The following is a 70,592-nucleotide window of genomic DNA, read 5'->3' as shown; positions in this document are numbered from 1 at the left end:
CCGATGGACTGTGGCGAGCTCGCCGAGGGTCTTGGATATGAGTCGGATTTGTGTCCCTGGCTAGTTGTCCTAGCCGGGACCCAGTGACAGCCGATGGGCTCCATCGGCTAGACATTTAAGTCGTTGACTTTCGTGGGATACCCTTGGCCTTGCTCAATATGTTGACTTGGTCAGCGGTGCAGAATATGCCCCATCAATTTGCCCCCAGCGTAGTCTATGCCGTGGCATGGGCTCCGATGTATGTTGAGTGTATATTCTGCGCAAGTATTATGCAAAAATTTTCTGCGTCGGCTTCTTCTGATGCATCGGCTTGATCATTCGTAGGCCTACTATATATCCCCCCTCCACATGGATGCGTAAAGGGTATCCGATGTGGGAAAGGATGTGATGCCGGCCGAGACCAGGGCTGAGAGTGCCGGTTATTTCTGGTTGCCCCCGGCCGGTGCTCCCTGGCTTGGTCGATCATGTGGCCGGCGGAGAGCAGGTGCCTAGAAATTTGTTGTGGGAGATGAACAGGCGAAGAGATGTGAATGGGCGTGTTGAATACGCTTGGTAACTGTAGCATTGATTGACATTCAACTGTTGCAATGATTGACATTCCATGGTTGCATGTCTGACACGTGTCTGCTTGCTTATTGGTTGACGCTTCATGGGCTGTGCCCTGATTGGTCCTTCTTCATGGGCTTTTTCCTATAAATATGGCAGTTATTCCGTGATTTTGGCCATTACTTTCATTTCCTCAAATTTTTCGAAAATTTTCTCCCAAAATCTTCATCTCTCCAAACTTTCAAGGGCTTTATTTTCTTCCAATCTTCGGTCTTCGATTCGGCGAGTGTATTTCTCCAAGGTAATCAAACAAATTTTCTTTTATTTCGTTAGCTTTGTTGTGAGCATGTCTTCTGTTGATGCTGGACCTAGTAAAACTGCGTCGGGGGGCCCTAGGTCTCCCTCTCCTGAAGTTGATCCTCAAATTCTTGAGGAATGGGAGGACTCTGATTCCTATGGCGATTTTGGTGATGATTTCGGTGATGAAGTGGAAGGGCCTCGTCCTAAAGAAGGGAGGCAGTACGTCCTGGATCACGGCGACGCTTGTAAGGTCCATCTTGACCGTGCTTGGACTCATAAGCTCGCTTGATTGTTCAGGCGACAAATTTTTCGAGGGCCATTTTTTCTTTGGTAGGGGATACAAAATTGTTATCCCCGAGGAGGGTCAGGCCGTCTGTTGCCCTCCAAGGCCATCTTGGCGTGTATATGCAGCATTTGGAGTATGGGCTCCGGTTTCCGCTGAATGGGTACGTTATGGCCATTATTAGAGCCATGAACGTTGCCGTTGCACAACTACACCCGTTGGTCGTGCGAACCATAATTGGTTTTGTGCGGCTTTGTCTCTTCAAGGGAGAGGCTCCAACGGTGAATCTATTCCGCCGGCTTCATTGTCTCAAACCATCGATATCCGGCGCCGGATGGTATAGTGTGCGAGATGGAGCAGGTTATGTCTCTGTTGACAAACCTCCTTCTTGCAAGGATCGGCAAGGCGGTGGGTGTATGTTAAGGTGCCGGATGACTATCCGCTTCCGTGCTCCTTCCAAAGATCAAGTTAACTTGCGGTGTGAGACTCGGGCGGAGCACGATAGATGGGTTTCTGGAAGAGGCCCAAAATATCCGCCAAAGACCGTCTATCTCAAGGAGGATGAGAGGTCGGCACCGAGGCTCTTTGAGGTGGACAAGAGTGGGGTGCCGAAAAGATGGATTCCCCGACGCGAGATCATCCTTCGGGATGAGCCGCTCGCTATGTCGGCCTCATACCGCCCGGCACACAGTGAGTGGGGTCGTGTGTGAGGCCCATCGTCGTTCTTAACGCTTTTGTTCCTCGAACTTCGATTTATTTTCCCTACCTTTACTCTTGCTTTATATCTTTCGCAGATCACTTTGGAAAGGGCTTGTCTGAGGATCTTCTTCGGAGAATGGGGCTGCACAAAGATGGGACCGTTGCTAACTTGCATCCGAAGGCTCTAGCCCACGACCGTAGGAAGTCGCCGAGTGATCTTATGGAACAACGGCTGAAGGGCTTGAGTGTGGAGGAGGCTCAGGCGAGGGTCGTTAGCGGTGTAGTGCGTCGGACGCGGAAAACTACGTCTTCGGCGGCGAAGACGTCAGCGCCGGCTGCACCTCCCATCCCTCCCCCCAAGAAGGAGATTGTTGATATTCTTGATGATGACTCCGATGAGGGGGAGTCTTCCCTCATCCGAAAGAGGAAAGGGACTGCCTCTACCGCTGGCAGGGAAAAGTCTCCTCCGGCCAAGAAGGCCAAACATGGTACCTATCTAGCTTGTGACTTAAATTTAGCCAGGCTTTTTGATATGTCGATACACGTTGATACTGATGCCTTTAATCAATTTTTGCAGGCCAACCGCAGTCGGGTTCTGCCGTCGTTGGGCAGCAGGTGGAGGGGTCTTCTGCGCAGGCTGGTGATCAAGGCGTCACTGTCAACCCTTCATCCCAGAAGGCTTCCTCCTCCCAGCCGCAGGCTGGTGGTCAGATTGTTACCACCGTCCCTTCGTCCCAGAAGCCCTCCGTCTCCCAGCTTATAGAGGAAGGCACGAAGCTAATTAGGGAGTTGGCAAGGTGGCACGTGGCCACTGGTGCTCGCCTTAAGGAGCAGGAGAATACCGTGGCTCGCGTTGTTCATGAGCGCAATGTCACTAAGCAGGTGGCTGTGTCGGCAAAGCTGGATCTCCTCAATGAGCGGACGCTTAGGGGAGATGCTGAGAAGGCGCTCTTGGCCGAGAGAAAACTCAGGGAGGACGCTGAAAAGGAGGTCCTCGCTGAGAGAGCGAAGGCCGAGGCTGCGGCAGCCGAAGCTGTGAAGCTGTCGGAGAAATGTAACCTTGTTCAGGGGCGTGCCGACCTCTATCTCCAGCAGAGGAACGAGTCCGAGGGCCTATTTAAGGCCCAGGCGGAGGTGGTTCGGGGCAAAGAGGCCATCATCAAGCAGAAGGAGGCGGATATTGAGATGCTCCAAGCCGTCATGCTTCCCAATTTGTGCGCTCAATTCCGGGACCTGGCCGAAGGAGCTGCTAGGGAAGTGATCGGGGAGCTTTTCCCTGTTGACGGTTCCTTTCCGTGGGACAGATATGAGGAGCTGCTTGATGATAAGCTTGCGGCTAAGGAGAAAGCCATGGCGGAGAAAGCCCAGGAGGTGGTGAGGGCGAAGGTTGAGAAGGAGGCGGCCGCGGAGAGAGCTGCTCTTGCTGAGAAGGCTAAGGCGGCCAAGGAGGAAGCTGATAGAATGAGGGCGGCTGATGAAGCTGAGGCCAAAGCTGAGGCTGCTAGGGAAGCTGCTGGGTTGCCCACTGAAGAGGATGCGGCTACCGCTGCTAATGATGAGCAGCGACAGGCATAGGGTCACCCGGTGTCTCAGATAGCTTCAGCTCCTCACTAACACCGTGGGCTGCCTGATGAGAACAAGTTTACAGCAGATCTGTTTCAGCTGTTCGGGAGCCAATTGCTAAGCCCTTTCCCTCTGCCATTTTTGTTGCTAAAAAATGATACTTGCAACTTTTGCTTTTCTTTCCTTGTATTTTGTACAACTTTGGTAGGTTGTGTTTTGGTCTATCCCAATGGGGACTACTGTTATCTCCATTCTTTTGCCCGTAAACCGTTATTATTAATAAGAGTTCTTCCTTTGCCTTCGGCATGCCGAGGTCTTTACCTTATATATATATATATATATATATCTTATTTTTTTTTTTTTTTTTTTTTTTTTTTTTTTTTTGGTAGTGTTTCCACTTTGCCTCCGGGTTTGGCCGAGGTCTTTTCTCGTTTTTGTCCAGGTTGCCCTTTTACGTCATTAATTGAGCGTCTCTTTTCGTTTCCGATTTGGCTTGGCCGAGGCGGTTTAGAATGTGTAACTGTTGTTTTTAACGTTTTTAAGGCATTTTGATTTTGTTTATCAACTGCGTTGGCCGCGGCTTGTCGCGGTGTCGCTTTCGATGGAGATCGCCGCTCTTGTCGGCACGACAAGAAGAGTCGGCGTCCGGACAAAGTGTGTTACGCGGCGTCTACCACTTTAAGTGATCGCCAAGCGTCTACTATTTGGGGTGATTTGCCGCAAAGACTAGATTTCTTCATGGGGACCGCCGCTCTTGTCTATGATGAAGTGTGAGTGGCGTCCGGACAGATGTGTTACGTGGCGTCTACCACTTTAAGTGATCGCCAAGCGTCTACTATTTGGGGTGATCGCCACAAAGACTAGATTTCTTCATGGAGATCACCGCTCTTGTCGAATCGACAGTATGAGACGGCGTCGGCCTTCTTTCAACGATCGCCGCTCTTGTTAATCGACAGATGAGACGGCGTCGGCCTTCTTTCAACATTTTTGCCGCTCTTGTCGAATCGACAGATGAGACGGCGTCGGCCTTCTTTCAACGATCGCCGCTCTTGTCGAATCGACAGATGAGACGGCGTCGGCCTTCTTTCAACGATCGCCGCTCTTGTCGAATCGAAGATGAGACGGCGTCGGCCTTCGATGGCGCCTGGCCTGAAAAATGAACATTCTGATGAAAGACTTGGTCGTTTTTACATTTGATATTAACATGCGTCGGGGTGCCCACAGCTGTTTTGGGCACCTCCGGCGCTATACAAGGTCTATTAGTTTCCTAATGCCTCATCTAGAGGCGCTCTTCCCCCGTCAGCCGTCGGTTGCATCCATGAGGTCGCCCTTTGGTTGTGAGGATGAGCTTTTCCCCTTTTCCGACTGCTTCGCCACTTTGAGGGATTGCATGTTGCATCCTCTGGCGGAGATCTGGATGTTGACCACCTCGTCCTTCTCGTCTTTGGAGACGAGCTTATGCGCTTCCCCCCGGTCCGAGACGTACATTAGTGTCAGGGCCCGGATGGACATCACCGCGTCGGCATCGCTCAGAGTAACTCGGCCTATCAGGGCGTTGTAGGCGGATGAGCCGTTGATGACGACGAACTCGGCTAGGACATTCTTGGCCGCATTCCCCTCGCCGAACATCACCGGGAGTCTGATTGAACCCAGGGGTACCAGGCCTGCCCCGGAGAAGCTGTATAGTGGATTTGTGCAGGGGCTCAGGTCCTTGAGTCTAAGGCCGAGGCTGTTAAAGCACTCCCTAAACATGATATTCGTGTAGGCGCCTGTGTCAATCAGGCATCTCTTTACCAGGTGGTTGGATATGTCCAAGTTGACTACCAGCGGGTCGCTGTGAGGGGCGATGATTCCCTCGTAGTCTTTCCCTCCAATAGTCATATCGGGAATGCTAGAGGCGGGGGTTGTCGTGTTAGGCACAAAGTTGATGGCCTGATACAGCTCGTTTAGGTGCCGTTTGTGCCCATGAGCCGACCCGCCGTTCTCGTTTCCCCCGATGACCACATTGATCACTCCTATCCGTTTGAAAACGGATTTCTTGTCAGAGCCGCTGGCGTCTGTCTTCTGGCCTTTGGCCACATACTTGTCGAGGCACCCCTTTCGGATTAGCTCTTCAATGGCGTTCTTCAGGTGCCGGCAGTTGTCAGTGAGGTGGCCGGTGCTACCGTGGTACTCGCAGTACTGGCTCGAGTCGCCGTCTCCTTTCGGCTTGGGAGGCCGTTCCCACAGCCCTCGCCCGCTCGGGCGAAGACCGGGCGACCGATGTGACCAGAGGGGTTTTGTCATGGTAATGCCTTTGGTAGAACATTCCCGAACTTCCCCCGGCGCCCGTCTTGTCCTGCTTCCTGGCAGATCTATCAGACCGTGACCTGTTATTGTCACGGCGTTTCTCATCAGACCGCGACCTGTTAGAGTCGCGGCGTCTTTCATCCGGCCGTCATCCGGCGGCTTTTCTTTTCGAGGTCTCGGCCTCGCCTGGGCCTACCAGGTCTTGTGGTAATCTTCCACCCTGATGGCCTGGTCGGCCATCTTCCGTGCGGCGTCCATGCCCAGGCCCCCGTGCTTGATAAGCTCGTCTTTTAAATTTCCCTCCGGGAGGCCCTTCATTAGTGCGAACGCCGCCAGTTCGGGGTTGATCTCCCGAATCTGTGCACCGTCCTCGAACCTCTTCACGTAGCCCCGCAGGGACTCGCCCCTCCTCCTGTTTGATAGTTAGGAGGTCCGATGTTTCCACGGCCCTCCTTTTGTTACAAGAGTATTGGGCTAAGAAGGCGTCCTTTAGGTCGGCGAAACAGTATATCGAGCCGTCGGGAAGACCCTTGTACCAACTCTGAGCCAACCCATGCAGAGTCGTTGGGAAGACCGCACGACTTCATCGGGCTGCTCCCATACCGACATGTGTGACTCAAAGGCTTCAACGTGGTCGGTTGGGTCACTATCTCCTTTGTAAGTGAGCGCCGCAACTTCACTGGGTGGCACGGCGGTGTCAGGACGTAGTCACCGAGGGGCCGTTTGACCACGTGACGAATGACGCGCGGCGACCGACTCCTCGCATTCCCGGTCCGCTTCTCTCCTCGTAGCGGGAAGGACTCCTTCTCCGGCTTGGGCTTCTTCTCCGACTCTCCTGAGTCGGGCTTCGCTGGTTCCCCCGGGGTGTGCCTCGTCGGTGTTGCGGTGGCGATGTCCTCTCCCGAGTGCGAGAAGGACTTATGTTCACCGCGACCACTTTGGGCTCCTCCGGCGTCTTGACAAGGTCTGCCTCTCCCAGTGCTTCGTCCAAGTTTCTTGGAGTCACGCCCTGGGCCCTGGTCTCCTGGATGGCTTCCGTCGCTCGTGTCGGCGTTCCCGTGTGTGCTGGTGCACTCCCAATTAGGTCCAGGAGTGTCTTCGGTTTTTTGCTACGTCAACCACCGTCCCATGATGGTGACCTGGTTGACGGGCGGCGGTGTGTCCGGTGTTATCGGCATTCCGAATTCCGGTTGGATTACTCCGCCGGTGGAGGGTTGCACTACTCCAGAATGGTGAAATGTATCATCTTGGTGGAATGTGGTTTCGTCATTCTCGACTACTTGTTGTTTTGACATCTTCTCAGCTTTTTGGGTGGGTTTTTGTGTTTTTGTTTTGTTGTTTGGGAATGAATGTGACTAGCTTCTAGTTTGACTTCCCCACAGACGGCGCCAATTGTTCCGGGTGTAATTCCAGAGCAGATATTTGATACCACTCGTAGCTAGTAGGTTGATGTCCTTGCTTGAATCCTCCTTGCGGTCTCCTGAAACGATGAACAAACTGAGGGCTCGGCTTTGGCCGAGCGTACTCACTCCGACGCTCAAGTCAGTAAACTTAGAGAGAAGTTGTCTGTAACTTGGCTAAGCGTGTATTGTAGAGAGATAAGGAAGATATTACCAGATGAATAGTGATTGTTAGGTTGATTTGTGGATCCTTTCCTCAATGAAGGTTGAGGAGTATTTATAGGCATTCACCTTTTGTCACGTAGTGGCCAGGTGGCTAAGTGGCTATCAGGTGAAAAGACCGTTGTACCCTCGGCCGATGGACCTGTGGCAGGCTCGCCGAGGGTCTTGGATATGAGTACGCGGATTTGTGTCCCGGCTGGCTAGTTGTCCTAGCCGGGACCCAGGTGACAGGCCGATGGGCTCCATCGGCTAGACTGTTTAAGTCGTTGACTTTGCTGTGGATACCCTTGGCCTTGCTCAATATGTTGACTTGGTCAGCGGTGCAGAATATGCCCCATCATATACAAATACGAAAGCCACAGTCAGTGGGGAGTAACTCCGAGTTCTCCCAGCCACGAAATGTCATAATTAATATAACATGTAAACATAAGAATATGAATACGAATCACACACTGCCTTAGCATATAGATGCTAAGGCAATCGTGCTTATCATGTGAACAACAATATAACGCCACATAGTCCTAGCATGTGAATACTAGACCGACTCATACTACACTATCATGTGAATCACATAACATCCAGGAATCCAAACTCTATCAACCATAGCCGGCTTGCATCTCACCTTCTATGATTCATAGAATCATCAAACAAGAAAGGGCAATATATCAAAGACAGGCATAAGTTCTTAGTCCCGTCAATAGTCACTTTGTAACTCGAGTCTATACCACGAGGTAGGGAAGGTAATCGAACCGGTATCTTGGCTCAGCGGTTACTATTAAGAAAACATGGCCAAGAGACAACACAACCCTAGCCTAAAATCACGGAGACCTAGACATGCGGATACACACCACCGCACCCAAGACTCACAACTTTTTTTAAAACAAAGTGAAGTGAGTACCCTAAGGACACCACCGAAGGGTCGGCTAGTACTTAAGCTGACCCCATACTATCAAAATTAGTACCTGAGGTCATGCCCCAACTTGGATAAACATCCACTAGTCAGGAACACAAAGGCTATCAAGCAGTGAACATATACTCGTCAGAGACTATAAAGACCTATCTATGATGAAGGCCGAAATACTCACCTAGGACCTAGTCACAGCTAGTCCCAGCTTGAATATTTTAGCCCACACCACCCAAAACTCACCACACAAGTCAAGTAAGGCACCCACTTAACCATAAGAGGGCAAAAAGTCCTACTTACCAACATAAAATCTAATATTCTATCATGTGAAAGGCTATATACAGCATACAATCCAACAGTTCCTCAATAAGTACCCAATACTAAATTCCAATCCTAGCAATTCTAACAATATTTAAGGCTTTAGGGGAAACTAGGGCCATTTCTACAATACAAGTCACTATTAAATTCAATAAGCTATACATGTGAACAAAAGCTTGATAAATGGCCTAAAACAAGAAAAAGGCCGATTATCTAAATCATTCAACCGAATTTTTACCCGCAACCCCAGCCCTGCGACAGTGCGGGTCAAATTGCGGTCGACCAATCACTCAATTAATCGACATCGCATCATCAAAGGGACTAAGGCTCAGTTTTCGGCACAATCAACAAAACATTACAATTATCACTATAAAATTCATTTTGAGCCTATTAATTACAATTTCAATTTATAAACTATCCTAACATGTGATAATTATCAATCACCTAAACACTTATCAAACAACAAACACAACATCAACTACTAATGTGACATTAATTCGTCGAGTAACTCGGAATAGTTACCTTAAGCTAGCAAAGAGACAAGCAATAAACTTGAGAAAGCTTCTAAAACCCAAAATTACTCTTCCTCTTCAACCACATATGAGCCACCTAAAATAATTATGTGAAGGGACGATATTAACGAATTATCGTTATATAAAATATGAGACGGAAATTAATTTAAATCAAAACATGTAAATCATATTCATTAGCTACTGTCTTATGTTCATAAACCATTATGACCCTCCCTTTTGACAGGCATACCAAGAAAATTGTCACAACTTTTACGCCCTAGAAATAGTCCCATAAAGCACCATTTTATCCGTCCCAAAACTGAGCCCAACTCAGCCTGTCACGGCTCCCAAAACCGAGGCCAAAACAGCCCACACGGCCTCCATTTCGATCGTCCCAAAAAACGGAAGGCTCGCACAAAAACGGTACCAAAACGAGTTCAATCAATCCTAAACCAGTCCTAAACCGAGTCAAAACAGTCCCAAAAATGTCCCAAAGTACCTGCAAAGCGGACTCAAAAACAGTCCTAATTTACTGCACAATACCACAACTAAACAAGATCCCAAATAGCATCCCAAAACAATCCCTACATGTCAGTATACACCGTCTCCACTATCAAAGATACCAATTAGCACCCAAACAATCCATACATGTCAGCATACACCGTCTTAAATATACCACTTACTAGCTAGCATCCCAAATGATCCCTAGAGGTCAGTATACACCGTCTCAATCATCTCCACATATCAGTATACACCGTCTCAACTATACAACTGACTAATTAACATCCATAATGATCCCTATATATAATTATACACCGTCTCAACTATAAAACAGACTAACTTGACTTTCAAAATACACAAATTTAACAAGTAATACTGAGTAACCTATCATTATTACCTTTTTCCGATTGAACTAATCATTTATGACTAACAAATATTCTACCAGACCGTCTATTTTAGTACATACAACCGTCTTATAATAAATAAAGCTGAAAATATAAATGGGTTTGTAAAAATACATGACGAAAATGAATTTTACTTACAACGGATTGACAGGAATGATGAGAGCAGCACTATGGAACGAAAATCATTGATAACGGATGACAAACGGAGGGACATAATCAATTTAAAATAAAATAAAAAAAAATGAAAAAAAAATGAAAAAGAATCGTAAAAGAAGAAAAAGAAGGGAGAAGAAGAATGATACGTGAGAAAATGAGGGAGCAGCCTGCCTGCCTGCTATTTATTATACGTACGTTTCTTCATCGTTAAGTAACTTCGATCGTTATTAAAACCGTTTCGAGTTAAAATTAACCGATTTAAGTAAAAGTTTCAGTAATAAAACGGAATCAATAATAAATAAATTTAATGAGTGAAAATAAAATAAACTCAGCTAGTTAACGTAAATAATACAATATCAGCTTGAATCGGAATTATTAGCGATTTTTACGAAACTAACGGATATTAATAAAAATTGCTAATTTAGTGAAATAAGCTCAAAATAGCTAATTGGACGGTTTTGTTCCCAAAATCCATCTCGGGTTTACTTAAAACAACTTTCATAAGGACTCGTAAAGAAACGGAAATTATTAAATAAATAAACTCGAACTAATTTCAATAAACTCGAACTAACTTTAAATAAACTTATTAATGATTATTAAAATTAACGTATCGAATTATGATGAAATTAATTAATTAGCTAAGCATAAATATATAAATCGTTAAATGATGTAATTAAATTCAAAATAGCAATTAAAAGAATTTTATCCAACTTAATAAAATACGGGGTGTTACAATCACCCCATCTTTTAAAAAGTTTCGTCCTCGAAACTTGAAAGTAGAAATGGAAGGTCATGAAAATAAAACTGGAATTTTTTTTTTTTTTTTTTTTTTGAAATTGGTAACCCACAATATTAAAAGGTTGCAAATAGTAAGAATTAAAATTCTTTCAAAGTTTCAAATAAAATTTTCCGACAGAACCAGATTCTCATCAGAGGAACGGAAGTGTTCTCGTTACGTATTCAAGAACATTACATTCCAAATCAAAGATAAGGTCAAAAGGCAAATCATTTGTATAAATCAAAATCAAAATACCTTCAAAAACATTAATGAAGAGTTTTCAAAAATATAAGTCTCATTCATGGAACGGAAATGCTCTTGTCGTGCACACAAGAACGCTAACTTTCCAAGTCAGAGACAAATTTAAAACAAAAACTATTCGCCGACAAGCGTAGAACAAGTTATCAAACGTTTCCAATAACTAGTTGTAACATCCGATCAACGTTAAAATCAAAATAAGAGAAAGGTAATCTACTCAAATTTCATTTTGCAAAAAGCCAAAATAGAAATAAAGGTTTCACTTTTAAACCCAAATGGGGGTCAAATCCCCGAAAATGTAACATTAAACTTTGACAACGAAGTCATAAATAGATCAAAGTTAACAGAAATTGGATAAAATTTAAAGAAATCTCGGGTTTAGCGATTAAAATCATGATAAAGAAGTCTATACTCAAGGAACAAATATGGAATTAAATCAAATTTTCATTTTCAAATCTTTAAAAATAGGTTAGGTTTGCAGAAGTGACATAAACTTTTAAGAATGAATCGAAACTGGTAGCTTGAAAGTTTAGAAGTTGTACAAAAAGGAAAGTAACTTAGATAGCATAAAAACAAAGTATGTTAAGAGAGCTCAAACTTAAGCCACAAGAGAGCTATAATGACTTTCATAGGGTAAAAATTGAAGTCAAAATTACAAGGATGTCAAAGATAGAGTTTCACAAGCTACGAGTGTCAAATTTAAAGGAGGAGCAAGATGAAGCAAGGAAATGAGGTATGAATGGTAACGCTTATGAACGAGGAGAAAGGGAAAATTAAACAACAAAGAAACGCCAGACACTCTTATCTCAAACAACAACATCACTCAAAACGGTTCCGAAAACTTCCTAACAACAAAACTCATAACCACATCACTCCCAAGGTTTTCCTCAATCGCTTATGTTACCTCATCCTAATCTATTCCCTGAAACAAGGTACTCCACTATAAGTGTGATTTCATCGCTCCAAATCCTCAAACATCCAGAAACAACTTTCACAAGCCTAAGGTCAAGGCTTCCAACAAAGATATATTCGTATCCAACTAGTGTCAACTATGGGTTTCTCAAAAAGGTAAACCTTCAATCAAGAATCCCAATACCAAGCTGTAAACTCCAAGAGAAGGTTCCTCAAATATTCCACAAGGCTCTCATTTCAAAACAAGGTAGTATCATATCAATCCCAAAATCTGAAAAATCAATAGGATCTCAAGTTTCTCTACCCTTTTACTTATCAAGGATTCCCAAAAGCGGAACTACACTCAGCTACACTCAGCTACGACATCATCCCATCATCTCAAGTACTCAATGCGACCTCAAGGTCTATACAACTATAGGGTTAACAAATTCTTCTCAATACTAAATCTCTCTCAACTCAAGAACTCTAAAGAGCCAACTAATAATCCCACATTAGCTTTTCTCATATGGTCATACCCATTATCAAACTCTCATGTCCAAAGTGATTATGGAAGCCAATCACAACTCGACTTACTTAGTCAAGGAACTAGGTATAAGAATCACTAAGTATGTCTCATCACCTTACCTAAGTCTTTCTAACATCACGACTTCTCAAAGCCAGGGTTAAGGGTCAGACACAAACAAACTCCTCAAAAGTCGAATTTTCCAACCCAGGTCAACATTCCTCACAAGAAAGAGTACTATCAAATGGCGTTAAGGGAGGATAAGCAAGGAACAAAAGACAAGTTAGGAGTACAAGCGTAGCTTTTAAAGTAAAACTGAAGGGAGTTTAGAAGGAGGATAAGCACCAAGAGATTAAGAATAAGGCGAGATACAAAAAGAACGAGAAACATCTGCAAGGAAGTAAAAGCATTCTTCAAAGGTTGAACAAATCTTCAATCCTCAGCAATCGGCACTAAATCTTGATCTTCGTAAAATATAAGCGTCCTTTCAATGGAACGGAGATACTCTTGGCGATCACTCAAGAACATCAATATTCCAATTCAAAGACATAAAAATACATTTTTACACCAACAAATGATAAAACTAATTATCAGACGTCTCCAATAACAAGCTTTAACACTAATTGACGTTAAAACCAGTGAAAAACATTAAAATATTTTCAAAACCTTTAGTTCAAATTTTTTTTTTATAATAAAGGTAATAATTCCATTAGCTATAGATAAGCTCACAGTCATTGATCCAAGAACGCAACAATTATTAAATGACAATCAACAAACAGGTTAGTACCTAACAAAGAGCAAACACAAAGAGACTACAACATAAGGTCCTAAATCTACCCATCTTACCCATCTCTCAAGTTTATTATTTTAAGGTCAAGTTATTTATATTGGGGTGCACAAACGTGCGTCGGGAGCAAATATGCTCTGATACCAACTGTGACACCCTCATTTATTGCGGAAAAATAAACACGTAATTCTAGAATAAAACTGCATGGATATGTTTGTAATAGGTTCATTTGGGTAAAAACCTGTAATTTTTAAAACCTGAACCTGTTATAAAGATATCCAAATGGGAAGGTGTCAAACATACAAGGTCCAAAATAAATCTCATGAATGCAACATCGCTAAAGTCGCGAAACAAAGTTATACAAACCAAATAAGAGAAAGGGAGACATATGTCCCTAAAATGTATGTGACATAAAAAGGGTTTAAGGGTCACAATGAAATAAAACCAGTCTAGGTCCCAAGGTTACTTTGCTCGCTAGCTCGTCCATGTACCCCATATATGCATCACCAACCTGTCATTCGCATTTTATACAAATACGAAAGCCACGTCAAATGGGGAGTAACTCCGAGTTCTCCCACCACGAAATGTCATAATTAATATAACATGTAAACATAAGAATATGAATACGAATCACACACTGCCTTAGCATATAGATGCTAAGGCAATCGTGCTTATCATGTGAACAACAATATAACGCCACATAGTCCTAGCATGTGAATACTAGACCGACTCATACTACACTATCATGTGAATCACATAACATCCAGGAATCCAAACTCTATCAACCATAGCCGGCTTGCATCTCACCTTCTATGATTCATAGAATCATCAAACAAGAAAGGGCAATATATCAAAGACAGGCATAAGTTCTTAGTCCCGTCAATAGTCACTTTGTAACTCGAGTCTATACCACGAGGTAGGGAAGGTAATCGAACCGGTATCTTGGCTCAGCGGTTACTATTAAGAAAACATGGCCAAGAGACAACACAACCCTAGCCTAAAATCTGCGCAGACCTAGACATGCGGATACACACCACCGCACCCAAGACTCACAACTTTTTTTAAAACAAAGTGAAGTGAGTACCCTAAGGACACCACCGAAGGGTCGGCTAGTACTTAAGTCGACCCCATACTATCAAAATTAGTACCGAGGTCATGCCCCAACTTGGATAAACATCCACTAGTCAGAACACAAAGGCTATCAAGCAAAGTGAACATATACTCGTCAGAGACTATAAAGACCTATCTATGATGAAGGCCGAAATACTCACCTAGGACCTAGTCACAGCTAGTCCCAGCTTGAATATTTTAGCCCACACCACCCAAAACTCACCACACAAGTCAAGTAAGGCACCCACTTAACCATAAGAGGGCAAAAAGTCCTACTTACCAACATAAAATCTAATATTCTATCATGTGAAAGGCTATATACAGCATACAATCCAACAGTTCCTCAATAAGTACCCAATACTAAATTCCAATCCTAGCAATTCTAACAATATTTAAGGCTTTAGGGGAAACTAGGGCCATTTCTACAATACAAGTCACTATTAAATTCAATAAGCTATACATGTGAACAAAAGCTTGATAAATGGCCTAAAACAAGAAAAAGGCCGATTATCTAAATCATTCAACCGAATTTTTACCCGCAACCCCAGCCCTGCGACAGGTACGGGTCAAATTGCGGCTGACCAATCACTCAATTAATTGACATCGCATCAGTCAAAGGGACCAAGGCTCAGTTTTCGGCACAATCAACAAAACATTACAATTATCACTATAAAATTCATTTTGAGCCTATTAATTACAATTTCAATTTATAAACTATCCTAACATGTGATAATTATCAATCACCTAAACACTTATCAAACAACAAACACAACATCAACTACTAATGTGACATTAATTCGTCGAGTAACTCGGAATAGTTACCTTAAGCTAGCAAAGAGACAAGCAATAAACTTGAGAAAGCTTCTAAAACCCAAAATTACTCTTCCTCTTCAACCACATATGAGCCACCTAAAATAATTATGTGAAGGGACGATATTAACGAATTATCGTTATATAAAATATGAGACGGAAATTAATTTAAATCAAAACATGTAAATCATATTCATTAGCTACTGTCTTATGTTCATAAACCATTATGACCCTCCCTTTTGACAGGCATACCCAGAAAATTGTCACAACTTTTACGCCCTAGAAATAGTCCCATAAAGCACCATTTTATCCGTCCCAAAAATCGAGCCCAACTCACTGTCACGGCTCCCAAAACCGAGGCCAAAACAGCCCACACGGCCTCCATTTCGATTGTCCCAAAACATCGGAAGGCGCACAAAAACGGTACCAAAACAGAGTTCAATCAATCCTAAACCAAATCCTAAACCGAGTCAAAACAGTCCCAAAAATGTCCCAAAGTACCGCAGCGGACTCAAAAATGATCCTAATTTATCGCACAATACCACAACTAAACAAGATCCCAAATAGCATCCCAAAACAATCCCTACATGTCAATATACACCGTCTCCACTATCAAAGATACCAATTAGCACCCAAACAATCCATACATGTCAAAGATACACCGTCTTAAATATACCACTTACTAGCTAGCATCCCAAATGATCCCTAGAGGTAAGTATACACCGTCTCAATCATCTCCACATATCAGTATACACCGTCTCAACTATACAACCGACTAATTAACATCCATAATGATCCCTATATATAATTATACACCGTCTCAACTATAAAACAGACTAACCAACTTTCAAAATACACATATTTAACAAGTAATACCGAGTAACCTATCATTATTACCTTTTTCCGATTGAACTAATCATTTATGACTAACAAATATTCTACTGCACCGTCTATTTTAGTACATACAACCGTCTTATAATAAATAAAGTGAAAATATAAATGGGTTTGTAAAAATACATGACGAAAATGAATTTTACTTACAACGGATTGACGGGAATGAATGATGAGAGCAAAGACTATGGAACGAAAATCATTGATAACGGATGACAAACGGAGGGACATAATCAATTTAAAATAAAATAAAAAAATGAAAAAAATGAAAAAGAATCGTAAAAGAAGAAAAAAGAAGGGAGAAGAAGAATGATACGTGAGAAAATGAGGAGCAAACTGCACTCGCTATTTATTATACGTGACGTTTCTTCATCGTTAAGTAACTTCGATCGTTATTAAAACCGTTTCGAGTTAAAATTAACCGATTTAAGTAAAAGTTTCAGTAATAAAACGGAATCAATAATAAATAAATTTAATGAGTGAAAATAAAATAAACTCAGCTAGTTAACGTAAATAATACAATATCAGCTTGAATCGGAATTATTAGCGATTTTTACGAAACTAACGGATATTAATAAAAATTGCTAATTTAGTGAAATAAGCTCAAAATAGCTAATTGGACGGTTTTGTTCCCAAAATCCATCTCGGGTTTACTTAAAACAACTTTCATAAGGACTCGTAAAGAAACGGAAATTATTAAATAAATAAACTCGAACTAATTTCAATAAACTCGAACTAACTTTAAATAAACTTATTAATGATTATTATAATTAACGTATCGAATTATGATGAAATTAATTAATTAGCTAAGCATAAATATATAAATCGTTAAATGATGTAATTAAATTCAAAATAGCAATTAAAAGAATTTTATCCAACTTAATAAAATACGGGGTGTTACAGTTCCGTTCATTGAATCCGGTCCATTCCGCCCGCTAAATAAGTGGTTACAGACCTGTCAAATGGGTCAAACGGACAGGTTAAGGGTTCGGTCGTTTCGGGTTCGGGTAAAATACGGGTCGGGTCTATTTCGGGTTTGAAGAATACTGGCTTATACGGGTCAGGTTTAGGACGGGTTTAGGGTCAGGACGGGTCAGATTAATGCATTTTTAAAAAAAAATCATTTTCTTTAATTTTACTTATAAACACTTAATTATTCTTAAATTTGTATTATTATATAGTTTAATATATGATATTAGTAAGATTAAACATTTTTTGCTTATTATATTCAATATCACACCGTTATACGAACGGGTCGATACGGATTTCATGTCGGGTTCGGGTAAAAAATGGGTTGATCAACATCTTTTTCTGACATTTTTTAAAACTTCTTTTATATTGTAATTCTTACCATTTATAGCTTTTGTCCCCTCTTGCTCGACTTAGTCAACTTAATTATCACAATTCTCGCCATCACCACCTCATCATCATCATCATCATCATCATTACCCTCACTAACTCGTTAAGTACGACAGTGAGACTCAAATAAGATGACAATGTTGACGTGGCATGTGATCTGAGGTGATGAGGTGGTAGTGCTGACATGGAGTGCGGTTTCAGATCTATCTCTTTTGGTTTTCAAATGTTTCTATACGCATAACACAGGCATGGCTAGTGACGGATCTTGAAATAAACATAACCAACGGCAAAAGCTCCACGAGAAATACATGCATGATAGTGGACCCCCCGTCGCCCACTAGTCAATTTTTTGGCAAAATGTAGGCATTTAATATTTCTATGAGTTTTGAATGCCTACATGATGGGGGAGTTGGATTGCCTACTCCTCCCTAGGTCGTTGACAATTTTTAGGAATTCAACTCCTACATCCACAACCAAACGAGTTTTCCGAATTCATATGAATTTGTATATAGGAAAATAATTCACGTGAATTGCATTTTATGTAATTAATCTAATTCCAAGATGAACCAAACGAGGCCTAAGTATTTTTTTTGAGAGAAAAATAAGAAAAAAAAATGTCCATACAAAACTCCATTTTATGAGACAATATTTTAAGATATACTGTATTTAAATTAACTAATTACTATCGAGTATGTTATATTGTTATTATTATAAAATATTTGATTGCTAAAAAACTGAATATGACCGACTTTCTTTCCAGAGAACTTCCTTTTTGCTAATCTTTAATACCGGTCATGCAAAATTAATTAAAAAAGTTACTACCTCCCTCGATAGAAAATTATGTCACGGTTATAGCGGATCCATAAAATTTTATTTTCGGGATTCCAGTAAAGCGACTTTTGTGTAAAAAGTATAAATTTTATTTTATTTAGCCTAAACAGTGAACAAAATACACAAAAAACTCATTTTCCGAGTATCCTTGAACTCGAAAACTCATACATGGATGCCAATAGCAGTAAGTGGATTATACATCCGATGTACTACCACAAGTTTTATACTTTCTGAGCATTATAATAAAGTTTTTGAGCTTTGTTTTAAAAATTATGAGTTTTACTATAAAGTTTTTGAGTTCATTCACTAAAATATTAAGCTAAAAAAAATTACAATAAAACTCAAAAACATTACATACAAACTTACTTAAATTTGAGTTTTGACGGAAAAAAATTAAAATCTAACTTATAAACTTTAATAAACTTAGAAAAAATACACATATGCTCAAAAACAAATAAAGTTTGAGGTAATAAGCTCAGAAAAAATACAAAAATGCTCAAAAACAAGTAAAATCTGAGGTAATACATCCGATGTATGTTCCTTTTTCTCTGCCAATAGCCACGGTTTGAATTTTTTTAGCCAATAAATTTATATAGTCTAGAAATTTAGCCCTAGATAAATCTCATTCCTGGCTCCGCCCCTGAATACCAACCAAAAAATAAAAACCCTAGATCTCAATGGAACCATGAAATTAGAGATGATGGTTGTTCATATTGATATCTATCTCTTTTGGTTTTTCAATGTTTCTATACGCATCACACTAACATATTCATATCTATCTCTTTTGGTTTTCAAATGTTTTTATACGCATAACACGGGCATTGCTAGTGACGGATCTTGAAATAATGGATAGTGACGGATCTTGAAATAAACATAAACGATAATGTTTCAAATGTTTTAGATTGTACGACAAATGTTGAAATAATGGCTAGTGACAAATGTTTCGAATGTTTTAGATTGTACGACATTTGGCTTAGTGCGTTTTCTCAATCAAGTTCACCACTTACATAATTGATCTTTCAGGATAGTTGGCAACCCTTTAAATTGTGGAACAACTTCTGGTACAATTACCAATTGCTCTGTGGTATCTCCCAGGCCACTTTCCTTTCCTACAGATTCTCTTAAAGGTACCTAAATGAAAATTTTACTATGTTTTCTAAAAAGTGTGTCCGAATTTTTCAATGAAGCCAAAGTACACTTATTCGTTGGTTCTTAATTTGGAATGAAGTAAAATGATTCACTAAATTGATTGTTTTTCCTTTTATTGAGAAGTGGCAGTATTATTGATGCAACTTTCATTATGGGTCATTCGGAAACATTTTCTCCGCTGCAGTTAATGCAGGAATACATTTGACCCGCATACCTTGCCATTTACGGAAAGTTTTGAGGCAATGAGGGTGATATTTCTGTCTAGAGAATGCGCTGAGAAATTCAGTACCTTGGCGTCTAGGATTCTTGTTTCGCGTATGCAAGTCGATTGTATTGGAGCTAATCTATTTTTTTACTTAACATGAGTCAAAATTAGGATGAGAAGTCTCCCTTTAAAACATGTATGCATGCTGGTCAGTAATTAGGTACCAGTTGAAATCTTGAGGTGTTAAGACATTGATATCATCTTGGTTTTTATCCCATTGTTTTCTTTTTATTGAAGCAAGCTGGTTTATTTTAGCTAATTTTTCTCGGTAAAATCATCAGTACTGGTACTCATGACCCGTACTCAAACCCCATCAGCACCAAAGTTTTCCTTTTGATTCCTTTACAAAAAAAAAAGGTAAGAATACTTGATGTTGAACTAATAGATATCAACTGATCGTATTTGGTTGGCAGAACAATATGACCCTGAAATATGCCTCGGTCATCTGAAGAGGTATAGCTGTGGATTTTGGACGTGGTTCTAACCAGAGGTGTCTTGCTTGATTGGGTATGCTCCTTTCCAAATTCCCTTCTCTTTCTGTGGCTCAGTTATTAACATTCATTAAAAAATAGCATTGTGCTCTCGTGTACGTTCGGGTGTTGGCCGGCACCGCTTCAAATCCAATTGTAGGAATTGCTGTCTTAAATTTTGAAACACGGTCCTTGTTCTAAAATGAGGATACGAGTACAAGGACAAGTGCTAGAATTTTCATGTATCGCTCTCTAATGCTTATTTGTCGATGTTTTTCAGGTTAAGAAGTTGCATCAAGAAGGGAAGCTTAATCAATTGGTAAATAAAGACTTGAAGACTAACTATGACAATGGAAATGTCTATATGTCATCTAGAGTTCTTGACTAGATGATAAAGTCGATGTATGATACTCATGATTTAGATTCAAAAGTATTCGATTTAAGGCTATTTTCATAGTTTCTGTGTTACAGACTTACAGCAAACAGGATACGAGTGGCTTGTACTGTGCTAAATATGGAAATCGCAGGTCGTGTTTGATTTCCGGTATTCAATTTCTCGCAACACTTCTGCCTCTGGCTTCGGGGAATATGTTTCTCCGATTCTTTGAACACAAGCAGTGACATTGATAAAAAGGCAACTAACAGAAGTAAGTTTTACCTTCTGGAGATGAAAGGAACAACCCCAAATGTGAGTCCACTGGCAGCCTGAACAAACATAGAGAACACAACCGTCACAGCAACTGATGCTTCTTCACCGGGTTGTAACCGTCACATTGGCTCCACGTAAGGTAAAGGAGCACGTATCTTGCCTTGGAGTTGCTCGGACTTGAACTCTTGACCATTCTGAATCATCGGACAGTTGTTGAATAATGATGAAAAACTCGGGGTGAGTGACCTGAGATATTCCAACCTTTGTTTTAGGATAGCGGTTCGAGTGAAGGGATATTGTTCGACTCCCAAATTAATTATGATTTCTCTTCCACACAGCTCACCAGATTTGCAATCAGGTGGTATAATGATCAACTTTTCCATTAAATATTGAGGTTTTTATAATTGCTCGAAAAAATATTCCTTACAGATATATAGATATGATAATTATTTTTTTATTCCAATAGCGGTCCGTGTAATCTAGGAGAACCAACACAACTTCCCAACCCATGGCCTTGATTTTGGGGTAATGCTTCTTCATCAGACTGTAACGGTCACGTTCGGTCCACGAAAGGTAAAGGAGGACGTTCTTGGAAATTGCACAATTTGTATATATGAAAAATAATAATCAGTTTAGAAGACCGAGTAATCTGTATAGAAAAACCGCGACAATCAGTATAGAAGATTGAACTACCAGACTTGGAAGTTGTGCAAAAACAACATAGAATTTCAATACTTACAACAACCCCAACGATTATTCTACCAATGTGGGATAATAAAAGCTTCTTTTGAAACAACGCTTCCAACACATGTCTTGTGTGAAAACAAAAATTCTTTTTTTAAGTCTGTAATATTTGAGAAATAAAGGTTTAGATTGATTAAATATCATACCAAGTGCCTCATCATTTTTTTATGTGGAAGATACAAGATGAGTAGTATAAGGAGAGGGAGGCATGAAGGGTTCATTCGAACTGATCATGCATTGTAAATGAGGCTCAAGACCTCCGTGCGCTCTCTCTTCTGTCAACAAGTACTTGGGGTTTATCAGGTTTATCTAGTAATTCTATTGCTAGGAAGATATGATTTGAGAGATCAGATTGCAAAGACTGGTTAACTCAAGTTTTCACTGCAGCATTTTCTTGTTTTTACTGGTCTCGACTGTCTGTGACTTAAAAAGAAACCGAGTGAACCAGCAACTTACAAATCATCAAGAAAAAAATGTAAGGATCTTATTTTCGACAGCACTTGGACAGTAAAACTAGAGCACTTTTATCACGAAGCAAACAGAGCAGCAGATTGGGCTGTGCTGCAAATCAAGGGGTTAATTCAAGCTTTGATCATGTCACTATAGTCAATGCTCCATCGCTAGAGTTTCGTACCATCTTACATGAAGATATTTTTGGGGTAACATTCCCCCGTTTAATATCACCTTAGCATTCGGGTTAGTACCAAAAAATAAATAAAAGGGAGTTAAAATTGTGAATTATAATAAATACGGACTAGTTTGAATCCTTGAATGTTATTGTCAATAATACAAATCAAGAAACCAAAAGCAGGCACAAATAACATTAATCGTATACGTTGTATAAAGGTAGGGTAGCCAACACAAGAGCTAAGTCGCATTCCAAAACATCATCAAATAGAGATTCGGTAACCCCATCAGTGCGTAGTCGGTGTTCAACTTCTCGAGAAACAATATTGCCATCTTTCCCTACAGCAAACAGGTAAGCAGTTTTCTCGTCGTCAGGGAAAAACAGTTGTTTCTTGATAGACGCTTTAGCTTCAGCAGTGGGAAGCATATAATAAGGCCATGGCATGTGTTTCAAGTTGAAACATGGACAATAGTCACAACCGATAGGATCACCGATAGGAAGATTCACCCAATCTTTATTCCAATAGCGCTTCGTGTAGTCTAGTTGAACCAACACAACTTCCCAACCCATGGCCTTGATTTTGCGGTAATGCTTCTTCAACAGTTTGTAACCGTCACATTGGCTCCACGTAAGGTAAAGGAGCACGTTCTTGCCTTTGAGCTGTTCCGAGTTGAACTCTTTACCTTTCTGAATCATCGGACAGTTGTTGAATACCGTTGAAAAAATCGGGGTGAGTGATCTGAGATATTCCAATCTTTGTTTTAGGATAGCGGTTCTAGTGAAGGGATATTGGTTGACTCCGAAATTAATTATGATTTCTCTTCCAGACAGGTCACCAGATTTGCAATCAGGTGGTATAATGATAAACTTTTCCCCGGGCCAGGGAAATCCCCGGCCAAATATACGCCACAGCTTGCGACAGACCGCGTTAGGGCAGTTGAAAAGAAACCAGGATTTGATATTTAAAGACCTGAGGGCCTCATGGAGTTGTTTAATGTGTGTTTCTGGTTCATCCCAAAAAGGCATGGGTACGAGCATAATCTCAAGCTGTTGGTTGTTTGCTAAGCAATGGTCGTGGACCGCCTTAATGTCATCCATGATATCCCCATTAATGAACAGGTACAATCCTACATACTTACGGGACAGATCTAGGACCGTAGAAGAGAGTTCATCAGTTTCAGCATCAAATCTGTGGAGAGTGAGAAGGGGATCGCAAAGCAGAATATCCCCGTGAAGGGATAGAGGCTCTTGACAAACCTCATCAACATCGTCAATGCCAAACTCCTTTGCGTACATAGGATTCAGCTTATAGAGGAATGTCCGAATTGAGTTCATAGGATCTAACCTAGACCTCAATATGTTATCTTGTATTGTAATCGCGTCCACAGTGGTGGGGAGAAAAGAGGGAGCCCACTCGGAACCAAAATATAAAAAATGGCCAAAGGCGTAGTCACCCTCCAAAATGATTCCCTGGGGATCGACCACAATGGCCGATTCTGAGTCCAAGCGAGTGCCGCCACGCATACACGAGTGTAGATAATCACGCGTCTCAAAATCAGAAAAAGGTATAGCAAGGCAAGAGAAGGCAGAATAAAAGTGATCGAAAGCAGCCTTTAGATCATAAACAATATCAGTTCTCAAAATAGCTACCACAACCATCTCAAAAGGATAACCAAGTCGAGATAACTCGTCGTATGCGTCTATTAAGGCACGACATTGTCTAGCAATGCCGATACCATTAAGCATAGGTACGTGGAAACAACAAATAAAGAGGTATTTTCCTGAGAGGGAATCAAATTCAACAGGTTCGTCTTGGATAACACCTTTCTTAAATCGTACCAAGTGAGTCGTCTTACCATTATTCGACAAAAACCGTCGAATCCCGCACTTTAATTTCTTTCCTTTGACGATCTTGATTGTTTTTCTTTTAGGTTCGTTACGCTTCGAATCAACGAACTTATCATAACCATAAAGTTTTCTAAGGTAAGACTCACCATAAATTTTGGTAAGCCGAATATTATCACCATATGTTTTTCTAATGTGATCCTCCTCTGACACGTAGGCAGTTCTTTCTTCTTTTTTTGGGTGAATTTCTCTGATATATGACGATATCAGTAGAACAGGGGAAAATCCGGCAATACATCTTGAACTAAAATTAACTGGATTAAATTAAAAAATTAAAAATTAACAATAGAATTAAAAACTAAAAACTAAAAAGAGAAATTGAGAATTGAGGATGAGAATGAAATCTTCACCTGACTTGCCCTAATTCCTGCCGACTTGTATCCAGATCGGCTTGATAGTTGATACCCTACGTCCCTATGTTTAACAACGCCGCGCTCTTTCTCTCTCTTTTTGCATGTAGTTTGTATCTTCCACCCTTCTTTTATAGTACATGTTGGAGGTTAGGTATTTTGTACGTACATACATTATAGCTGATTAAAAGTGGCCTTGGGTCGAATATGAGCTGGGCCTAACTGCTAAAAAATGTCTATCGGGCTGTATTTTATTGCCTGAGCCCGTTAAGCGAACCATTTTCCACTGTCCGTACCGTCCACTTTAAGAGAGCGGGCTGACCCGCGGGCTTGACTAAAATAAAATACAAAAATTAGTGTAATTTATCCAAATAATAATAATTACAGTAATAATGCATACATCAACTTTTCTATAGGACCGTTCTATAGTATAAGACTGACCCAAAAAGAGAGAAGCCCAAAGATAAATTTTAATTTTATTTTATTTTAACAACACGACATTTTAAGATAAAAACTAACATATTTAATATACAAATTAATATAAAATTTTAGGTTATCAAAATAAAATATATTTTTTACAAGTCTATTAACTAATTTTTAGAGCTTTTGGTTTTTTTTTTTATTAAAAAAAGAGTCGAAAGTTATTTGTTTGGACTTTTAGGGGTTTTTAGGTTATGAGCTGGTCTTATAGTATAAGACAGTCCTATATAACAATTTGTGTAATGCATAAGATGGTCTCATCTTCTGAGAAGGTGCTTTTATATAAAAACTATTTGTATTTTTAATTATATTAGATGAGTGGGTTTTACTACGTAAATTGAATACGAGCACAATCTCAAGCCGTTGATTGTTTGCTAAGCAATTGTCTTTGGCCGCTTCAATTTCTTCCATATTACCTTTGGTTTGCAAAAATAATAACCCTATATACACCGCGCGTGCATTGCGCGGGATCTATACTAGTTTGTAATTAATCGATATTGGTCCAAGAAAATAAACATTAGAACATACTCGGCAAGTTCGGAAGTCGGAACTAAAGACAAGCAGAACATACGAAAGCAAATATGAATTATTAAAAGACGTCGATTAAAGGTATGTGAGCCAACCCAAAAGCTAAATCAGCTTCCAAAACATCATCAAATAGAGATTCGGTAACCCCATCAGTGTTAAGTCGGTGATAAACGTCTCTCGAAACAATCTTGCCATCTTTCCCTACAACAAACAGGTAATCAGTTTTCATGTCTTCAGGGTAAAACAGTCGTTTCTTGATAGTCGCTTTAGTTGCAGCAGAGAGAAGCATATAAGGCCATGGCATCTCTTTCAAATTCAAACACGGACATTTCTGACAATCGACAGGATCGATCCATTGTTTATTCCAATACCGGTCCGTGTAGTCTAGTAGAACAAACACAATTTCCCAACCCATGGCCTTGATTTTCGGGTAATGCTTCTTCACCGGTTTGTAACTGTCACATTCGCTCCACGTAAGGTAAAGGAACACGTTCTTGCCTTGAAGAAGCTGCTCGGAGTTTAATAACTCTTGACCATTCTGAATCATTCGACAGTTGTTGAATAATGATGATGAAAAAATCGGAGTGAGTGATCTGAGATATTCCAACCTTTGTTTTAGGATAGCAGTTCGAGTGAAGGGATATTGGTCGACTCCCAAATTAGTTATGATTTCTCTTCCACACAGCTCACCAGATTCGCAATTAGGTGGTATAATGATAAACTTTTCATCGGTTGAGAGACGTCCCTGGCCAAATATACGCCACAGCCTACGACAGACCATGTTGTCGCAGTTGAAAAGAAACCAGGATTTGATATTTAAAAGCCTGAGGGCCTCATGGAGTTGTTTAATGTATGATCCTGGTTCATCGTAAAAAGGCATGGGTACGAGCAGAATCTCCAACTGTTGGTTATTTGCTAAGCAATGGTCGTGGGCCGCCTTAATGTCTTCCATGATCTCCCCGTCCATGAACAGGTACAATCCTACATACTTACGGGACATATCTAGGATAGTCGAGAATACATCAACATCAGCTTCATCAGGAGCAGCATCAAATCTGCGGAGAGTGAGACAGGGATCGCAAAGCAGAATATCCCCGTAAAGGGATAGAGGCTCTTGACCATCCTCATCCTCGTTAACAGTGTCGTCAATGGCATAGTCTGAGTAGATAGGATGATTCAACCTGGAGAGGAATGCCTCAGTCGAGTACATAGGATCAAACCTAGACCTCAATAACTCATCTTGTTTTTTAATCGCGTCCAAAGTGGTGGGGAGAAAGGGGGTCCACTCGGAACCATAAAAGAAAAAATGTATAAGAGCAGTGTCATCCTCTAAAATGAGTCCCTCGGGATCGACCAAAATGGCCGAGTTACGGCAAGGGTTAAGGCTGAGAGTCATACAGGAGCGTATATAATCACGCGTCTCAAAATCAGAAAAGGGTATAGCAAGGCAAGAGAACGCTGAATAAAAATGATCGAAAGCAGCCTTTAAATCATAAACAACATCAGTTATCATATTAGCTACCACAATTAACTCAAAAGGATAACCAAGTTGAGATAACTCGTCGTATGCGTCTATTAAGGAACGGCATTTTGTAGCAATTTCTGTATTGCTGAACATAGGCACATCGAAACAACAAACAAGGAGGTATTTTTCTGAGAGAAAATCAAAATCAACAGGTTCGTCTTGGAGAACACCTTTCTTAAATCGTACTAAGTGAGTCGTCTTGCCATTATTCGACAATAACCGTCTAATAAGCTCGCACTTTAATTTCTCACCTTTGATAATCTGGATTGTTTTAGGTCTCTTAAGAATATTCCCATAACCATAAATTTTCCCAAGGTAAGCCTCACCATAAATTTTATTAAGGTGATCATCACCATCAACTTTTTCATCACCATAAGTTTTTCTAATCTGATCCTCCCAGGACAAGTAGCCGCTCCAATCAACAACAGTTTCTGTATTTTTTTCGTGTGAAAATCTCGGATTTATGAATTTAGTAGAAGAAGGGAAAAACATCTTGAATCAATTAACTTAAAAAAAAAAAAAAAAAAAAAAAAAGTAAGAAATTGAGAATGAAATCTTCCCTATTTCCTTATTCGGTTATTCGAATTTTCTTCCCTATAGGGCAGTATGGTTTGTGTGGTCCAAATTCACTTTTTTTTATAAAGGAAAGGGGATGAAAATAAAAAGAGGGAGTATATCTAACCCTAATTGAGCTGCATAATTCAACCTAACCCGACCCGACCCATCTATTCAACCCTAAAATAAAGGTCATATAATTTATTTATAACTTGGCATTATGATTTGGGGTCGGCTGATTCATGTCAGCCGACCCCAAATTATTTTGGGATTAAGACTCTGATGTTGTTGTTGTATAACTTGGCATTATGGCCCAATCTCACTCTTACGTTTCACATGTTTACGGCGTCCTATTATATAGGACGAGTCTTACTTCTTTTTTCCGGTGATATCTTTGTATAGGGTAATTATGAGTTTATAATTCAAAATCTCATGATATATTGTCGTAATTCCTTCCTTAATTTGCCCCTTCATATGTGTTTATTGGGAACATGATAGAAAAACCATTTAAATTATGTACTCCGTAACAATTAACATGTTAAACAATTTCCGCCAATGCTAAAATCGCAATTTATAAATAATTTGTTTACAAAAGATGTTAAGCACCCGAACTCGAGAAATCGTCTCTTAGAAAACTTACTAATTCATTCAATACTAGTTGAGATCCCGTGCTAAAGCACGACATTTGTGAGGATTAATTAATTGAGCTTTAATTTTACATAAATGAGTTGTACTTATAATAATATGTTGTAATCTACTGATTATAATGTTAGTAATATTATAAAAAAAAGTGTATTATTCAAAAGACTTTTAGATTAAGTTATATTTGTGTGAATCTATTTTTATTATTAAAAATAATGATAGCATCCTAGATCTTTTTATGAAGAGAATATATAAAAAAGCCCAAAATAACAATAATAATATCACATTTTTATATTGGACATTAAAACATGTTAGCTTGTATAGTTGTATAAGATGGAAAGATTGAAAAGAGCGAAGACACAATTTTATTTATATAATCAGTTGATTTGTCAAAATTTATTTATACATCATAGCTAATTTTTTTACGTTATTTAAAAAGACAAAATTTATTTATACATCATAAGATTTTGGAGATTTTATTTGTATTAATTATACTCTTTAACTATACTCTATAATCTATATTATACTTTATATACAAACACACTATAATAATTGAAGCTAGAACTTTTCTGTGTATAGAAATATAGGATACTGAATATTTTATTTGTTATTATTATTAAATAAGGTAATATTAATATAAAATATCAATATTTAGGGCCCACCGAGTTTCATGTTTTACAGAAAAAATTATACTTACTCATTGATTTTTTTTTTTCGTTGGTCCACTAATGTATTGAATGGTAGGGAGTCAAGATGACAAAAAAATAGGCCCACTTATAGGAGAATGCATTTTAGCGGGAAAAATATTGAGTTTTCTTATTCTTTTAGTTTAGTGGGGATGTCCATTTGTGTAGAGAGACGTGCTTGGCCACCCGTGATTATTGCCATTAAACTTCCCATTAATGAAGCACAACCTCAAACTTTCAATCTTTATTGTTTTTCTATTCTCAAAGTTTCAATCTTTTTTTCATTACATTTCTTCTATTTCTCCCCTTTTATTTCTCTTTTGTTGTGTTTTTTCAATTTTTTTTATCAATCAATTTAAGGTGAATTTTCTGAATTTCTACCACCCTTTTGATTAATCTTCTTATACTTTTGCATTTTTTTTATTTGTATGATTAGTTATGTTGTTTGGATATAAGATGCACCTTCTTAAATATTAATGTTTTTTTATTAGTGATTTCTAATTTAACCATGATGTTGAAAAGGATGAATTGTTTGTTTTTGTACTCCTTTTGTTATATTCCTGCTTCTTGTGAATTTTCTGGGATCCTACTCTCTGCAGGTCTTTGGGATTTTATTCCTTCTATTAATCAAAAAAAAAATTTAACCATGATGTGATCTTCATATATAATTGTGTGATTATCATATAGAATGCACAAATTCTCATTTACGACCGTGGTAACTTACAACGTGTGTGTAAAACTATTCAAAAGATGACGTATATCACCCCTCCGTCGTAAGTTACAACGATTATAAGTAAGATTTACTGGATGAAATGTAAATGTGGATTTGTGTATGAAAAAGTGATATTTTGATGTGCAATTTTATTTTTTTGGCTGATTTGCATGTCATGCGTGATAGTTAGTCTCTAATAATAAAGACAGTCTTACACAAATATTATGTAAAACGAGTACGAGTATACATACAACTATTAAGAAACCATGATCCGTATTACTGGAAAAAATGCTTAGAAAGGACAATCTAACCCATTATTGAGAGACCGTCTCTTTGGAGTTTTTGTGATTATATTAAGGGAACTGATAACACTTGACAATCAACAACCAGGTGTAGAAGATGGCTGATGGTGAGGATATTCAGCCTCTTGTTTGCGATAATGGAACCGGAATGGTTAAGGTAAATTCTCTACAAGTATCTACTACGGGTGCGTGTTCAAGTGTCAGACTCTGCTGTTGTTTGAAAATCTCTCATTTTTTGGCTAAAAATCTAAAATGAAGGGTCTAATTGTCATACCATGTCAAAGTGTCAGGTACTGGACACGAGTATGCAATGTAATATGAAAAGTCGAAGTAATATAGCTTGTTTGTTTACGTTTAGGCTGGTTTCGCTGGTGACGATGCACCAAGGGCAGTCTTCCCCAGCATTGTCGGCAGGCCACGTCACACTGGTGTGATGGTTGGTATGGGGCAAAAAGATGCATATGTCGGAGACGAAGCTCAATCAAAACGAGGAATTTTAACTCTTAAATATCCGATTGAGCATGGTATTGTCAGCAACTGGGACGACATGGAAAAGATATGGCATCACACTTTCTACAATGAGCTTCGTGTTGCTCCTGAAGAGCATCCCATCCTGTTAACTGAAGCGCCTCTGAATCCTAAGGCAAATCGTGAGAAAATGACTCAAATTATGTTTGAGACGTTCAATGCTCCTGCTATGTATGTCGCCATTCAAGCTGTCCTTTCCCTCTATGCTAGTGGCCGTACTACTGGTAAGATAACCATGTTTACGCTTTATAGCCAGCCGGTAAACTTTCCATACTCCTGACTATGAGTTATGGTCAATCAAAAAATCTTGACCATAACTTCTGATTATGAGTTCAGAAAACGGCAGTTTTTTTCATTTTTTTTATAAATTCATGACCTTTACAAGATATTTATTTGTTTTTTTTTTTTACTGTTTTCTGAACTCGTAGCTAAGAGTTACAATCGGTCAAACTGTCAAAAGTTTAAGGGATATTCTCTCGCGTACCCCTTAACTTTTTCATTTTCTATGATATACCCCTCTTTTCATGCAAAAAACTTTGACCGTCAATAACTTTTGGCTACAATTTCAGAATACGATATTTTTTTTTTCCCAAATTGACCGTCTTTTAAGAGGTCTTCAGTTTGAAAAAAAAATTCACCAACGTCTCAACTCGTAGTCGGGAATTATGGTCGGTCAAAGTTTATTCGTTAAAAAATGTTTGACCAACCATAACTACCAGCTACGAGTTCAAAAAGTAGTGAATTTTTTTTTTCAAGTTCAAGGCGTTGACGAGATAATTGGTTTGACAAAAAAAATAACGTTTTTCGAACTCGTAACAGAGAATTATTGTCGGTCAAAGTTTTTTTTTGTGAAAAACGAGGGGTACACCTTAGAAAACGTAAAAGTTCAGGGGTACACGAGAGAATATCCCAAAGTTTAAAGTTGAGGGGTACAAGTGAGAAAATCCGTTTATGAAATGCGCTTGTAGGTATCGTGCTGGATTCTGGAGACGGTGTTAGCCACACAGTGCCGATCTATGAAGGTTACGCTCTTCCACACGCAATCCTTCGACTTGACTTGGCAGGCCGAGATCTGACAGACTACATGATGAAAATCCTAACTGAACGTGGATACTCGTTCACAACATCAGCTGAACGTGAAATCGTCAGGGACATGAAAGAAAAGCTGTCCTACATTGCTCTCGACTATGAGCAGGAGATGGAAACAGCTAAAACTAGCTCATCAGTTGAGAAAAGCTATGAACTTCCTGATGGGCAGGTGATTACCATTGGCGGGGAGCGATTCAGATGCCCGGAAGTCTTATTCCAACCATCTTTCATCGGAATGGAAGCTGCTGGTATTCATGAAACTACATATAATTCAATCATGAAATGTGATGTGGATATTAGGAAAGACTTGTATGGAAACATTGTTCTCAGTGGTGGTACAACTATGTTTACCGGTATTGCTGACCGGATGAGCAAGGAAATCACGGCACTCGCTCCTAGCAGCATGAAAATCAAAGTTGTCGCTCCACCCGAGAGAAAGTACAGTGTTTGGATCGGTGGATCTATCTTGGCATCCCTTAGCACCTTCCAGCAGGTTTTGTATCTTTGTCTAAGTTCCTGGCTTGTGAATTTCCAGTGAGACGGTTTCACATGTGAGACCAACCTGAATGAATACTTGCGTATTCATGATCTAATTACATGGCAAATGGGTTGGTCTCACATGTGTTAAATTTATACTTAATGAGACTTATGATAACCTCATGTGTGTTTTTTTGAAACTACAGATGTGGATAGCAAAGGCCGAGTACGATGAATCAGGACCGTCGATCGTGCATAGGAAGTGCTTCTAAGGTCATCAAAGATCAAGAATAGAAGAGACAACACCCATTTCTTTAAACTAGTAATGATTCGCAAGCCTAAGTAGCCCTATATATATATTTGTTGGGTTAATATTTGTTTTGTGAGATAATGACGACTTTAATCGCGCAATTAAGTTGATTTTTGTACCACAATTAGATGGCCTAAGTAGCAATTGAGACCCTAAACTTCCCTAAATGTAGCAGCTGAGCTTCCTTTTGTGTAATGAACAATAACCTCCATTGTAGTTTTTGATCCGAATTGCCTGTAGTAATACAATAAAAAAAATTCTTATGTAACACGGTTTTATATGTAACTCCACTTTCATCCAGGCGGTTAAGCAACACCCCATTGAAATGATACAAGCTAACAAGCTTAGTTGGTAACAGTGGCGGAGCCAGGATTTTAAGTCGGCGGGGGCGAAAGGGTAATATTATAAAGGGGCCTCGAAAAAATTCGAAAATTTGAACTAAAAACTTCGAAAATTTCAAACGTCAGCGGGGGCGACCGCCCCTGCTACTCTGCTAGCCCTCCTCGCTCCACCACTGGTTGGTAAGATCATTGTGGGTAATAATACAACATATACCATAATACGAAAAAGCTATTGCCTTTGTAACTCCCTTTATACTCGAAAAAGGACAAATGTAATGGGTAAGCAAAAAAAACTATAAAAAAGCCAAGATCACAATCAACTCTATTTATTTCATCTATAGATTGAATAAAACAATTAGGACAATACCATCATCTGATCTAAAAACCCGAATGCCTAATAATTCAGCCTAATTCGACAAGGTTAACTTTACAAAACTTATACACTCTATATCCACAAAATTAATGTGGTGTTACAGATAATTATGTAAGAGGATGTAGTAGTGTTGCAATCATCAAATAAACCTCCGAAGCAACCAAACCCGGAGAAAAAAAAAAAACGGAAAAAAACAAAAAAAAAAAAACATTTTTTTTTATGAATACCTCACATAATTGTGCAGTTGCATTTTGATTCCAGCTTTGGTGGCTTCATGCTATCAGTATTGTTAGGAAGGCCAACATTACGAACAACGGGTTTAACAGGCCCGTCATTATTTTGAGTGAGAGGAGGTTCTGCCTCGGTTTCTGATGTTCGTCTCTTTCGGGCTTTCTGAGTTTTTGGTGTCTTGCCAGTAGAAAGTCGGCTTGAATAATTCTTTTTATCTGAACTTGATTTATCTGAGATAGTTACAGTGGGAGTTGAATCTTCCAATGGTTCAAGATTTCCGTTTTCTTTCTCAATCGCAATGCTAGCTGCTTTATAAGCCAGATCATGAATGATGGAGCTGCAAAAGAGAATCGTGTCTGTTGCTTCTTCTAGAGTCAGACTTCTTCTCCTCCTCCCCCCCTCGTTCTTCATGGTGACGGTTGATTCCTCTGTAAGAAGCAGAAAAAGGATAAGTACTTCCCTAATGTGTATGTAATCACAATCAAACAATTCGTGGAGCCGTTAAGGTCCAAATCCTAGGAGATGATCATAAATGTAGAATCAACGAGTTTTGTTATACTCCGTATCTACCAGTCTACCACAGTCCACAACGGACCAAGATAACATTTACACCAAGACATCAACCATTTCCAACATGTCTTTACTTCCAAAGTTAGCATCGTCAAGAATCTCATTCACATACAAATAGATCTCAAGGGCAAGACAAATTTACCAAGTAGCTAACAAACAAGTTCTAACAGGTTTCTCGAAAATCAGCATGTGCCACTCCTTGTCAGTAAGTGAAACCAACAAAATCAATCGGCTAATATATATAGGCAAAATATGTTCGGGAGTATATGGAATAGTGGGTGCGAGCCCTTATCAGGTTTTCTAAGTGTTACCCATGAGAACAGGAATCACAACATTAGAAAAAAAAAAAAAAAAAAAAAAAAACAGATTTTGATGGCGAAGTCTAAGAAGATATATACCAGCAATTTTGTCAGCTTGATCAGATTTGTCAGACACTAAAGACGTATCCCTGGCAGCTGTATCATGATGAATTGCGGTTGAAGAATCTTCCAAGTCCTCTCTAATGATCACATCAATTTGTGACCTTTGTGACCTTGGGGAGCTAGGATGAGAATCATTAATTTCTATTTCGGACATTGAAGATAAATAACACTGAGGTACACTGGCAATTTCCACTTGACGGACCCTGTTGTCTGACGTGGTAACTTCTTCTCCAAAAGACGATTCGTGACAACTTGACTCTCTTAGATGACTTTCATCCATGATTACAGAAGCCTGAGACATGTTCTCCACGTCATCGTTGTTCCCCTCGGTTACTGAGGCCCCAGCAACCAGAGAACCTTTACTGCACAATATTGCATTTTCTAAAGCGGCTACTCGATCCAAGGGTGATGTAGGCCTTAGGTTGCTCAGAGTTCCTTCAAAACTTCCCTCATGAGAGCTTGTCGAATGTCCATAAGATCGATTCATGGGCACTGAAGTCGCGGAGAATGAAGATACAGTACTTTGAGGTTTTGAGCTTGAGTCAGATAGTTTGCCACTCCATTGTCTCCGCACAAACATTTCTCTATGTCTAGTTGAAGTCGAGCTAATGGAAGACGAAGCGGAGAAACTACCATGACCTATGGAGCTCGTCATAGAACTCGTCAAGTCTCTTGCATAAGATAGGTCTTCAAAAGATATTGCACTACTATTGATGGTTCTACCAACAACAATAGGCCCTTTAGCACTACTAGACCTGTTTAACAGAACCGAAATGCCAGAACCTTCAGCAACATCAATATTTATATCAGTTTTATGTTCTATGGTTATTTCCTGCTTGGAAATGGTGTCTAAACTTTCCACCTCCATTGACACGGACGGAGAATTTTCCGGGTAGCTTTGACTTTGCTGACAGTCATGCTGCGAAATTTCAGGAGTGCCCTCTTGATATAGAGCAATCTCACAGATATTTCCCGATGATAGCTCTTTTTGCTTGCATTCCGAGCAAATATTATCATATTCACTCTCTGTCTGGTCATCAGGATGATAACGGCTGGCACATATGGAGCAGATTAAGGCATTACCAGATTCTATGGGATGATCACGGTAACCATATTCTTCCGAATCACAGAGTTCATCAAGTTGGGATTTGGACGAAGAATCATGGCCTTCGTGCCTATGGTCTTCAGGACCAACATCCATCTTATCGAACACAAATACTTCATCATGGATATCGGAAAATGTTCCCCTAGCACTATCACTTACAATGTCATCAGGCGAGAGAACACTTCCTTCAGTATCACGTGCTGCACTCGTCGCCAGGTCAGAACTTGCATTACTACTGTTTGTAACATAAGAATTCCTTGGTGGCACAGTATGATCTGTGGAGCTGGTCTTTCCAGAGTAGATGGTCGAACTTGGGACACTAGATAAGAGCGGTCTGAACATATTCTGTGGAGTCATACGATCCTACAAACAACAAGCAGTGTACTCCCATAAGATATCCAGCAAACAAAAGTAAATAAACAGTATCATGTAAATTCATGGTGATTATTAGAAAATAATGTCTCTGAATAAATCTAATTCCAAAGTTTCGACTGTGTCCTGGAATCAGTCAGGGATGTTCTAACATAGAAACATAAGAATATAAGAAGGCATAAAATATGGGGTATAAATTCATGGTGATTACTTGGAAAATAATGACAAATCCTATCTTTTGATGCAGATTTGAATGGTTAAGCTGACCATGTTATACCTAGATACTCCCGTAACTCCGTAAGTCCCGTTTATGTTCTTCATGCTTTACCAGTTTACCAGATTTACACGGATGCAAACTAAGTTATCAACCTTAGCACAAAGTCTCTTTATAACCACAAATGATTAAAATGGAGGTGGAGGCTAAATAGTAACCACATGCAACACAAGTAACTTCATAAATCATAAACAAGCATGGCCACTCAGATTTTTTCTATGAATGAGCAAAATATTGTTTCCTCGCCATTGTCCAGACCTTGGAACTCTTCTTCTTTGCAACTTTGACTGGCTAGGTAGCCCATAACCATAAATTATGCCTCAGTGCCTCACAAAGCTTTGTAAAGATGTGATTGTATGAATATGCTAGTATTACATATTTACATCTAGGTCATGCGGCTTAGAGGGTTGTTGTGTTAAGATTTTGCAAGTTACCACCACATTTTGAGGCGGTATCAAACTATCAACTATCAACAGCACTTATGGCCCAACAATACATATAGACTTCAACGACCAATTTTGAGATCAACACTATCTGATTTTCAATACCATAAAGGGGACATTATTGTGATGGCCAGACGAATTGCCAAGGATTGTCTAAACTCTCTACTAAAGTATAAGAGCAGATATGCAGTATTATTACCATTTGGCGCATGGCCGAGTCAAATGATCGCTTTGGAGCAGAACTTGGAGAAATCGTCTTTGTATTCTTCTTTGGGAAAGCTAATGGCCTTCCACTGACCCCTTTCCTAGACATAGAGCGCTCATGGACACAATCGGGATCAGACTGAAATGAGTCAGCATCAGCATCAGCATCATCATCCCCTGATGATGCTATGGAACCTTTGTTATGTGAGCTCAGTCTATCTCGTTCTTGACTATGTGACGAACTGATACTTCTAGAAGGTGTTGGAGACATTGACTGCCTGCCAAATTTTGAGTTTGACTCTCTGCTTGTCCTAGATGCTGGTGAAGACCCCCTAATATAAGATGCGGGTCGATCAGCCAAAGAAGTCCGGAGATTAGGAGGTGCATCCAAGGAAAAGCCGGGAATGCTAGACTGCCAAGCCCTTACTTTTGGGGATGCTGAATTTCCTCGATTTCTCCTAACAGGAGAGACTCCAGCTGTTCTCCGAGAAGTTGATGTTAGAGATCGTGGTGGTGGCGGTGTTGAAGGTTTGACTGGAGGAGGTGATGGTCTTCGTGATGGAGAAATAGAGTGTAAAGGAACGGCATTTGAATAAGAAGCTGAAGATGGTCTTCCCCGGGAAGTACTATTCCCAGACCTAGGAGATGGGCTCAAATGCTGGGGACTACGGCTGCCTCTACTACTTCTGTTACTTTTCTCCATCTGTAAGATATACATATGAACAGTGAACACCGCATCATAAACACAAAGTATGAATACAACAATAACAGTACCCCCGGGTGCCCCAAGAGCCCCGCCAGTGGCAGGGCAAGAGGTCGAATGTATGTAGTCTTATGCCTTTGTTAAACACATAACAACAGTTTCCACATGATCCATAATGAAAAATGCATCAAGAATTGCATCCAAATGTCACTTTGGTGACTCATTTTGCTTTATCCCATCAGGATCCGTAACCACCTTAATAGGAGGTCCTCGCTTCATTGGAAATGAAAACACACACGAGTAATAATTCACGGGTTAAATTTCAAAATAACTATAAAATTTGACTAATTCAACAAATTGTGACTCACTGTAGATGATCTTGAAAGTGAAATAGGCCTGCTTCGAGCTCTACCATTATGTACCAGGTCGACAGAGGCTGGCTCATCGTCCAATGAAGGAAAAAGTGGGGTCTCTGGGGGAGTCAATAACCTTCCAATGGAGGAGGTAAACACAATGTTACAAACGCCACTTGAAAAATGTAAGAATCGTAAAGCATGATAGCAGGCCAAAAGATAAGAGGTAAATGTGATGTTCCGTGATTCACAACACTCCACGTCAAATACTCCCTCCATTTTTTTTCCATTGAGCCTCATTTTCAAATTTTCCTCTCGCGTAATAAGGCAAGATTAATGGAAAAAGTGGCGCGAGTACATTATACATAAAACAAATCATCGCTCTAGATCAGCATGCAGAGAATTCAAGAATGAAAAAAAAAAAAAGGAAAGCACAGAATTAGAAAGAATACATCAAGTAACTGCGCATATATTAAAAGTCAACTACATGAATACATAGCCCAGGAAAGGATTAAAAATAACACCAACCACTCATAATCATTCTTGTCACTGTCCTCGTTGAGCAGATCACTGCTCTCTCCCCGAGCAGCGATATTGATTCCAAGGTTAAACTCCGGATATGGTTTTGTTTTGGAAGCTGGAACAATCACAAAGATATGAAACATAGTTAAGCATTGAGTTGTCAAAGAAACAATTTAAATTCAAAGTACAAAAGCAATCGAGTCTGTAAGAGCAGAAGGAATTACATAATAAATCGTCAAAACCATCTGTTGACTCAAGAAGGAAATTCTCCATTTGCCGGTTTTGCATTTCATTGAATAGAGCAAGATCATCTTCCTGTTTTTTAAAAGACAATCCGCTCTCAAAACTGCGCCCCCTCTTATGGATATCACCACCAGAATCCCTTCTGAGAGATCCCCTCAATGACGGAGAAGGAGGCATCTCGATTCCCTATATCACTCCCAACTACGGTAGCACTCAATGCAACCCATACGACTCTAAAAGGCTAAAACAGCCACTAAAAGCAGATCTACAACCCCAAAATGCCTAACCATCCAACGACGATTTGCTGAATTAATAACTTCCAACCAAAATCAGAGTTTTCCAGATCAGTCAAAAGCTTAGATATTGCCACTTAATCTAAGACAACACTCCAACGCCACGTAATACGCAATCACAAGCTCAATATGTCAAAACACAAAACATTCCACCTTAATATAAACCAATTCAATGCCAACTAAATTTACCCCTCTCGTCCCTAGCGATACGACTGTCCGATTTGATGTACCTTCACTACCATTCAACCAAAATCATGAGCTCAAATGAACACCCTCATCATTACATTAGCTCATATATCACTACATTAGCTCATATATCACTCTTTTACAAGTATATAAGCAAAACACAATCAAGATCTTTAGTCTAAACAAACCCTAACTATCACTACTCAATTAATCAGCAGCATTAATCAAACAACCAAGCTCAATTCTAGCCTAAACGGATTCGAATGATGATTCATGATAGCCGACCCCAAATCATGTATTGAAACAAACACTCAACACAAGCACTTCAACAAAAATCAACCCTTTCACTTTTTTCCTTCAAAAATCATGAAATTATCAAAAAGATATGAACTTTGAACAGTAATACTTCAATTCAATGAATTTTCAACACTACCCAGTTCAGAAATTACCCTAAAAATGCAACCCAATAACTTAAATTACCAAAATTAATCAAAATCACACTCTATTGGATCTACTGTAGATCAAATGACAGTAAAAAAACCCAGTAATTTTAGATATTTATGTATCTTTCTAATAAAAACAAGCTAGAATTATGAAGATAGAAGATAAATGAAGACAAGAATAACAAACCAAGAATAAAGATTGAATTTTTTTGCAGAGATTTCAGTTTTGTTGGTTCCCTCCTTGTCACGCATTCATTCTCTCTCAGAATTTTGTTCTCTGCTCTAACTACAGTCTACTATCTGTAATATGTAAATTACCTTTTTTTTTAATAAAATTACAAATTATAGAATAACACCGTCTAACATCATAACACGGTTCTTAAACACAACGGTTTCCCACAATATAAACACTAGTATTGGTGCCCGGCTTCGCCCGGGCTACCTCTACTTACCATTAATTTTTTTTTTCATTAAATAAAATTACTTAAAGTTGCATAACCCATAAATTTATCATTAATATATTTTTTATAACATATCCTAAAATTATGATGAAATTAATTTTGAGACAAATTTACTACTCCCGCTATTAATATTTTACTTTTATTAATGAAACAATAGTAATAACATTTCACTACTTGCCCGTAATCGTTGTTACTTTCACTACTCCCGCCGTAATTAGGAAAATTGTCAGGCATCTTCTTTCTTTTAGACTCCTTAAAATTGACCATCTTAATTAATTATTTTATTTTAAGGAAATTAACCATTTTAATTAATTATTTTATTTTAAGGAAATTGACCATGTTTAGGAAAATTACCAAGCTTCTACATAATTTAATTTTAATCCAAACTATATAATATTTGCATTGAGATCCCTTAATCGGGTCCATCACACGGTGCTATTGATTTAAAACTATATAGTATAATTAATTTGTATAACTTTCTTTAATTACATTGAAATCCCTTGGTTTCTGGATTTAATATATAGTATTGATTAATAAAATATAAATTTAATACTCTCTTCGTTCCGGTCAGTTATTTATCTTTGATTTGGCACAAAGACAAATAAGAGAAGAGGAGCAATTATTGGATTACACATTGACAAGTGAACCAAATTGAATGTGGAGCAAATCGCCTATGAAAGATATCCTTAAAATAGAAAGTAAAACAATTGACCGAGATACCTAAAATGAAATAGGTAAACAAATGACCAAGACGGAGGGAGTAGGTTATACTAAAACCATTTAGAGACGTCCTTTTAGATTTGTTTTATTTAAATCGGTTTTTAATACCAGCTTAACTTAAAACGGTATTAATAAATATCAGGTAACTTGGTCGATAAAGTCATGACACGAGTGATAGTAGTACAATCCCGTCAGTATCATAATCGGTCTTTTAGCTCCCTCTACACCAAAATCATAAGCTGGATTCAAACCCCGTCGATATCATAATCCTCCTATTAACTCCTTTACACCAAAATTATTAAAAAAGAATTTGTATTAATAAAAAGGTGAAGATACAAGGTGGGAATTTCTTGTCATGTGTAGTTGTTGTTGAGTGATAATTACAGAGAGTGCCACACAACATTAGAATCCAGTTAAGCTGTACCTTTCTTTCATTGTCTTTCATATCTTTTCCTTTTTTTCCTTTTTTGAGTGGAACTTCATGTCATGTGTTGATAGTATGTCTCATGTGTCTACTACTTATAATGTTCCTCAAGCATTCATATCTAATTCTTGTGGTCACATCACACATTAAAGATCATGGTCCATGGGCCATGGTATACGGATTTAAAGTTAGCGATGACGAACAAGTAATGATATATGAAAAAGTTGTTAGGGATATTTCTATGAGTTGAATTTCATCGCACATTATTCTAAAGGTAGTGACCTAAGTTAAAATGGAGAACATTCAATCTCATTTTTCCGGAAGTCAGATGAAAATCACCACGTACCACTCAGTACCAGTCACGCCAAAATTTGCACATTGTATGCTCTCATAAGAAATTTGAGGGTTAATTTAAAGTCAAGACCATCAATTATACTCCATACAATAAAAGTCGGGGATACTATACAGGTCAATCATTGTAAATTAAAAAAAAAAAGGTGTAAGGCTTTGTTTAGTAAAATTAGCTAAAAAGGTAACTGAAAAACTAATTGAAGTCCGTAAGAGTGGAGTCTAGTGGTTAAAACTTAGGTGAAATTCCCACGAGACTAAAGTTCAAGCCTTCCCAAGAGCAAAATCATGTGGAGCATTCTTGGCCTGAGTCCATACCTAATAGACTTCGAGTCTGTCACCCTCGGGTGACTTACCTGGTATACGCGGTTTGCAGGCTATCACGTACACCGAGGGTTTAGCCAGTGAAAAAAAAAACTAATTGAAACTTGAAAATGTAGCTAAAAATTAGACCCAGTAAGGTAATTGATTATATAAAAAAATGTTTGGTAAACTTAGAGTTGTTAAATGTAGCGACCCAACTCGGCTTCGTAGGCCGACATCTAGCAGCCCGACCCAGCCCAATGTCATCCTCGGGGCGACTAATGTCGCAATTTTCTCAGCCCAGCCCAGCCCAGTCCTAATTCCTGTATGGGGTTTACATTATATCTACATTTAGTGACGAGAATATTGAGTCCAAATTTCGAATGTGTTTAAGAGCTTTGGTTGGACCCAATCTGATATCAGAGACCTTTATAATGAAAAATGCTACTTTGCTTCACATTTTCTGATGTAAGCATAAAAAAGAAGATGGATTTCCTGATGAACGAGCTGCGACTAGAGCCTGCTTTCTTGACATCGAATATTGGTCTCTTTACTTGCAGTCTGGAGTCGGAATTTAAAATCAGCGAAGGCGAAAATTTTTAGTAGGGGCGAACGGAAAATGGTACTAAGGGTAGTTTTGTACCAAGGATAGCGACCTTCATTAAATGGAGAGGATTTTGTCTCATTTTCTCGTGAGTCGGACAAAAATCACAACGCACCCGTCACGCTTAATTTGTACACCATATGCTCTCTTGGGAAAATAAAGGGTTAATTTAAAATCAAGACGATCAATTATACTCCATACAAGATATTATACAATTCAAGCACTGTAAACGGAAATAAAAAAAGAAAAAAAAATTCTAAATGTCGTCCATTTCCTAAATTCCTATGTAATATTCTCATACTCAATAATTTAAGTAAATGAGCTACAAAGGTTTCGAAAAAAAGATGAACTAAAGCTTATATATATCACGCATCAACGGCCCTATATTTTTTTTTTTTCATTTTCCGGCCAGATATTTGGAAGGTAATAACAAAATAAATCAAATGAACATCCAATAAAATCCATGTGTCGAACTCGATCATCAGTTAATGAAATCTTGGTAAAAGTGTGCGAATCATAACCAGCCATTCAAACTACAAAACAAGAACTCAAGGATCAAACTACAGGAACGGTTCGACCAGGTAATACGAGAGGAACAAGCAGTGGTTCAGTAGTTGAGGTGTTACGAGCAGCGATGTCTTCAAGTCGTTTCCATATGGCTTCACGTTTTGTTCTGATTTCTTCTTCTTTTGACTCGTCTTCCTGAAACTTGAGCACGCATTCCTCGAACAGGTCAGGGTCAAGGTCTGAGAAAATCTTCCGCACATTCAGAGTCAGACTGTGAACCGCTTGATTCCAGTGGTTTCTAGTGTTTTTCTCGAGTGCAGGGAATACGATTGGCAGAATAACTTTGCAATTTTGTTTCACCAGGTTTTCTATATGATCGTTGTTCCACAGGAACAATGCCCGCTCTGCAACCTAATAGGAAAACAAACACTGGATCTCAGATGACAGCGAAACGAGTACATTTACAGTTCAAGTCATGGTTTTAAAACTCGAATTGAAACTTGGTCTCAAAAGTCAAAACCGGTTGGTATGCCATAAATATTTTTAGAGCATGCAGATAAGAAAACAAAGATAGGGTTGAGTCTAGTGCTTTCGCTATGTCATTACAGACTACATACTCTTCACCGAAAACATGAGAGATATCGTTCCCCGTGACCTCCAGATAAAAAGGAAAGGGAAGAAAAATAACAGGAGCTTGTAAGCTCAACGCCACACACGGGTAACCCCTGACCAACAACATTACCCCAGTGCCTCAATGGCTCCCGCAAATTGCGGGGTAAGGGGGGGTCGGATGTACGCAGCCTTACCCTTGTGTTAGCAACACAAAGAGGCTGTTTCCGAACCCCTGACCGATTCCTAAAATACTGAAGATGTTCATCCCAACACAGGTAGGTACCCCAGCATATGCAGGAATGTCGTATATGCTATCATACTCTCCTAGCCTAAGTTAAATGCAGTGACCATCCGCTCAGAGAATACGTCAGTAAAAGACGTGTCAAATGGTTAGGGAAAAAAAAAGGCTATAACATGTTTATCAGATCTGCTTATCTACACGATGCCTATATTTTAAAGTCGGAGCTGTATTCTACAAGATTTGAGAGCATTCACACAGAAGTCACTGCCAAACTAAAGTCAACCCTAGTAGTTTGAACATCCAAGACGAAGGGGAAAAAGGAGGGAAGGATGGAAGGTAAGGGGAAGGAAACAGATGTGAGTCATGTGACTAGAGAAACCAAAAGACTCGCCAATTTGGATAAACTCAAAAAGAGAAAGTAAAAAAAGGAATAATGGACAACAAATAAAGAAAAGAAAGAGATCCCTCCATGATTCCAACTATGTGAAGCGAAATATATGTTAAACCAGGAAGAAATATAGTCCTCAGTCCTCACAACGATTGATTCCCATCAACCCTATTGCTATCGTAAATGCCATTGATTTTTTTAGCCCACTCTTTACATACCCTCCATTTTCGCCATTTCTACCAACCCAACTAAGTTGCAAAGACACCCAGATAGTACTTCGAAAATAATGAATCGAGGCTCGATTCATTATTTTCGAAGTTATTAAAATATTATCAACAAACCAAATGAACCCAATTACCGAGCAACGTCAAAAGTTAGAATTCCAAAAAGAAAAATAAACCAGCTAAAGTGATAAAGATCTGTACTACACAATTACACATATACACTACCCAAGAGAAAATGACAGGCCATGGGCCCATGGCTGGTCGAAGAGTCTGATTCGCAACTCCCGAGTAATAAATTGGCGGGGAAGATAAAATTCTTCAGTACTACCCCTTTCTACAATCAAGGGTAAGTTAAGCTAAAAGCCGTTCCATATTAGCTAGGCCCAAATTTGAACACTCACCTTAACCTCTCCCGGAAATCCACATATGCACTCCGGCTCTACGAGAGTAAGAGCAAGAGAGAAGAAAGAAAGTGACAAAATAAAGAAGAACCATCAGAAACAAGGCCGGCCGGTCACATACAAAATATTAACTATAACTATACAAGAAGGCTACAGATACATTCCATTTCGTAATTACCCCATTCAAATCAACTGGTCGATTGTTGATAGCTGTTTGCAAATGCTTATCGGAGTGATTTCACAATATTAAGAAATCACTTGAAACACAAACGGAATCTTGCACATCTTTTAGTTAGAGGGTCTAAATATTGATCAGCTGGTATGTTGTCGTCTTCAATGAAAGGTATTACTACTTGATGACACATCACATCATTACTCAATAGTAAAGTATGCCTTAAAAGCAACAATGATAGGCGTGAAACCAAGATTTAGAAGTCATTAGCAACCAAATGCAGACAGGAAACATTACGAAAATCTTATGTTTGATAATATACCATGTCTCTAATTTGGCTTTATAGCTTGCTCAAAAAGAAGTTTGACCACGACTTAATTCCAAGAGATTTACATGCACAATCTATTTCATAAATTTGACCCACAATCATAAAACTAGCCGAGATGTACTAGACGAAAACTTTCAGTTCATGCCGGCATAATAACCGAATAATACTTCTTAGGTTAGATGAACATCAAGAGATCAGCACTCTACACCGTCAATTAGCTCTATATGACCTATTTCTCCGCACAAAAAAAAGAGTCAAAGTTGCTCTAATTGAGTGGAATAGAGGGAGTATCATGAGACGAGCATCCTACAGTCATACCATACTCTTTAGTCTTTACAAATCCAACTTACTACAACCACCATCACAACCACTAACCTCCGGGATTACAGAAGACAAGAGCCTTCGATCAATGAATATGGAAACATAGTGTTATAAAGCAAAAGGAAAGATGACGCTAACAAATGCCAACTCAATCAAACTCAAAACAAGCCTGACAATTAGCCATGAATTTCTCCATGAGCAAGCTATGTAAGCAGAAGAATACAGGAGCATAAGAAACCAAACACCCGGAAAATGATTTTTGATACCTGAACTAAACCACTATGGAAAAATCACCTATGCAACATGTATACAAATAAGAGTATGATAACATTAATGACAATTTCAATGACAAAGGAATTGCTGAAGTTGATATTGATACCTGAAAATGTGAACTACTCAGACAACAGGCGATTTGCTTAAACAAGGACACCACAACACGTTGAAATTCGGGTAGCTGAGTAGCTTCCAAAACTTCCTCCAACTCACTTAAGAACATCACTTCCTTTGAACTATTTGTGATAGGCCAATACTTCAAGAGCCCACGTATTACAGAATCAGCAAGTTTGCAATCTTTCTCGACAAACTGCGTAATACAGTAAGATAATTGTTGATGATACATAGGCAAGCACCTTGGTCTATGAAGAGGTATTAATACTCTCACAAGAAAGAGCTTATGCTCTTCTTTCAAAGGCAAAGCAAACCCGTTAATTATGCTTCCGAGTATTTCAAGAAGCTCAGCAATACCATTGTGCTTCTCAGTCTCGAAAATAAACTGATAAAAGATGTTGTTTATAGCCTTCCTGATATATGGCCGGTGGACCATAAATTTTCCATATATACGATGTAATATCGTCTTCAGGTAGTCTCGTTCCCGAGGATCTTCAGAATCGAATAGGTCCAACAACCTCAGCACAAACGAGTGATCAACATATCTCTTCGCCAACTTCGCATCAGTCTCGGGGGATGCCACAAATCTCAACAAGAATTCATAAATAATTTGCAAATGAGGCCATGATGCATCCATTAAAGGCTCCTCCTCTTCAACATCAAATGCTTGGACGGGTTTATTCTCCCTTGGCTGAGAAGCAAGAGACCTAAACAAATTCACAGACACCATCTTTATCATATCTTGCATCACATTCTCCGGAAACTTCCCATTTGCCGAAGAAACATAATCCACCAATTCCAACAATGTTTGCCTCTTTACCTCCTTTTCTCTCAAATTCTTTGTTGGGTCACTAAAGTCAAATAGGACACAACACATGTGAAGCTTCTTAATGAATAAGCTTTGCTTTTCAGAGCTAGGAACATCCCTAAAACTAGGCAATGCTTCATAAGACGATAATGAAACACCGTTCACCATTGAATCAACAGTCCGAGATACTTTCTTCCCCGGATTCTGACCTCCCCACGAAGCTCCATTTGCACCCGGACTGTTAGGATTATTAGACCTGTTAGCACCCACATCACTTTTCCTTACACTGCTCGATGCATTCGACCCACCAACAGTAACTCCCTTTTGCTCTCTACCCTCAGATGACTTGGACGATTTTCGAGGAATCTTACTAAGTATTTGCTTAAACATTGCTCACAAATAGCAAATTCACTAGCTTACCCTTCTTACAACCAAATTTGCTCACTAAATTCACGGTATACGGCCAAACCGATAAAATTAGTTGCACATCAAATTCCAAAGATCTAATTGATGAACACTTCACTATCAATCAATACACATCAAACATACCCAAATCTCAATCCAAATCAATTTTAATTAACCAACATGCAAGATCACTAATTTCAACACTAAACAAATTAACCTAAACAATACAAAGGGGGCTAAATTAAAAACCCCCTTTCTTATATCATATATATATGAACAACAAACAAAAATCAAACCAATTTCAGCAGTAAATAGAATACTCACCAACACCCAAACCCTAGAATTTCAATTCCTGAAGAACAAACAGCTCAAAGATTGAATTTATCCCCCAAAAACTTTCTACCCAGAAAATCAAATCAATTGAACTTCTTCACTAAGCTCAAAGATTGAATTTTCCCCAAAAAAACTTAATACCCAGAAAATCAAACTAATTGACCACCTTCATACAGCTCAAAGATTGAATCTTCTCCCCAAAAACTTAATACCCAGAAAATCAAATTAATTGAACTTCTTCACAAAGCTCAAAGATTGAATCTTTTCCCCAAAAACTTAATACCCAGAAAATCAAAATAATTGGAACTTTTTTCACAAAGCTCAAAGATTGAATTTTTAAGGGTATTAGTTGAAAATGAAAAATAAACAACAAAGAAAAAGTCAGGAACGTGTAAATCCCACTAAATATATGAATGATTTGAGATGAGAAAATGACATAACATAATTTTTAATTTACTCTTTTGTGTTTGTGTTCTTCTTACTACTACTTTAAATTAAAAATTAAAATTAAAATAATAAATAGAAATAAATTAAAGAGGGGAGAATATATTTTATCTTCTGACTCTTATTATAATAATTAATTTTGTCCTTGTACAACAAAAAGTACTCAGAAAAAATAATTGCATTAAATAAAGTATATTTTTTTTAAGAGAACAAAATGAACCAACTTGCACATGTGTATGAGTAGATTGTAGGGTGGGTATTCAATAAAGGGTTAAAAATAATAATTCGAAAGTAAAAATAAGAGTGTCCCACCAAAGAAATTAAATTTATATTTTGAAAATGGAATAAAATATCCCAAGTGTTTGGTGTAATATGCAAAAAATAATTAGGGAGGGAGTTTGGTATGAAAAAAAATGAGGATCGATTTTTCATGGGAGTGTTTTGATGACTCGGTAACAGAGTATCACCATTTACCAACCAAGTCAGTTGACATCTGTACTCTATTAGTTGACATCTGCATTCATTTGTACGGAGTATGATTTAGTAATAATATTCTTTAAATCCATAATACTTCGTGATATTTATTATTCCGATAATTATATATAGTGGCTAATGTTGCGTAATGGCATAAGTAATATTCTAAATTTTCAACAATAATAAGAAAATATGTGTTGTTGTCTAAAAAAAAAAAAAAGAAAATATGTGTAAACGATATGAAATTTGTACAATATGTGTCGACCTGTACTTGATCCGTTGTCATCGAACTAGCTATTCGACTTACAATTTGAGGCCAAAGGAGAGTTTTTATGCTTGAAATTTATGCAATTTGCTTTCAAAATCAGCAAAACATTCACTGTACTGTACTGCAGTAACTGCACACTATCAGATCATTCACTACAGTAAGAAATGATCTCTATTCTCTATTCTATAGTTTGAGAGTCCAGTATGACCATGTCCTTCATATTCATAGGGTAGCACATACTCGAATGCAGGCCCGACCAAACATTATCCGCTAATATTCTGTTCACTGCTTCCGTTGGATGGTACTGGTCCCACCAGATATGAGTCGAAGCATTTCGACAGGCCATCTCTGGTGACAGGCACATTATCCACCCCTTGTACATTCCCATTCCGCAGCATGCATCGCTTGTCACTTGGAAACCTGCAGAATACCAACATTGATCAGTTATTCAATGACAGCAGACGGAGCAGAAAGACAGGTTGATCATTCATCCATAGACAGAAGACGGAACAGAAATACAGGTTGATCATTCATTCAAAAGACAGGAGACGGACTGAAAGACAGGTTGATCATTCATTCAATGACAGGAGACGGAGCAGAAAGACAGGCTGATCATTTATTCAAAGAAGAGGTTGTGAAGCAATTACCATAGTGTTTGTGATTCTCGATAATATCCATAGAACCTTGATAGGCATCACAGAAGATGATGTTGGCATCAGAGAGCTCATCGTTCAGCTGTTCAACCATGAACCGCATCACAAAGTTAAATTCCATGATCATGTTGTTAATTTCATCGATACATTCTCCGTTCTTGCTCTTGTACTTCCATAGATAGTGAGGCGCGCATCCCATTGGCCCTAATCCCATTATTACCACTTTCCTTACTTCTCCGGAATATAAATTCTGTTCAAAAAAAAACATTAAACCAGGAAAACATCATTAACAAGACTGTCGTCTGTCGGAATGCTAATTACCTTGATTTGTTGCTTCATTGTGTTAGCCAGGAATCGGTTGAAACTCCAGGGAGAGTACACAGATTGGACTCCAGATACATTTAGAAGATAGTAATGTATGTAATCATTGGATCCGATAGAAATGTAGAGAATCGATTTAGAGATGAGATTAGCTGCAATATCTTCACCCATGTTCATCTTGAATTGCTGAAATGTGTCTGAAAGCTGCTGGATTTGCTGAGCAAACGAGACGCGTTGACCCTGCAGATATTATACCAGTCAAGATAGACCGATTCTAGGTCAAGATTATGTCCGAAAACAAGATAGAGCGATTCTAGGTCAAGATTATGTCCGAAAGCATTCAAATTTCTTTTTTTGCAGGATAAGAACTAAGAAATCTCACCAGATCAGAACCAGTTGCGAAAATAATTCCGGCTCCTGCAGAAGCGTAGTTCACTCCATGAATCATAGCTTCTACACTCCCCGCGTTCTCTAGATAATTTGGCACTAACGGAATACCTAATCGCGATGCTAATAATCAAATTCAACCATCATTATGATCAGTAAATCAATCCATCAATTTGCCAGTCAATAGAAACTTCTTGCATTCATTTAAACAAATTACAGTGAAACAAATTACAGTCTCAAATAAGAATTTGCGTTTGTAGAAAGCTAAAATTCATTGCATTTTTCAGTCAATCTTGAATAAATTTAACTAAAAACAAGTAAACCCTAAAAATGAAATTATAATCTGAATTTTCACAATTTTTTTTAAAAAAAATAGGAATTAAATTAACCAAAGAATTAGTTCAATCAACAAGAAAAACATGGATTAGTGAGAAAAAGAAAAGGAGAGAATCGAACCAAGAAAGCTAAAATTCATTGCATTTTCAGTCAATCTTCAATAAATTTAACTAAAAACAAGTAAACTGTAAACCCTAAAAATCACATTATAATCTGAATTTTCACAATTTTAAAAAAATCAATTAGGAATTAAATTAACCAAGAATTAGTTAAATCAACAAGAAAAAGAAAAGGAGAAAAGCGAACCGAGAAAATCAACAGGAATTCTGCCATTAGAGAATCGACCAGTAGGAAGATGAGTATCGAAATCACGACCATACGGAAGTCGATCAGATCTCGCAAAAGTCCCAAGAAAGTTATTATTATTCCCAGCATCAACAGAAGAATCTCCAATTACAAACAACCCCGGCACCACCCCTGACACAACACTCGATTCATTTTCCGGAAAAGGCGAAGGCGATGGATACGGAAACGGAAATCGAAGCGGGTAGAAGAAGTAATCGTTAGAAGGAGGTAAGGAGAGTGTGGATGATTGAGGTTGGAGATCTTGGGAGAAGAGATATGGGTTGAGTAATTCTTGTGGGTATTCGAGGGAATTTGACGGGGTTGATGAAATCGCTAAGAAGATGATGAAGATGAAGACGGAGATGGAGGTTTTGTCCGCCATTGTTGTTCACTGGTGAGGACTGAGGAATGTTGGAATTACAGAGGTTGTTATTTTTGGCGGGAATGTTTGTTATTTTTATGTTCTTTTTGTTTGTTTTGAGATAACAACTTTGTTTGTTATGTTGAATCAATTACTAGATTTTTTATTAATTTATTGTTTTAGGTTAGATAATTAACTTCTCACTTCTTGTCGTAATTTAATTTATGATTAGTGGGTATAATCGGAGGTTTATGGATATGATGTGATGTCGTGATGTACAAGTGTTGGAAAAGTTCTCTTGTTATATATAGAGTACAAATTACTCTAATGACCTTATACAAGTACGGACTTCGGAATCCATAGGACAATGGATAAATTTGATAAATGTTTGTTGGCTTAGATCGTAATGAAAATTGAGATGACACTGAGCCACGCACTTAGGTGATATATGCACTTAGGTGATATTATTGTGTCTCGGCACCATCCCCAGTCACATCCATCTTGTGGAAACCATGTATTAAAACGAAGTATTTTACATATATACCATGTGAAAGGGTGGCACAGAGACTTAAACTATACGATGACACGTTATTATTATTTCCATAAGTTTATATGTAGTTATGTACATATGACTTACATCCATTTTACATAATTTTGATAATCATACAATAAGATTATAAATTAACTACACAATAACATATGGTAACAAAAAAAAAACACAACTAATCCATATTTTTATCATTGTATTAATTAATCCAAAGATTATTTCAACCAAAATTCTAAAGTAATTATTGTCCAACGATATGAAAAATAAACCCTGGCAAACATAGATAATTTTTTTTTTATCAAAACCATATGTACAAACACAGCCCGTAAACAAGAGTTAAATCCTTTTGGTCGCCATCATCTTCTTCTTTAATTAGCAACACATCAACTGTCTTCACCATAATTGTCGTCACCGTCGACGAAAAATGGCGTAAAAGAGACTATTTCTTCTTGAAGTATAGTTATGGTTGTGAGAGAAAACTTATGAATAGAATTGGTAACTCTTAGCCGAAACAATTATAGTCCTTAGCCCTCCAATTGGTCCTAAGATCATCAAGAGCACTCCCAACGCTATGCAAAACTAAACAAACAAAATAATAATTAAATATATGTTAATAACAATAATTAATTGAATAAAAAGAATAAGGATGGCTGGAAAGAGTCTCGTGTAAAACCGTTTTACATGTAAAAACAGTAAAACACATAAGTAAGTTACTACTTACTAGAGTATAAGTATTTAAGTCAATTAACTTATAATTTTACACTAATATTTGTGTAAAATCGCCTTACACAGGTATTAAGTTAAAATATAATTGAAAGAAGTATAGAAGTAGAATTTCTAGCTTACCCAATTCAGGCACCATGTAATACTGAATCTCTTCGGCTTGTATAGAATTAGCCACATTATGCAAGGCAACTGTAGACGATATATTGAAAAGTCACAACAGTACACGTTATTGGTTAAACATTCATTTATTCAGTACACATTTTAAATTGTAAAAGGTCTTACACAATAATTAGTAGACAAATTAAAATACGGAGTAAAAGTTTGGATGATGGGACTTACATAGTATGTAGTTGGAGCCAAAGCAAATCCTCCGAAAAACCCAAGTAGGCCACCAAAGAAAGGGAAGGTGATCGCGATGAACATTGTAAATGCTGAATAATGAGAGAAATTATATGAAGTTCGGTTATTTTCGAGTGATCCATAATTAGAAATCAATTTATGAAAAAGTCGTACCAACGTATGTGTTACGAGTAACAAATCTAAGGGTGCTCGAAGGCTCAAAGTTCATCTTCTTTACCAAGAATGTCTCCAACATGTCAAATACTGGCATTGCATATATCTGAAATTATACAAACACGTTATTTAAACGATTTTTCTAAGGCACGTGTTATAGACATTTGATTAAAGTCGAATGCAACAAATTAATAGAATTATTGTCAACGTTTAACTAAACATTTTTGCTAAAGCACGTGTTAGGAAAACCGTTAATCTAAAATTTTATTACCTGATAACTTCCAATGACATGAACAACAACAAAGGCATTAGCAGCAACAATAAGCCAAGTAGGCTTCTCCAAACTAATAAGAATGTTATCCTCAACAGAGTTACCAAACATTAAGAACCCGATCCAAGCAACAGGGAAGTAACAAAGAGCCACGACGACATAAGCCAAGATAACCCCCTTCCACATTGGACCCTTGGACGGTCTCTCAGGTGTCGAAGGGATGGTCGCTTGGATCTCTAGAACGACATTATGACCTGCAAAGGCGAATGCAATGTCGCCTAATGCTGTGAAAAAGTTCATCACTCTTGCTGATGAGGATGCGCCTCGTGGGGAATAGTCGATGTCTTCTTGTATTCCCTTTACTACCGATGCTACCCATGCTATGGTAGAGTAACTGCATTAACACGAATTCTTATATTTAAAGGAAATCCAACTCGAGATTTCTGATTAAATTGAATTGAACGGAATTTATTCCCATTTAATCGAAATGTTCAAGGTTTTGTTCAAACATATACCATCACCAAAAATACATCTCAAATAATGGAGGACCTTAAAAAGAGTTGGTTCGGAGTTTGGACCAACTCATAGACTTACATAAGATTCAGAGTCGTCTAATATAACATGTTCAAAATATTCTATAACATGTTCAAAATATTAAATACATCTCAAATAATGGAGGACCTTAAAAAGAGTTGGTTCGGAGTTTGGACCAACTCATAGACTTACATAAGATTCAGAGTCGTCTAATATAACATGTTCAAAATATTCTATAACATGTTCAAAATATTCTCAAAACCCGGGGCCTTTCAAGTTCATTCATTTGCTTGCTGAATGCCATGTTCGAGTACCATTTACTACACAAACTTAATTGTCCAATTATTCGAGGCCTCGGTCACAATCTAACTTTAAAACCAGACCTCTCAAATTCATTCAACGTCCATGATAAGATTCAAGTGCGCTCCCTAATACTCTCTCCCAGTCACTATATTGTTCCCATTTGATATGGACACAATACTTAAGGAAAAGTATTAAAATATGAGTAAAAGAGTTGTGTGGGGTTGGTAATAGGAGAGAGTGATGAATTATTAGTAGTTAAATAAAGAATTGTGGGGCCAAAACATAAAGGAAAATAATAAAATAGGAGTAAAAGAGTTGTGTGGGGTTTGGTGATAGGAGAGAGGAATGAATAAAATAAGAGTAAAAGTTTCTAAAAATAGAAAGGGGAACATTAGTTGAATAATCCGTTTCGGGAAAGAGGGAACATTATAGTGACTGGGAGGGAGTATAACTTTTTGACAAAGAGTTAAACCTGATCCCTTACCTTTCTAGTCAAGATGTGCCACTAATATATCAAATAATCGAATAATTAATTAATATCAAATTAAAGTAATTACCTCAAAGACATAACCGCCGCAGCCAAAGAGATGATCGACATAGAATTGAAATTAGGAAGATGAGAAAGAAGAAAATGAACAGAAGAAAAGATCATAATCCAAAAAGTCAGCTTAATAGGTTTGCCATCATGGACAATTAACTCATGTATTTTCTTAAGTGACTTTCCACCCGTAACCATGTAAACAATGTCTGTACCAATGTCGACCACCAGCTGTTGTGGGACGACGACCCACAACCCGAGTTTTTCTCCAAAAGCGTGTTGTCCGAGCTCGTGATATCGGTCAAACCGCTTCCCGGGTACCATTTCATGCATCTCCACCATTTGCCATAGTGTGTATAGGGTCACTAGCCATGATAGTATCATTAGTGTCACCCCTGGACCCCTGCATTGTCAATATTAGTTCGATAAGTCTTTTGTACAAAGGTTTTTAATGTAATTATCAGATCATTTGAGTCAATTAATTATCTAGAAATAATGTTGATATAATGTTGAGTAAGTCTCGTGTAAAAAGATTTTAATATATTGTTTAACTAACTTTATCATGAGAAATGATAAATACAATCCAATGGGACTGTATTTAGTAACTAAATGAGGAAATAAGTTCTTAATATATGCATTAATTGCATTGATTTATGTGTAATTTAGTTTTGAATTCCTAAATTGAAAACAAATATGGAAGATATTAAATGCTTAAATACAACTTAATGGGTTGTATTTCACATTATCTACGTAATTATCAAATCACAGATGGTATGATAATATTATTAGAGTCATCATGGACTATTATTTGCATTTATCAAAAGGGTATTGCTTTTTCACATACGAATTTTACTCTTTCACATACGTCATTTACAATATTACCCTTATCATTTTTTTCATCCCTTACCCAATTAATTTTTTTTCTCACTTCACCACTAAATCACCTTCACCCACCTCCAGTCACCACCTCCGATCAGTCTACTCGCCGGCGATCCTCACTCCAGCCGACCTCACGCCGGACTGATCATTAGCGACATTAAATTAGTGAATCCTAAGAATAATTCAAGACACCCAAAACAGATAGAAGATGGATAACTAACATCTACGTGTTGTGGCTTTACTAGCTTAGACTATTGTTTGCCTAGGTAAGATTCAATTATGTCCTGCAACACAATTCTCATTTAGGGTAATAAATACTCGACTACTCAGGCATCGGGCATCAACTAATTAAAGAACGTGAAAAATTATAAACCTAATTTTAGGACAAAATAACTAATAAATAAGTTTTTAATAATTGCTAAACAAAATAAATATTTCACTAAATGAAAATTTTGAAAAATTGTAATCCATTTTTCAAGTTTTTAGAACAATTAGATTTAATTTTAGGGTAAATGTCATATGTAAACCTAATTTGTTTAGATTTAGGAAAAGGGTATAGTATGGAAATTTTATGAAAAATTGTATGTGAAAGAATAAAGTCCGTATGTGAAAAAGCAACACCGTATCAAAATTGTGAAAATTAATTACGAAGTAATTAATTACAATCTACAATTTACCATTACCTATGTAAATGCATGTTATCACTAGTGAAGTTTTCGAGACATAACTAGGTATTTTTACCCGTGAAATCACGGGTGCGTTAAGGTAAATTGGTGGTGAGGTATTAACCATGTTTGGTAGGAGTGAATTAATATTTGCAGAAATAAGTTGCAAAAGTGGATTATAATCAATAGATTTTGTTAGCAAGATTGACTAAAATATATAATTAGCAGAGTTTGTTTATAGTTATAGGTAATTAGCGGTCTCACAATAATTGATTTTTTTTAAATGACTAAAATGGACATGTTCATTATTGATAACTGATAAGATATGTTTTCAAGGGTAAACATTTCAATTCACATCTTTTCTGATCTACTATCACATATTTGGCCGGGGTCAACATATTGTAAAATACTCGTAGTAAACTACACCTCAATGGCTCAATCTACTATTTTTGTATGTTGGTTACCAAACAACTTATTGATGAGTCAAACATGTTAAATCTCCCCAATATTCCAAAAAATCATCCATCCAACGTTTACCAAACACCCTCATTTCCTTAGATTTACATTACTTTATTTCATTTTCTAAATTTTCTGTATATGACATGTAGAGGTGGCAATAATTGACACGACCCGAAAACACGACACGAACCCGACACGAAATTAGCGGGTTAGGGTTGTGAGGTTGTGACCCATTTAAGTAATTGGGTTGACACGAACATGACACGAAACTTAAATGGGTCGGGTTAGGGTTGAGCTCTTTTGACACGAACCCGACACGAATAACCCATTTATTTAAAAGTGTCATAATATAGCTGGGTTCAATCAATAATCCAACCAAACAACTTAACAATAATCATTCTCATTCATCATTTTTGGGATAATAAGGCTATAAAACATAGATTATTTATTAGTTTATTGGGTTAAACGGGTTAAATGAGTTAAAAATGACCTGCTACAAGATAAATGGGTTAAACAAGTCGGGTTGGGTTATAGCAAAATTAAATGGGTTGGGTTAGGGTTAAGACAAATGACCCGTTTATCTAATTGGGTCGGGTTAGGGTTGGGGTAGTGATGACCCGTTTAAAGTTGACACGAACACGAACACGACACGACCTGATCTGTTTGCCAGGTCTAAATTGACATGTGATATGTTTGATCTTTTCTTTTTGGTTTTTTCTTCTTCCACCGCAATACATTTTTTTATTTGATCTTATGTTTTTTTTCCTTTCATTTATTTTGCTCTCATCGCAACTTATTATTTTTTTTGCCTTCAATTTTTTGAATCACATTGCAGTACACGTCAGGTTTTATATTGTAGGATAATATGACTTTAGAAGAGTTAATTGTAGCACATTGAATTATTCTTGCATTGGTATATGGCAGAGTAATATACTTTTTTTAAAATAACTTCCACATACTATAAGGAATGTATATAATTTAATGAAATTGTGTAAGTTTATAACAAAAAGAAAGAGGTAAATTTATGAACGATGGAAAATTAGAGAGGTGTCCGAATTTTAAATTTAGTATGTATTTTGATTTTTGTTGTTTAATTTTTTTTAAAGACTCGGAAAGCTAAACTTTAATGTTTATTATGCTACATAAAAACTTATTATGCATTTAATTTTTGCAATTTTTTTCTAAGTAATATTGATGAGGTGGCTTGCTAAAATTGTCTCAAAAATGAATGGTATAATGTGATGGTTTTGGCTTGCCTTTTCATTTTATATATAGATATAGGCTCCGTTTGGCACGATACTTCAGGTAGTTTATTTGACCAAAGTAGCTTATTTGACCAAAATTTCAGCTACCTGATTTTTTTGCAAGTGTTTGGCAAGTAGCTTATTTGGTCAAATAAGGTACCTGAAATGAAATGCTACCTCAGGTAGCATTTGAGAAATCAGGTACCTGAAATGACTTATTTTCCATTTTGTACCCCTTTATTCTATAATATTAAATAATTTTCATATCCTTTTACGTCATTTTTACCAAAATCCTACCTTTTGACTAGTTTGCCAAACACATTTTTATATAATCGATTACCTTATCGGCTCCTAATTTTTACTACCTTATCGATTTACCTTTTTAGGTTTCGATTTAGCTTTTCGATTTCGGCTAGCTTTTTGGTTTTCAAACTACCTTTTGGGTAGTTTTGCCAAACAGAGCCATAGGCTATGTTTGGCAAGACATTTCAGGTATCTGATTTGACCAAGTAACCTGATTTGACTAATATTTCAGGCAGTTGTTTTACCTAGTGGTGTTTGGTAAAATCATTTTAGGTACCTGAAATGATTTTTCAGGTACCTGAAATGAAAAGCTACACCAGGTAACTTTTTAAAGTTTCAGGTAGCTGAAATGTTCTACTTTACATATTTACCCTTTATTTAAATTAATTTATTATAATTATTAATGTCATTTTATGTCATTTTACAAAAGATCAGTTACCTTTTCAGTTAGTTTTACCAAACACTTTACAATTAATCAGCTGCCTTATTAGTTTCCAATTTTCAGCTAGCTTTTCAGGTACCTTTTTAATTTCAGTCACCTTATCAGGTTTCAGGTACCTTTTCAGGTTTCAGATACCTTTTCAGTCAGTTTTACCAAACAGACCCATAGATAATGAATGGTATAATGTGGTGGTTTTGGCTTGCCTTTTCATGTTATATATAGATATAAATATAGATATAGATATAGCTATAAATGTTAATAATTATGCAACGTATGTGTCAATGTATTGATTGCCAGCAAAATTGTTAAAAGAAACAATTACGATAAATCGTTGTAAGATCGTCTCACAACTAAACTAAGTATTCCGTACATACCATCCGAGTTCAGACATAGCATAGGGAAGACTAAGTACACCCGCTCCAACCATGGCCGTAACATTATGAAAAGTCGAGTACCACCATTTCGCATTTCGATCAGACGTAATTGGTAACCAATCATCGATATTCTTCACTTTCGAACTCTGCCCGGCTTCCCGATCATCTCCCATGTTTTTCTTAGGTGATTACTAATTGAAAAATTAGAGAAAATTAATTAGTGGAATTTCTATTTTGTAAAGAGAATATAACAAAGGAATTATAATAAAGTTTTAAGAATCCTACAATGTATTTATATGGAAATATTGAATCTTGAAAATAGGAGATTCCAAAGCTTTATATAGAAATTAAGATTCGTTTTAACCTAAAATGTGGAATAACTTTACTGTACTCTTGTTTTTATTACCTTAATTTTGTATTTTTGGAGTTAATCTCTACTAATTTTTGTTTTAGTTGTTGTAATTTATTACTTATTTTAGCTATATAAGATTTACTTGTTGAGGTTTTAGATAGTCCGATTACTTGTTTTGTGAACAGTATTACAAGGCTTAGTGCCCGACGGTAACAATTCCATAGACGGTTTTGTAACTGGAAAAGTAACCTGTCAATGTCAATTCCAATATTTGTTGATATTGCATTAATTGGTAGTCTTCCAACACAAATACTATTATACAACTGGTTGTATAAGAGCATTGTACAACCATAATCAATCTAACTGAGTTAATGTGTATTTTTTTCGAGCTCTTCTAATTTTTTATTAATATTTTAATTTTTTGATGTCAAAAATTAAAATCTAATTGAGCTCATTTATATTATTTTTGAGTTTCATTATAATTTTATAAGTTCAATACTTTTATAATGAAACTCAGATTTTTTTAAACAAAGCTCATAATCTATAGGTCTAAGCTCAAGTAAACATATTATAAAGCTCAGATTCTTTTCTATACAACCAATACAACCGGTTGTATAATCTACTTAGTGGTCTTCCAAGTGAACAGCATATCAAGAGTATAGTACACTTTTACATTACTGCAACTTACATTTCCATACTCTTTAAAAAACCCAAAGTTCGGTTACTGTAGCTGTAACAGTAACTTTGCATATTTCTGACCATTTTGCCCTTTTTGATTTCCTTCCTATTCATTCCCATGTCAAGCTACTTTCGTCTTCTGCTTAATTATTCTCTTCTCTTCTCTTCTCTCTCCTCTCTTAATTTCATCATTCTTTCACAAGAACTCTCCTTTTTTCGAGCCATTCATTTCTTTTTTGAATTTTTTTATGTGATTACAGTAGTTGTTTTTTCAATTTACGCTTTCCTTACTGCTTACCTTTGTGAGTTTTAGTATGCGATTACAATAGCTGTGTTCTTCCTATTTTGTAGAGTTGTGAAGCATATTGAGATGGATTATTGACTGTGAGTTAATTTAAATAATTTAGGGTTTCGTTTTTCAGTTTACATTGATTGCATGAATGATCTGGGCCGTTTTTAAGATTTAAATTGATTGCATGCAATAATTTGGGCAAATTGAAATTTCTGGGTTATTTTGGGGCTTTAGCAAGTACCCATGTTCCCAATTATGGTTGATATCGTTTCCTGCACTTGTTTTAGTGCATACTGTATGAATATCTGATGCTTTTGCTGTTCTTACAAGGGAAGGATTTTGAAACTTAGCTATAGATTAGTTGGGCAGTGTGTTGGTAGCCTTATGGGGGTGTAATGGTTGTTCGCTGTGTGCCTGTGTAGATATACGGTATTGCTGAATACGATATTTTGCTGTGCTTATTAGATAGGGACCTTGTGAGCTTTTGTACTCTATCATTTTTGCATTACTTTTGGATCATGCTTTGCTAATTACATTAATTCAGTGATCACAGTTTATCGTTCATTGTGTTCCTGTGAGTGGTAGGCATCCAACTACTTCACTTGTGGCTGTAAATTCTTATTAGCGATTTCGTATTACCATTAAATAATACTACCTCAATCTAATAGCCTTGGTTATGCTAGAGATGTGATATTGACCATCACATAATTAGGAACATATCGGCTCTAAACTCTAAGAAATATGTATTTTTAGTAATTAGTGTAGATTTCCCTCGAGGGAGCAAGTATTCATTCTCCCAAGTAGGAGAAGTAGGAGTAGGAGTAGAAGGGCAAAGGGAAGGAGGAGGGGGTGATGACAATCTCATCGACCTTTGCGTAATTTCACAGTAAAGATTTTATAGCATTTTGAATTTTTTTGTTATATATTTTAGGATAAAAGAACTGACTATTAACAATTCCATTGTTATTTTAACCAAATTCTGGAAGAGGAGGAGTAGAGGAAGGGGGACTAGGAGAAGGAGGAGGATGGGGAAGGGGAGGTGTTAACAAAGGGAAACTTGACCTGTCTAAGAAGAGATGGAGCTATGCTGTATGAACATCAACTACTTCATGAATATAATGATATAGATGATGAAGATATAATATGGACCAAAAAGTAGAGAGAAGATATATAGAGAGAAAAAACTATATTTTGTTATTATGAAAGTTGTACAAGATGATCATATGTACGGAGTATTGCCTATTTATACAAGATACTAACCGACTTGTAACAAACTCCAACAGTTAGTTAACTAATTATGTTAGTCTTAGCTGTTAGTATAATTGAGCATCAGGCTGTCGCATAAATCCTTGTGTTCCTTTAGTGATTGAAGATGCAAAATGCTGTGTACAGGAGAAGGATAGATTGTTTGGTCACTGGCCCATATAGAGGATCCTGAAATACTGAACGAGAAATCTCCCACCCTTGTCAGCTCTGATGCCAGTGTAAAGTTAACTTTATGAACTGATCACTACCCTTGTAGTTCACAATCGCCTTGTAGGGATAACAATAATGTAAATGTAGTTAGTAGAGATGATGGTGAAAACTATTCGAATGCATTCAGCCTAGCACAAAAAAGACCGCAAGGTCAACAACTTTGTATAGGTGATCGAACAATTAGGAAGCTTTTGGAGTCTAAGTACCGGAGAATAGCTTCCAGAGCAAGGGATGAAGATCTTACCGACTCTGGTAAGTTGTACTCCATTAGTTTTATTGGTTTCTTTACGCTTTCTTTTTTGGAATGTTTCAATGCTTTCTTTTGATTTTTTTGTGTAACTACACGAATCTCACACTATTCGCTTCCACTTTCTCCCGTGTCCTAAAAAATGGTGTCAAACCAAAGTGTAAACTGTAAAGAACACTGAAACACAGGGAATAGCTTGCGTCGACTTGATTATGTGAGCTTATTGGTTGATAATTATCATTGTATTTATCTGATGAGTTGGGTTGTCTTATCGGTGTGCAGAAGTACGTTGCATGTTCAAGAAGCAGTCAGAAAAACGGCTTTAAACGCCAAAGATCGCAGAGAATTTACCCATTTAAGAGGAGGAGGTTTTATCACCATAGTTCAAGTTCTCATGTTGATATTAGCTACAACAAGAGTGTTTATAATTATCCTGACAAGGATGTTGATGCAAATGCCTCAGGTTTTGGCTCAATGGGAGGTGTGTCATCTGCTATTGTGCTGATTACAATCTACTAATATGTGAAACACCCTGCTAATTGTAAATCGTCTTGTTAGTCAATGGTTCGTCTGCCTGTGTTGCTGGCCAAAGCACAACATTTTCATCCAGGGAATCCCGTGGTATGATAATATCACTATATGGAACAATTCATATATTCCTTCTATATCAGTCAATAAGCCTCGAGGTTCAAAACTTTCGCATAAGAAAAGGTCAATGAAGTTTATTGATTTAAATGGAATTAGGATTTTGTTTTTCAATAACTTTGATTGTTTGTTAGTGGAGTATTCATGTCAGGATGTTTTTCAAATGCTGCAGTGAAGCTTAGGATCAAGTCCTTTTGTGTGCCAAAGCTTTTGATTGAGATGCCAGAGACAGCAAGTATTGGTTCACTTAAGGTATATTATTTGTGTATATTAGAAGTTTTATTGTCAAGCTCATCTCAATATCTCATTATGAATCTCGATCTTTTCGATTTTAAGGGCCCTCTTAAGATATAGAATTGTTCTATTTAAGATTTCATTAAGTTTCTGTAGTAATCTGCCCCACATCTCCTATGTTCAATTCACTAATTTCAAGTTTCCTATCACCACAGAGGACGGTAATGAAATCGGTTTCTGCCTCACTTGGAGGTGGACTGCTTGTGGGGGTTTTTCTTCAGGGAAAAAAGATAAGAGATGATAATATAACCCTTGTACAGTCTGGTCCGTGTACCTGTGTGCTCTGTGAAGATAATTCTCTTATCGTCTCACCTGGTGTCGTGCCCTAGCCTATATCTAGGTGAGTTCCCATTCCCTTCAGTAGTTGTGTGTCTGTTTCTTTGCTTGTAGAAGTTGTTTGGACAATTCCGGGTAAGCATTCTTTGGTGTAAACCATCGATTTTAGTTTGGATTCAATTGTGGTGGGATCACATGGGCAGTGGAGTTTTTCCTCTTGCCTTCGTAAATTTCAACCCTGTGACATATGTTTGAGGCTATGTTACTCGGACACGGATCTGAAGTATCGTATCAATACGTATCGGAGTATCCGACACGTGATTTTGAATTTTAATAGATACGGGAATACGGTCAAAGGAGTATCTTGACTATTTTTTAGACACGGATACGATACGTCTTATATATATTTTTTTATTATATTTGAGAAATAAATAAAAAAATACTTTATCGTATTTTTTTTTGTTTTATACGTACAATTCTTGTTATAGTACTCGGTTTAGTAAATCGTTTGCTCTTTGTTTCCACACATAAATATTAAAATATTACAGTTAAGTCGTCGTTTTTCCATCAAAATTAAGATGAAGATCAAGATGTTTCCTTTTGTTGTTGCCGTATCAGTATCGTGTCCGTAATTGGCGTATCCGATACGTATCCCGTATCGTATCCCGTATCGTATCGTATCGATACGGAATACGCCACTCAACAGACGTGTCCAAGTATCGTAGGTTTGAGGTAGGTCAACTTCGTGAGGAGCTAATAGCTATGGACGTCTTTTCTTTTCTACCACTCTGCTAATTAACCGTGACTCAATGAGATGATTACAAAAAGTGGCCCTGTTGTTCAACCATGATGTGATAATAGAATCGTTTTAGATTGTCATGTAGTGTCTTTGTCGTACTTATTTGTTTCACCTGTGATAATAGACAAATTTGTTGGGCAAACATTAAATAGACGTTATTTTCTCAGGTGTCCCCTCACAACTCCAATCCAGCAAGCAACTTCAAAAAGTTCAAATCTTTTAATGGAACATCTGGGCACCAACTAAGGCAGTGTCATAGAAAGTGATCATATCTATTTCAAGTAAAACACTTATCTCTTTCTCGTATATATTTATAGGTTACATTGATAATTTTTACTGATGGAACATGTAACGCGTTTCCAAATAGCAAATGAACAATAATTATGAAATGAAAGGAATCAAAGCTTTGTTGGGTTTTCTGGGGTTTTACGAAAAAAATTGATGAGTGTTTATCATCCATGTTTAACAAAGAAATACAACATTTACCTGGTTTTGATTACTTAAAACGATTAAGAAATGGGGATTCGGACATAGTTGCTAGAAATTCGGTGTTGATTTTATTCAATAGGCGGGCTTTTTTTAGTCTCATCGATATTTTTTTCTTATCTTTTTATTTACCTTTTCTTGTTTAAGACCGTCTTAACTTAAGGCGGTTCTCATACGCAATCAAAATAGATGTGGAAAATTAAAGGAGGTTGTGAGATGTCTTGAGTGAAGACGGTCTTAAGCAAGACCAAATGCTTTTAATTTGATTATTTACATTAAGGCGGTTATCATACCCAATCAAAATAGATGTGGAAAATTAAAAGAGATTGTGAGGTGTCTTGAGTGAAGATGGTCTTAAGCAAGACCAAATGCTTTTAGTTTGATTATTTACATTTCAATAGTTCATCGGATTACATTATGTTATGTCTCCTTTGTCCCTATTTTAGTTATATTGCATGTCAAACTGCTATTTGTCACATTTTCTTGTCAAGATGGTTATTTGTAGCTGATTTCTAGATGTTGGTTAGTTTGATCTATTAGCAAGGTTGTTTAATTGGTTTAAAGGGTCACATGAAAATTAATGATCTTATAAATAAAGAAGCCATATGATATTTACAGTGATGATAATTCTTACTTCCTCCGTCCCAACTCCCACGTCCCACTCATTTGTTTACCTTTTTTCTTTATTCTTTGTGAGGGTATTCTAATCTTTGGTAAACAAATGACTCGAGATGGATGGAGAATCTTTGGAGTAGTACCTAATTACCTAAAGTCCTTGCATCAGCATGAGGGTGAAGTTTGTTATGAAATGGGATGAAATGGGGGTATATTTGGGAGCGGCCTAGATTATGCTAATGGGCTACCTATATAACTATGTAAATAAATTTGATTATTTGTTTGAAATGTTCCTATTTACAGGGGTCAACACTCGGCCTTTGCTAATCATTGAGCACGCTCCGAAACATTATTGTTGAATATTTGGTTGAGATTTTAGTATTTATACTAATGAAATTCTTCTTGAAAATTGTAATTACGAATAATGGCACAAAAAGGTCTCCATCGGGAAAACTTCCAGCAAGTCTAACGGTATAAACACAACTTTTGCTATCAAGTCTAACCGAAACCAAAGAGAAAATACAACTGACCCAAACAAAGCATATTTAGAAGATTGCATCATAATACGAAAATTAACCCATTTCCTCATTATAGATGAACCAGAGCAGCATTAGTCCACTATAAACTTCAAAAGGCAAATAGACTATAAATAAGGGGCGAGCATTAAACGCAATACCGCAAAAATGGGTTGCCGCTTAGCATTCCACCAATTCTTGACGGATATAAGCAAGTCTAGGTAAGTATAGCATTAGTCCACTATAAACTGCTTTATGAAATAATAAATGTCTACCAGTGGTCCTAATTATGCCATATACGAGACTGATTCTGCGAAGAATATTAAGAATAAGGTCGAACTTTACATTGATTATAACTCATGTAGCTTACCTTTTAAAATGGGCACATGACTGAAACATGAGAGTAGTTAGTTATCTTTACCTTCTTTATTAGTTTGGGAGGACTTAAGAGTCAGGATCTCATGTTTGATGTATTAAGACAATCTTGCAAGAGTCCTTTTAGAATTTAGATGTATAATGCTTGTTTATTACTTAGAAACTCCTAACTTAACTGTTATGTAACTATTAGATTCTCCGGAATGTCTTTAGATTTGTAAGGCTGCATATTTCAGGAGTAAAGTTAACACACTCTAGACAAATCAGGTGGTGAGCCATGCACTTATGCGAGTGAGTAATCAATGAGTAATTGCTTTGATGCTGATTTGGAACTCAGTAGGTTAACCATCTTTAGATTTGTAAGGTTGCATATTTCAGGAGTAAAGTTAACACACTCTAGACAAATCAGGTGGTGAGCCATGCACTTATGCGAGTGAGTAATTGCTTTGATGCTGATTTGGAACTCAGTAGGTTAACCATAGTAGTTGCTTACAGCAGAACAACAAAGTGAAATTGCCAGTCTGATTTATCTGTTGCACATTTCTGTCAAAACCTTGGGTTCTTCTAAAAGAGTACCCTTTTTCTAGCTAGCGCTAATGTTGCAAGAAGTCAACGAACATTAGAAGCTTTCCTCAAAAGACCCTCTTTCTCAAGTTTTAAGCTTCTCTTGCTTTTATAGATGGTAGGTTTAGGTTAGCTTGGTATTGTTTTGTGTATGTGTATAAGAACATAAACTCTAGAATGGAGACATATCAGTCCAAACAAATACTTGTAGAATAGGTGCTTATTGGTTAACAAGGGAGTATGCATGAATATGTCTGAGTTTAGATAATTTGTCCAATAATATAAAATGATGTAGAATAGTTGACATTGAGGAAGTTGTCCAGAAAAGTGACTGTTTCCAGCAAAGTGCGAGTTATAGGTCATGCAAACATAGATGATTTATGCTCTCGTTGTCCTTGATATTCCCCGAAAAGTGTGAGTTATAGATAGTCAGGAAAACATAGACCTGTTCCACTTGTATTACCAAAGTATGCGTGTCATTCTCCTCGCAAGCATGAGTTCTTGTTTTTTTTAAATGTTGTTAAACTAATTAAGACCATGTCACTTTTGCTAATAACCCGTCTGTTTAACGAGAATTTACATATTATTGTATTCAAAATGTTTGTAATATTGTTTCTTTGTAAGTGAATATTGGCAAAACTAAACATTGTTTGACCAACAAAGTTAAAGGGACAATATTTTCTGGAGAGGCATAAATAAGTTCAATTTTACTTCAAAACCTCATATTTGTTAGACAGATTATTGAAAGTTTGGTTTTAGATATTCCACATATCTGATTTAGAGCACACTGGTATATTGTTATATCCCCCTTCTTTGTATGGTTTAAGCCTATTCTTATCAAGTTATTTCATTTATGTTTCTACACTAATTCGCTTAACATAGTTGCTCGAGTTGTGATCTTTAAGATTTATATAATGAACTGTGTGTTTCTTATTCTGCAGATCAAAGCCAAAAATCCATCTTGGAAACTCGGGTCATCGTATCCTTTTTAAGTATTAAAAGGCTTACTTGTGGTTCAACTTAGTGATGATTTTGATCAGATCGATGAGGAGTCTTTAGTAACCGAGGAATGACGTAAAAAGCCACAATTGCCCCTGGTAAAGTCGTTTATTTGTCTCCAAATATTTCCTTTTCATCAAATAGTCCACGGAGTATCTCGCATATTAATTCAAGCGGTCATTACACACTCGGTGTTGTTCCTTGTTGTGCCATGTGCATATACCGATTAAATGAGTGCTTTGTTGGGGTCATTTATATCTGTGTTTCCTGGAAGTAGTTTCTCTTAGGGATTAGTTTTTTTTTTTTTTGAATTTGTTAGGTGTTGATGTTGTCGTTTACAGCTTGGAGTCAAGTTATGGGAGTTAGCTTGCTGCGAAAAGGGGCGACAAGCTGCTCTTAGTACTGCGAAATGACAGGTACTGGCCACTTCATCATGTTCATACTATGTCTTAAACACCTTATTCTTACCATAAACCACAAGAGTAGTGTGTTTCTTACTTTTTGATTGATTAGAAATGTGGAGTATAGGAAAATTAAACTTTAGGTCAATAATGAGAAATTAAAGTGAGCATAATAATTTATAATGACATCTCATTTAAGAACGTTTTACATGTACGATAACTTCCTTCTTATGCTGCGTGGTCCATTGAATGCGTATATTTTTTAATGATATTGTTCAATTTATACTTTGGGTTGATTGATTATGTGTAATTCCATGTCATATTCTTGATTGTCATGGCACACACCTGACACGAGTACGAGCGTATGACTCTGAATGTTAAGAATCAAGAGTAAACATAATTGACGATAAACTTGTGTTGTATAACATCCATTATTTCAGTTATTAACAGAAGGAGAATCGATGGAAAATGAGCCAAATGATTTCGACGTAGACGCCATGGATGGTTAGGAATCAAATGAGACGAAGAAAGAGCTTAAGAAGCCCGACAAAATTCTCCCATGGCTGTCTAAGGTGTAATAGAATGGACACTAAATTTTGCTACAACTACAATGTTAGCCAGCTGAAACACATATGTCGGAGGTCAAAGATAGCCAGCTGGTGGGACCATACGGACGGTTTTTGTAATAGAGATGAAATTATGAACTAATGTTGTAAATGATCTTTGGTTTATCATTGGTTGTCATTTAGGTGTTCTATACTTCTATGCTCGTTCGCCTTATTTATAAGCTACGTAACGAGCATATCACATGCTTAGGAATTGGCTTCCTTCGTGTTTTGCCTACTATACCGATTGTTAACGCATCTATTTGGGTGTTTGAAACAGCGTAATTTTTCCTCGTCAAGGCAGCTGCTTTCTATCGACTTACTTTCGCTTAGAATTCTACCAAATTGGGGCACCGCGCCCGGTAGGGCGCGGTGCAACAACTAGTATTTTAAAAAGAAAGTCGTAACATTAACAATATAGCTCGTTGGATTAACAATATAGCTCGTGGTGTGTAAAAAAAAAACAATATAGCTCGTGGCAGCATCACTCCCCTATTTATATCGTCGTTATGTACATAATTATAGTTTTTTTTTGTTAAGAACTTGTATGATGATTTATTGGTATTTAATTTATTTTCATGATTATTATCATTTTATCACGAAATCTTTAGTATGGAGTATTAAGTTTATTGTAGTTTTTAGTTACAATGTCCGCGTGATGGAGTATATAGTTTCTTTTTCTTATTCTTTTTTAGTAATCTGGTAAAATTTAGTTTCATTTCATGTAAATCATCGTATTTATCAATAATTTTGTGTTATTATTGTAGATATATAACTAATAGTTTCTGGTAGTTACATTTCATTTTTCAATTCGTAAGGTGTAATAAGATCATGCGTAATCGGACAAAAAACAGTTTCTAGTAATGATAATCGTCATATTGTTATCGTAGCTATGTAGATAATTATAGTTGCAACTACCTTTGATCTCATCAGGGCCGACCTTTAGCAAGTGTAAGCCGTGCGGCCGAACAGGGCCCCCGAATTTAAGGGCCCAATAGAGAGCAAGTCATTATATATTACTATTATTAGCGTGTATGTTACACATTGAATTGGAGTGTATCCCAGTGGTAATAGTCTTGTCCGCATTTCAATCTAGTAGTGAGTGGTCGCGTATTTGAATCTCTGCTCTTTATTTTCTGTTTTTTTCCCCTTTTTGCTCTCCTTTCTCAGCATTTTGATGGTTGGTCATACTTTTTTTTTATGGGACTACTTTGTTCTTTACCTCTCTTACCTCGTTCCGTATTTCCACTGGTCATATTAATTTTGTTAATTTTATGTATTTTATTTTCTGAAGTAGAAGATAGTGGTTATACGTCTATTATTTTTGGTCATATATGTACTTTTTATCATATATCTTTTTCCTTCAAGATAGAGGCTCTTTTGCCTTTTGAGTTATTGGTAAAATAATTGAATGTTAATTATATTTTACTAGTAAACTGTTATAAAATATATGTAATTAATTTTGAAATTATAATATATTAGTTATTAAATAGAGAGAAAATAATATAATTTCAAATGTGTGATAATTTCATATTATCGTTAAGCTATAAGCCTATAATTATACTAACAATTTTGTATCGTGAGATATTGTTAAAGTTAATGGAGAGAGTGAAAATAAATTTAAGGCCCTATTTACAATGTCACACAGGGTCCCTCAAATCTCGGAGACGGCCCTGGATCTCATGCCTATTGAGGATTATGAAGCTCGTGTTGGTGGGTGCTTGAAGTTTCGATTTTGTTACATTTGTCACAATATATTTACATTTATCATAATATATTTACATTTACCACATTTTACTTATTTTTTTGCCACGGTTTATTAGTATTTTGTCACAACTCATAACTATGCAAGTTCTTGTTTGTGTAATGATCGATCACTAGTTTAAATCCGGCGCAATGAATGTGTGGTATACTCATTTCCAATAGTTGCACATTGATTATCAATGTATTTGTTCGCTCAATTCCAGTATTTGATTGCATTGTAGTTTTTTTTTTGAAGTCCCAAAAGCCGGGATTATCTCATATCATTACGAATAACTATGTCATCAGTTTAGATTACATCGTAGTCTTTGTTATCAAGATTCATGAGTTTAGATTGCATTGTAGTCTTTGTTGTTAAGATTCGTGATTTCTAGGAGTTTAAACTGCCTTGATTGATAATAACTAACCTTTAACAATCTGATATGTTGACA

At 37.5% G+C, this 70,592-nt stretch overlaps 7 protein-coding genes and 1 long non-coding RNA gene across 10 annotated transcripts; 3 read left to right on the top strand and 5 right to left on the bottom strand.

Moving 5' to 3' along the window:
* Window positions 1–22,346: 22,346 nt before the first annotated feature.
* On the bottom strand, window positions 22,347–24,580 carry LOC141598551 (putative nucleoredoxin 1-1). The gene is made up of 2 exons (XM_074418223.1): window positions 24,496–24,580; window positions 22,347–24,399 (listed from the first exon to the last, which is right to left on the bottom strand). The coding sequence occupies exon 2, from the start codon at window positions 23,984–23,986 to the stop codon at window positions 22,436–22,438; it is 1,551 nt and encodes a 516-aa protein (XP_074274324.1). The 5' UTR covers window positions 23,987–24,399; window positions 24,496–24,580; the 3' UTR covers window positions 22,347–22,435.
* A 4,605-nt stretch (window positions 24,581–29,185) lies between these two features.
* LOC141598550 (actin-1) lies at window positions 29,186–32,592 on the top strand. Its single transcript, XM_074418221.1, has 5 exons — window positions 29,186–29,271; window positions 30,014–30,082; window positions 30,284–30,677; window positions 31,422–32,035; window positions 32,226–32,592. The coding sequence occupies exons 2-5, from the start codon at window positions 30,023–30,025 to the stop codon at window positions 32,289–32,291; spliced, it is 1,134 nt and encodes a 377-aa protein (XP_074274322.1). The 5' UTR covers window positions 29,186–29,271; window positions 30,014–30,022; the 3' UTR covers window positions 32,292–32,592.
* A 388-nt stretch (window positions 32,593–32,980) lies between these two features.
* On the bottom strand, window positions 32,981–39,723 carry LOC141598549 (uncharacterized). Of its 2 annotated transcripts, XM_074418219.1 has the most exons (7): window positions 39,595–39,723; window positions 38,467–39,013; window positions 38,249–38,357; window positions 37,736–37,856; window positions 36,660–37,367; window positions 34,243–35,734; window positions 32,981–33,702 (listed from the first exon to the last, which is right to left on the bottom strand). In XM_074418219.1, exons 2-7 carry the CDS (start codon window positions 38,660–38,662, stop codon window positions 33,272–33,274), a joined length of 3,057 nt encoding a protein of 1,018 aa, XP_074274320.1. In that variant the 5' UTR covers window positions 38,663–39,013; window positions 39,595–39,723; the 3' UTR covers window positions 32,981–33,271. The 2 variants fall into 2 exon arrangements, with proteins under 2 accessions (XP_074274320.1, XP_074274321.1); XM_074418220.1 differs by lacking the exon at window positions 37,736–37,856 and having other exon boundaries at window positions 38,467–39,705.
* A 2,875-nt stretch (window positions 39,724–42,598) lies between these two features.
* LOC141598547 (serine/threonine protein phosphatase 2A 57 kDa regulatory subunit B' theta isoform-like) lies at window positions 42,599–48,252 on the bottom strand. Its single transcript, XM_074418218.1, has 2 exons — window positions 45,841–48,252; window positions 42,599–43,185 (listed from the first exon to the last, which is right to left on the bottom strand). Exons 1-2 carry the CDS (start codon window positions 47,044–47,046, stop codon window positions 42,823–42,825), a joined length of 1,569 nt encoding a protein of 522 aa, XP_074274319.1. The 5' UTR covers window positions 47,047–48,252; the 3' UTR covers window positions 42,599–42,822.
* Window positions 48,253–48,466: 214 nt separating this feature from the next.
* Window positions 48,467–51,207, bottom strand: LOC141602320 (GDSL esterase/lipase At5g08460-like). 2 transcript variants are annotated; one of them, XM_074422623.1, is made up of 5 exons: window positions 50,584–51,207; window positions 49,937–50,052; window positions 49,555–49,794; window positions 49,228–49,483; window positions 48,467–49,000 (listed from the first exon to the last, which is right to left on the bottom strand). In XM_074422623.1, exons 1-5 carry the CDS (start codon window positions 51,002–51,004, stop codon window positions 48,759–48,761), a joined length of 1,275 nt encoding a protein of 424 aa, XP_074278724.1. In that variant the 5' UTR covers window positions 51,005–51,207; the 3' UTR covers window positions 48,467–48,758. The 2 variants fall into 2 exon arrangements, with proteins under 2 accessions (XP_074278724.1, XP_074278723.1); XM_074422622.1 differs by having other exon boundaries at window positions 49,937–50,064; window positions 50,584–51,202.
* A 499-nt stretch (window positions 51,208–51,706) lies between these two features.
* On the bottom strand, window positions 51,707–59,047 carry LOC141602318 (lysine histidine transporter-like 2). The gene is made up of 7 exons (XM_074422621.1): window positions 58,782–59,047; window positions 54,435–54,818; window positions 53,041–53,434; window positions 52,770–52,875; window positions 52,596–52,687; window positions 52,377–52,445; window positions 51,707–52,109 (listed from the first exon to the last, which is right to left on the bottom strand). The coding sequence occupies exons 1-7, from the start codon at window positions 58,952–58,954 to the stop codon at window positions 52,011–52,013; spliced, it is 1,317 nt and encodes a 438-aa protein (XP_074278722.1). The 5' UTR covers window positions 58,955–59,047; the 3' UTR covers window positions 51,707–52,010.
* Window positions 59,048–61,810: 2,763 nt separating this feature from the next.
* On the top strand, window positions 61,811–64,115 carry LOC141599641 (telomere repeat-binding protein 5-like). Its single transcript, XM_074419717.1, has 6 exons — window positions 61,811–61,831; window positions 62,109–62,307; window positions 62,385–62,447; window positions 62,644–62,723; window positions 62,921–63,105; window positions 64,008–64,115. The coding sequence occupies exons 1-5, from the start codon at window positions 61,811–61,813 to the stop codon at window positions 63,092–63,094; spliced, it is 537 nt and encodes a 178-aa protein (XP_074275818.1). The 3' UTR covers window positions 63,095–63,105; window positions 64,008–64,115.
* A 1,424-nt stretch (window positions 64,116–65,539) lies between these two features.
* Window positions 65,540–68,725, top strand: LOC141598546 (uncharacterized). The gene is made up of 4 exons (XR_012523589.1): window positions 65,540–65,677; window positions 67,337–67,492; window positions 67,714–67,810; window positions 68,236–68,725. It is a non-coding gene; the product is annotated as an uncharacterized LOC141598546 (long non-coding RNA).
* The last annotated feature ends 1,867 nt before the right edge of the window (window positions 68,726–70,592 follow it).

The sequence above is a fragment of the Silene latifolia genome, chromosome 9 (genome assembly GCF_048544455.1).
Source record: "Silene latifolia isolate original U9 population chromosome 9, ASM4854445v1, whole genome shotgun sequence".
NCBI lineage: Eukaryota > Viridiplantae > Streptophyta > Magnoliopsida > Caryophyllales > Caryophyllaceae > Silene > Silene latifolia.
The sequence above is the reverse complement of the archived record's forward strand: the minus strand, read 5'-3'. Positions and strand labels throughout refer to the sequence as shown.

Excerpts from the sequence above, each read along its gene's own strand:
- LOC141599641 (XM_074419717.1), top strand. The coding sequence starts at position 61,811 with ATGAAGATCTTACCGACTCTG. Across the intron at positions 61,832-62,108 it reads TGAAGATCTTACCGACTCTG|AAGTACGTTGCATGTTCAAG; the intron begins GTAAGTTGTACT and ends ATCGGTGTGCAG. Across the intron at positions 62,448-62,643 it reads TTCATCCAGGGAATCCCGTG|TGAAGCTTAGGATCAAGTCC; the intron begins GTATGATAATAT and ends CAAATGCTGCAG.
- LOC141598547 (XM_074418218.1), bottom strand. The coding sequence starts at position 47,046 with ATGTTTAAGCAAATACTTAGTAAGATTCCTCGAAAATCGTCCAAGTCA. Across the intron at positions 43,186-45,840 it reads TGAGTAGTTCACATTTTCAG|GTTGCAGAGCGGGCATTGTT; the intron begins GTATCAATATCA and ends TTTTCCTATTAG.
- LOC141598551 (XM_074418223.1), bottom strand. The coding sequence starts at position 23,986 with ATGCTTAATGGTATCGGCATTGCTAGACAATGTCGTGCCTTAATAGAC.
- LOC141602320 (XM_074422622.1), bottom strand. The coding sequence starts at position 51,004 with ATGGCGGACAAAACCTCCATCTCCGTCTTCATCTTCATCATCTTCTTA. Across the intron at positions 49,484-49,554 it reads CAATGAAGCAACAAATCAAG|AATTTATATTCCGGAGAAGT; the intron begins GTAATTAGCATT and ends TTTTTTGAACAG. Across the intron at positions 49,001-49,227 it reads CGAGAATCACAAACACTATG|GTTTCCAAGTGACAAGCGAT; the intron begins GTAATTGCTTCA and ends GGTATTCTGCAG.
- LOC141598550 (XM_074418221.1), top strand. The coding sequence starts at position 30,023 with ATGGCTGATGGTGAGGATATTCAGCCTCTTGTTTGCGATAATGGAACC. Across the intron at positions 30,083-30,283 it reads ATGGAACCGGAATGGTTAAG|GCTGGTTTCGCTGGTGACGA; the intron begins GTAAATTCTCTA and ends GTTTACGTTTAG. Across the intron at positions 30,678-31,421 it reads TGCTAGTGGCCGTACTACTG|GTATCGTGCTGGATTCTGGA; the intron begins GTAAGATAACCA and ends ATGCGCTTGTAG.
- LOC141598549 (XM_074418219.1), bottom strand. The coding sequence starts at position 38,662 with ATGCCTCCTTCTCCGTCATTGAGGGGATCTCTCAGAAGGGATTCTGGT. Across the intron at positions 38,358-38,466 it reads TGGTTTTGACGATTTATTAT|CTTCCAAAACAAAACCATAT; the intron begins GTAATTCCTTCT and ends TGATTGTTCCAG. Across the intron at positions 35,735-36,659 it reads ACTCGGCCATGCGCCAAATG|GATCGTATGACTCCACAGAA; the intron begins GTAATAATACTG and ends TGTTGTTTGTAG.
- LOC141602318 (XM_074422621.1), bottom strand. The coding sequence starts at position 58,954 with ATGGGAGATGATCGGGAAGCCGGGCAGAGTTCGAAAGTGAAGAATATC. Across the intron at positions 53,435-54,434 it reads GCGGCGGTTATGTCTTTGAG|TTACTCTACCATAGCATGGG; the intron begins GTAATTACTTTA and ends GTGTTAATGCAG. Across the intron at positions 52,110-52,376 it reads TTACATGGTGCCTGAATTGG|TTTTGCATAGCGTTGGGAGT; the intron begins GTAAGCTAGAAA and ends TTGTTTGTTTAG.